Source organism: Ptychodera flava, chromosome 4, assembly GCF_041260155.1.
Source record: "Ptychodera flava strain L36383 chromosome 4, AS_Pfla_20210202, whole genome shotgun sequence".
Taxonomy (NCBI): Eukaryota; Metazoa; Hemichordata; class Enteropneusta; family Ptychoderidae; genus Ptychodera; species Ptychodera flava.
The window spans coordinates 21,174,744-21,246,832 of record NC_091931.1 but is presented as its reverse complement, the minus strand read 5'-3'; the positions used below and the strand labels follow the sequence as shown (position 1 = coordinate 21,246,832).

General features: G+C 38.3%; 2 protein-coding genes across 3 annotated transcripts; one reads left to right on the top strand and one right to left on the bottom strand.

Moving 5' to 3' along the window:
* Positions 1–13,888: 13,888 nt before the first annotated feature.
* LOC139131163 (ORC ubiquitin ligase 1-like) lies at positions 13,889–37,625 on the bottom strand. The gene is made up of 6 exons (XM_070697133.1): positions 37,468–37,625; positions 31,929–32,064; positions 30,743–30,834; positions 26,386–26,634; positions 23,727–23,815; positions 13,889–16,430 (listed from the first exon to the last, which is right to left on the bottom strand). Exons 1-6 carry the CDS (start codon positions 37,546–37,548, stop codon positions 14,729–14,731), a joined length of 2,349 nt encoding a protein of 782 aa, XP_070553234.1. The 5' UTR covers positions 37,549–37,625; the 3' UTR covers positions 13,889–14,728.
* Positions 37,626–37,770: 145 nt separating this feature from the next.
* Positions 37,771–61,726, top strand: LOC139131164 (sodium/bile acid cotransporter 7-like). Of its 2 annotated transcripts, XR_011552062.1 has the most exons (12): positions 37,782–37,964; positions 38,123–38,205; positions 42,873–43,009; positions 43,456–43,531; positions 49,777–49,815; positions 50,141–50,176; positions 51,845–51,928; positions 53,085–53,250; positions 54,536–54,661; positions 55,264–55,417; positions 56,789–56,852; positions 58,210–61,726. XR_011552062.1 is itself a non-coding variant. In XM_070697134.1 (11 exons), exons 1-11 carry the CDS (start codon positions 37,865–37,867, stop codon positions 58,265–58,267), a joined length of 1,059 nt encoding a protein of 352 aa, XP_070553235.1. In that variant the 5' UTR covers positions 37,771–37,864; the 3' UTR covers positions 58,268–61,726. The 2 variants fall into 2 exon arrangements, 1 of the variants encoding a protein (XP_070553235.1); XM_070697134.1 differs by lacking the exon at positions 56,789–56,852 and having other exon boundaries at positions 37,771–37,964.
* The last annotated feature ends 10,363 nt before the right edge of the window (positions 61,727–72,089 follow it).

Here is a 72,089-nt window from a genome sequence, read left to right as displayed (position 1 = left end):
AGACCTGTTATAACACTTGAGCTGTAGGCGGGAGCTCTCCCAACAAAACAAGAAAGATGGCACCTACATAGAAATACGAAATACGCGAAAACTATGTTGATAGAAAAAATGTAAATATTTACCCACGTTTTAATACAGTTAAGCTATTAGTCATGCTCACGTATCACATCAGTTAAACTAATCATGGAAATTCGTGTTAATTTCTATTAATTAGCTAATTACATATTTGCCCTAGCCATGCAGTGGGACACCTGCCCGTCATGCCTGTGCAATCGGGTAGTCACTACACATTCGGCGCTAATTCAGTATGTTGCATTTTTTTTTCTCTCCTCGAATTGTCTCTACTTCTACTAGCACCGACGTTACGCTGCCGTTATTTCACATGTCCGTACATTATTGGGGCAGTGTCCCCGAACGGCTATCCATCTAACTTTTCTATGGACAAAACACAAATGGGATGTCAGCGCAGACAAATGGGTGTATTCCCAGTGAGGAACGCCGTATCAATCATTGGTTCCTCGATAAACTTCTATTATGACAGCCAAATCAAATGTTTCCATAGAAACATTACCTGTCGTAAAATAAAAGAATGAGAGAGAGAGAGAGAGAGAGAGAGAGAGAGAGAGAGAGAGAGAGAGAGAGAGGGGGGGGGGAGAACGACCAAGCAGTGAAGTTTCTTATATTTTTCACGGACGGTATCGTTCATGTTCAAGTCACCACTGTTTTTCTAATTATACGGCTGTGTTACCGTGCATGGCGGCAAGAGCTCGCCAAATAGCAATCGTCTGCCCATATTTATTTTCATTTTTTGCATATTTTGAGATGGAAATTTAAATTCTATAGGAAGTCAAACCGTCTTTCCCTTCCGATGACATATCGTACCAAAAACATCTCAAAACATTTGACTTTGTTAAGTAAGCGTTGTTTTAACAAAAACAACAGCGTCTTCCAGATGAATGAATACGTCGGGTATATTAAATAATTTTCGTATATTGACTCTTGCTAGTTCATATTATGGCCATTAGAATAATTGTTTGCCATGAGCACATATCAAATTATCTCGGCGGAATAGCACGGTCGTCGTTAACGTAATAGGTGAATGGAAATTTTCGCCCTCTCGTGTCCTAGCAACCATTAAAACTTGAACCTTTCGCATTCACAAGTTTTCAGCTCGACGAAAGAAACTCACAAACGAGCAAGGGAACTTCAAGGTCGTTGATTACGACATCGATTTTAACCACATGATTATCTTTGTTCTCCTGCCCCTCTTAAGTTTTAACTTCTCATGACTTGTGTGATTTTTTGGGCGAAATTTCATATCACCGGGATGCACAGTCCCTTTGGGAGTAAATGAGCCTTTCAGAAGTTAGTTGAAGTTGGTCGCGTGAATCAAATGGCACAAGAAGTGTCACGCTCGATAGCAAAACTCCCTCCCCCCCCAAAAAAAAATCACAAGAAAAACGAATAGCCTTTAGATGAATATACCTTTCGCCCCATTCCACATAATTAAAAAAATACCCTCAAAATCTGAAAATGCGTCATTCAAAAGAAATAGCGCTCTTGGGTTGTCGAGCAGAATTCATCATGTGTTCAGGTGAAAAAGGAAAGATTAGCGAAGATAAAGCTATTGCTGGGCTCGAGATAATCGAAACTTCACAAGTTTTATATCAAAGTATAAATATGCCCTGGCGAAACTCTATCTTATTACCGTTCGAATGTGGACACCTGACCCAAATTCAAAGAAGCCGACGCCAAGACGGTAAGGGGGAAAAAAACCGAACCATACGAATGTCGCCCTAAGACACAACTTCAATAACATAATCTATCTTTGGTCAGAGGATGGGAAGCTGGAATACAAAAGACGGCAAAGGGATTTGATCCGTTAAAGCTTGGGCGAACCCCGAGTACTGCATTAGCGAAGCAGCTCGACTGGACCGTTGGTAAGATTTCACAATTAATTATTAATTATTGATAATTTGGGATGATTGGTGACGACTCCTCTGGCGTGCATGTCATTTTCAATTAAGAAAGACCATGGGTGGTTTCAGTGATGCGATCAGAGACGCGGTGGAGCTGATGACAGCCTCGGCCGATAAGATCCGACTTGCATCGCGGAATAAGCGGGAGAGACGGGAGAGGGAGAGAAAAAAAAAATCCGCGCTAGGTGTTACGCTTTCTGTATGCTGGGTAATACGATTTCCGGATGATCATCAACGTTTCCTGAACAGACAGGGCCAACAGGAAATAAGGCTAGAATGCGATCAGAATAGGTTTTATCAAGAGACAACAGTAGATAACAGTGACAATTGCCCACAATGATAGCATACTTTCTTTAAAAAGGTACATTTTTTATCGACGAACTTCGACCCTCTCGCTACAGTATATAATAATGGTTTCTCGGTGTTGTCATCGTTTGGATGAGATTTTAGCGGGCCGCGGCGATGATGTATCTGAATGGCATTTTAATCATCGTCAACCTAGATTTAGAGTCCAATTGGGAATTTGGACTAACATTAACCCGTTCTTCCTCAAAAGCTATAGCTGGCGGGGATGATAGAGAAATCATTAGACGAAAGCGAATTGGCGTAGATGGAAATTGAGTCGTCTTGCTGAAAAAAGGGTTGGCCTTACCCTGGAGGTTTCGCAGTGGAGTCCATGCGAAACGACAGCTGCCTTCGCTTATTTGAAAAACCAACCCATTTCAGCAGAACTCAAACACAGATAATAATTAATGTCGGCAGAAAGCATAATTTTATTGGGTTTTTCAAAAACTTGACAGTGAAGAAATCCCGGCCGCAGCCCCGGAGAACGAACGGGACGAGACTGACTTTATTCTAACGTCGGAGTGTCGATGCCCGTTTCATCGAGTCTCCCATTATGGAGCTTTAATAGTAGCTAAGTGTCGTTTTATAAGCTGGTCCAACACTAAATCAAGGGGGACCCTCCGTTCATCAAATTTTCATGGCATTTCTAAATATGATTTCGTGTTAAGTGCAAAGCGTTACAAAAGAACCCATGCAACAATTCTAATTGAAAGCATGCGTATTTTTGAACAAGAATGACAATTCTATGGTGGCCAGTGTAGAGAAGACGCTTGTGAAAAGGGAAGACCGGCCCATGTAAAGACGCTGTCGAGATGTCTCGATACTTATCAATATTTTCCCCCATGCTTTGTGAAGAGCGTGATTAGATTTATAATTGCTAATAGGAAAGTATGGTAGCTTTGGAGTGAAACGAAAACCAATAAATAGGCGATATGTCGCTGGGGAAATAGTCACCGTTAAAGTGAATAGAGCATATAGATGAATACATCAAACAGCGGTATAGATCTACGTGCCCGCGTTCTGAGATAACAGACAAACCAAGTGACCCCGCTTTAATTGTTCCTCTGTCAACCGGAAATGGATTTAGATAAACTCATCATGGCGAGTGTGAAAGAGTGTGAAAGACGACAGAGAAGGTTATAGACGTGCCGATTGACAGAAACGCTTGATGTGTACTCGTTGACTCCGAGCGCGAAAGTGTGAAAAGTGTGTGGGGTGTCTGGGGGTGGGGGTGGCAGAGGAACTGTTCTCCCCTGTATGAAGTGTATACGCAAGTGCATGTGTGTGTGTTAGGTACTGCTCCGCCGCTAAGCGCGCGTATAAATCACAGCCCCTAAATGGACTCATTATAATTGACTACACTAATACGCAGAGAGACGGAGCGTCAATGATGCTATGAAATATGATTTCGAGCAACCGAAGTGACGTTTACAGTTTGACGAAATCGCTCTCTAATTTTCCACGTGGTAAATACTATAATTGAACAAGGGTCCAAAACTAGATAGAAATTTCCCCAAGCTAGCCAGCTAGCCAGCCGCGATTATTATATCGGCAGATTATGTTGTCGATTGGCTTATCGTGAAGCCAGCCAGCGAGGTTTAGGCGCACGTATCATATCAGGTGGGGTATTAAATTGATAAGGCACAGCAGAAAAAAAACGCGAATGATAACACCGCTAATAATTATGCAGCTACAAACAGATTTTCAAACGCATCTCTCCTTTCTACAACCGATAGCTGACCGAAAAATTAACCCCCCAGGCTGAATGTATATTTCACTCAATATTGAATAAATTGGTTTGTCAGCGTGTATAGAATTATCCTAGTGACACCAGGAGAGGCCTGTATTGATGTTAAAAACCATCTCATTGAAATAGAAGAGATAAAAGCCCATTCTTCTGAACTACTGCCTCTAGGCTACGTGATTAGTTTTATCCTGTCCACCTACTTGCGACTCGTTCGAGGATGGGGCTATTTTCTGCACTCGTCTGTCCTGGCTCGTTCGCGGACAGGATTGTGACCTCTTCTTTCTTCTGGCTGCTTTGAGGAAATTGCGTGCTGGGACGTGTATTTAATGCTCGTTCGAATCGCGACCATGTCCGGAAAATGACTACATAAATAAAATATAACGGCAAATTAAGTACACCTTTCCTGAACGTCTCGTCCCAGTATTTCTGATTATCTGTTTTTGTTTAAAACAACCTGTTCTCTCTGGTTCCTTTTCCAAGACATTTCGCGCTCCACGTCACGTAAATCATTAATTAGCGTTTTTCTTCAGAAATGAGATCAATATGTTCATTTTTTTGAGTGACAGATCGCGTTATAAAGTAAAAGCACGCTTGAAGACATATGTACAACGCTAAAACAGATGGTCAGTATATATCACGCCCGCATATACATGCGGAGCTCTTGTCCTTCTGTTAGCCCTGAATCAGTGTCGACCAATTAGAGAAATTGTTTGTGAATATCACAAATAAATAATTTGTATACCCCAAATGAAAATGATTGACTGGAATTTGACGATTATAGTATTTGAGTTTCAAAATTTGATAAGTTCCCAGAAATATCCTTTGTTACTCTGTTATTTTCAGTCGCCGTAGAAATTCTAAGAGGAATATTTTTTTCTGAGAAAAATATCAACAACCACATATACAATGCTAAGGGTCGCTACTTTCCGTATGTGGTGTTATTTTGACACAAACACTGTCCATCGGTTTCGCACCCGTTTGTGGCATTGAATGAAAAATCACAAATAAGAGAGTATGTCCTTCCTCAAGAAGTAGCCCTGGAGGCATTTTACATTAAGTCGTCTTCTGCCCATTGTACACAAAGGCGCTTTACCACCGCGAGTTAACAAGCCTATACGAACGCATGATTAAAGATACACACACTCACAAACCGTGAATGGAAGCCGAAAGAAAGATACGACATGAAAAAAGTGGTCAGACAGAGCTTATCTCCGCGCCGCGACGTGCATGCACACAGTTCGGGCGCTATCATAAAAAACAGGAGAAGGAAAAACATCCATTTATTAACGCATATATCTGAGGAATGGAATATTACTACTGGAGACATATTCCAAAGCGGGTGAACTACTGGGAATACTCACACCTCAATAGCTTGGCAAATCACAAGATAATGTTGTACGAATAGGCTAAGTTTATGACCTTCCTTACTCGAGAAAAATAATCAAGAAAACAAATTCCTGAATAATTTAGCAGGTGATGAATAATTCGAGAGCTATTTGACTCTTTCACTATTAAAAGGTTCATCTGATTCATTTTATGGCTTTATATTAACTTCAAGAAATTTTGATTAAAAGTTACAAGATTGTGAGCGGAGATATGGTTAACCAGCTATCGAGTGCCAACAGAGAGGCTGCTGAGACCAACGATTATATTACAGTCACAGCCCCATAGAATGAACGCCTTTCAAGAGACTAATTTGCATATTGCGACGCTCGAGACGAATTGACATGCACGATGCGCATGACTTCTGCCTTCCACATTTTGCGAGTCAGAGTGACGCTTTGAATGTAGAATTGACTGAACGAGAGAGAGAGAGAGAGAGAGAGAGAGAGAGAGAGAGAGGGGGGACTGCTGTGTACGGTCATTTCCTCTGTGAGCAATGTTTTTAATGCTGTAAATAAATAACGCACTTAATATGAATTTGACAGGTTTAATTAGACTAATTTGTTCAGAACGAAGCACCTTCCACAAACAAAATAAAATAAGCACCTGCCACAAATAAAATAAATATTTTCAATTTCCATTGTGTAAACATGGCTGCTGAGAGTCCAACGACCGTAATATGTTGGTGCTATTTTTCATGTGGCGAGAAGAGAGCCCAGTAAATATTCAACCTGTTTTGAGTACACGGGTACGACTTTGTTTATGCTGAAAACTCACTTATTTCCACAGCGCTTTACAAAAAAGTTCACAATCCGGAGAATGTTAAACACGGAGGTTTTATTCTCACCGGGTAACATTACCTGAATATTTAAGAGGAGGTTTTGGCGAATTTGACGTAAAAGGAAAGGGGTGCGTGAATATCGGCGTATTAGGAGTCGGACGAATGCCCTTTTATCAATTCCCTCGTGTCGATGTGTAAGCTACCATACAAAGAACACTACTAGATGGAATCATTTTTTTGGAAAAAAAAATATTTCACGGAAAATGTGGAATGGTATTTCCTTCGTAGTTGGAGGCATTGAATGAGATGTTTCATACCGCATCGTTATATTGGAAGCGCGGGATCATTTCCGAGTCATGCATGGATGGCGAGGGAAATTACCTATCTTCCTTTGGACTGTACCAGAACATAGATGGATTTAGAATATTAGGAAGAACTGTCCTGTAGGGTATTGCTAAAAACAAAGGAATTATCTCTGAGTCGCTTCCTAATCTTTATCTTCAACTTAGCTCGGGGACGGGATTCTTGCCTCGCAAAAGTTGGCCCGTGCCATCTGGCGAGCACGAGAATCACGGAGCCCGTGCTCTTTCCCTGTGCAAAATAAACACAGCGCCGGTGGTTCTTCGATGAGAGCATCCCCGTTTGGGAGCAGATCACGGTGTGTTTCGAACTAGCCTCTCTCAGGGGCATTGCGTCATGACCTGACAAACGGCTGAGAAAAAAACCAACCAAAGCAACAACAAAAACAAAAAAAACGGTGTGTTTTAAACTCGCTTTTCAGAAGGGCATTGCGTCCTGACCTGACAAGCGGTTGAGAAAAGTAACAACAGAAACAAAACAAAACAAAAAAGCTGTGACCTCTTCAGACTTGGAACTTCGTCAATGACCTGCAAGTTGCCTGTTGGATATAGCAAAATAACACAGACACATCTCACGGGATTAATTATGTGAGTGGTGCAGAGCCGCGGTCCACCCTGGGTGCAGCACAGTACAGTGTCCGAAAGTGCGACGGCAACACATGACTTCCATACGCACGTCGCGTCTCCCGTATCAAGGGAATGATCATCGTGTCTTGTTTATCTCTTTTGCGCTAAATTTCTCGGTGAAATATTTATCAAGTATATATTTTGAATCAGTTCAAAAGATTCAGGGTTTCACTCTGTTTGGGCACAGACCGACCTAGGCCGACAATATCTTGACTTTTTGCTGCGGGGTAAGGGTCGAGTTTAGGCAGTGATTCGCTCATGTTCAAAAAAACTGAAAGGAAAGATATTATTTGTCATGATATCTAACTGTCATATTTGGCACGAAACACAAATTGTGTTTCCCATCTAATACAGTGGTTTTACAGTGCGACCACTGAGATACATAGACGGCAAATGTAAAATCGCTCACTTTATTCATTTTTCATGCTCAACACATCTATGTATGGTTGTCGCACTTAAAACCGCTTCTATGAATATTGTTTAACATACCGAAAGAAAACCGCTTTACAAATGCAGTATAGAAAGATGAACGAAAAAAAAGATCGATCATTTCGTGAAAGGACACTTTAGATTGAGTTAGTCTGAGCGACAAAGCAGCAATAATATCGAGAATTTTGCCCTTGTCTTATTAATAATTAAACTACTGATTTTATCTATCATTGTTATCTATAGGTCTAAACTGTGGTTATCAAAAGCATTTATTGAGGAAAATCTGTTGAAAATTGTCGCCGTGATTTAGCGGGAACGTCTTCAACACTGTCGTAACCCGACTAAAACCTGTTTCCCCCCTCTTGCGGTACAGCAATAATTATTGTCGTATATTGTGAAGTAGGGGGATAACATAAACTGCTTTCACTCTCTTTAGCGGAAATTGAAGATTATATTCACTTGTCAAGCCTTGGAGCGTAACAGCAAACGCTCGGGAAAGTTTTGGCGCGTCTTTTTCAAAAAAAAGCAGCAATTCCCGCACTTAAAGGGAAACAGTCGTCGGAACTACGCCTGTGCAAGTTTCTTGTTTATAAATAATGTTTTTCGTGCATGATATCTAGATGCACCTCATCATCATAGCTGCAACATTTAAATTATACGATGTATATTATGACAGACATGTTTTAACTTTCATCACAGAGTAACATGGACTGTGTATGTTACTCTGTGCTTTCATCAATCACCATCGTACCTTGGATACAGTGTTTACAATGGTCGTATGGGTCCCATACGACCTTTGAGCGCAGTTCCGACGACTATATCCCTTTAAAATACATTGTCGAAATTCTCCACTGAAAGTATATTTATTACAATAAATGTATATTTTGCATCCAACGTGACAATTGCATTCTTCGTGTAAACATAGAAAAAGTATGTTATAGAAATAATAATAACAAACAAACAAACAAATAAAAACAAAAGCCCCGCTTTCCTATGTTGCAAATTGTTTCAAATATAGAATTGCTAGCGAACATGTATGAGGAGGCATCATGGGCCAGTGGCTAGAGCAGTGTCCTTGAGCAAGGCACTTTATTCCTCATTGCTCCTCCCCACCCAGGAGTGATGGGTACCTGGTAGGACAGTGGTTGTAATGTGTGTGTTTAGCTCTGCTGCGCTTATTGGCTGCACATGTGAGCTGTAGTTTGCTCCCCAGGGAGTTGAGTGGTATCATGCATGGATGGATGGATGGATGGATGGATGGATGGATGGATGGATGTATGGATGTATGTATGTATGTATGTATGTATGTATGTATGTATGTATGTATGTATGTATGTATGTATGTATGTATGTATGTATGTATGTATGTATGTATGTATGTATGTATGTATGTATGTGTGTATGTATATGTATGTATGTATGTGTGTATGTCCATACACACTGATAAGAGGGAAAAAACGTTCAAAATCAATAATCAAATTAATGAGTAAACAACTAGTGGATCCGATACACACACGCATATATAGGTAAATAATAAAACAGGTAAACAATGAATAAATAATCAATCAATGAATAGATAAGTTTGCGTAGAAATGTTCGACGAGGGTAATTGTATCGGTTGATCATGAAGTTTTGTAACCTTTGGACTAACTACATGAATAGATAAATAAAAAAGATAAAGAGATATTAGAAAAACAGTTGATTGTGAAACAAACAAAATGAATAAAAAGTTTGATTTCGCTGAGAAGTATGCATGCGGCATGAGCAAACACATACATTCGATTTTGCAGCCCTAAAGGGAAGAGATGAATTTCTTTCGGCTTTGTAGAACTTTTACATTAACTTGCGATTGTAATCACGTAATTTGACTTTTTCTATTCAATAGTCGTAAACGAATTGTTCATGGATTTTGACAATTTTAGTGCCACTAGATGCTTGGCGCCGTCAATAATGAGCAAGTAAAATTATTTCTGGTTGATTTCACGTTCCCAAAATAGTGTGTATGTTTTGGGCAAAAAGACAACTTGAGGGTGTGTAGTTTACGGCTGAGCGAAACGATCTATTAGATGCAGTATATAATTTTTATTTGCAGAAATAAGCGTTTTAACATCCAAAAAACAAGCTGGATGCTTTACTTAAACGTAATTGTACTCGGCGGTTTTAGTGTAGTTTATTCCTTCGCCGGGCTATACTTTTTAGGCGCCAACGTGGCGACAGATTTGATAAATTTCGCATTATTTCTTTCACCTTCTTAACAAAGCCAAACGATTCAACGATCTGCCTTCCCTGTGGCCGATACAATATTGTATAATATACGACCTGATTCGCCAGTCACAGAAGATGATGCCGCGCGGGAAGTGATAGTCCATTTTTGCCAAGTTGTTAGCCGAGCACGTGCAAGACAAAACGGTTTGGAAAAACACCTCCCCCAGCATCAACAGTGGTGTGTCGCATCTTTGTCGTATCAAGAACTTCGACTTACATACGGTAAAAAATGAGGGGGTTGCCACGCGAGGGCTGAGTTATTCACAGAGGAATGACAACTTCAAAGTTGGCAAAATGAGGAAAGGTGCCAGTTCTCGAACCTTCCAGCGTGAGATATATCGCCATTGCAATTGCTCTGTCACCTCGGGGCTCCAAGATTACCAGCAACAGCAGGGTTGATATTTCCGACCGGATTCGCATCCCAGAATTGTTTTTCACTGCATTACACGGGCAATAAAACAAATCCCTTAATCTGATTCAAGTAAGTACAAGTTACAAAAAGGGGTATCCCGTTGATACTGGCAAAGCATGTGTCCTACAGCGGGTCAGGGAGTGGGCTATTGTCTGATATCCTTATCCGCTTAATGGCAGGATGGATGAGTCGGCAAACAGAAAAAATGACTCCTAAAACTGTCAACAGTAATCTGGGCAGTAAAAAAAAGGGGAGTCAAGCATCCGTCTCACATATTTGTACAATCCTTGCGCGCCCAGAATTCTCCTAATCCTGCCTTAGGTAGTATATATGTCTCGACAATTGCGTCGTTAGCAGTTTCGTTTCCAATATGCGCTACGCCAGATCAGATCAAAATGACAAGAATGTCAATCATATGTGCCGCTGTCTATATAATCATTATTGTCTTCATAATCGTTCGCACATTCCATATCAGAAGCATAATCAGGGCCTGGGATACTGTATTCCCATCGCCTGTGCGCTCGCTAAACGATTTCAATTTCGTGCGGGATTTTCTCCGTTGAAACTCCGCTTAATGTCTGAACCTGAAAAGTTTCTTTTATTATTTTAGGTCATCGCATAATCACGTTTGCTCTGTTCCTTTCCTGTAGCTGCTCGGTATTTACTACTTTTTCTTGTGCCCTTTTTTCAGGATCTCGCAAAAAGACTACATGAATTTGACGTACTATATAAGTTGGTTTTGTTAAAAACACTCGAGACAGGAGTAAAGTTACATCGAACATCCGCTCACGCATAGTTGGTTTCGCTTATTTTGGTTTTACTGATTCGTTTAAAGTTAAAAGTTTGATTACAGAGAAAAACAATGTAAAATAACGGTTTATCGGTATATTTGCTTGACTTATTGGTAGAACTACCCCGTACTGCAATGTTTTTATTCTTTTCCGCTAATAATCGAACTTCGACGGTGATGACTCAGCAAAAACTAAATAAGAAAAAAACATGAGCGGGTGTAATTTGAAAATTCAGTAACATTTTCCATAAATATGAACAAAAAACTGAAAAAAATTGAAAATTGAAGAACCTAAAGTGCAGCTTTCTTTGACATCTTATCACTATGTGATTACTATGCAATACTTCCTATCGTGATGACAACGACAAACGACAACAACAAAATCTCTAAAAGCAAACAAAACAACAAAACCCAAAATGTCAATAAGAAAGAGAGTAAAACAAAATAAAATCAAACAATGGAAAAGAAAAAGAACACGTCACGACAAAAGACCCGCAAACTGAAAAAGTGGTATGGAAAGATCGGTGAGAGAACGTAGATAGGTAATCTGTCAGTAACTCAAAATGGCCTCATCAAACTCGAAGTAGTTCGCAATTGAAGATATGGCATGTACCAACTGCCTATAGTGAGCAGACGACATGCGTTCTTGCATGTCTAAAACCTTGAACTGCACCGGCTTTGCCGCCAAAAAATGACAAATAAACCCACTGACATATCCCGAAACAAGCTCCACTCTAATCGCTAATCTGCGACCTGATGCACTCAACCAGATACTGGGCATTATTCTCTTCTTATCTAAACCAGCAATCTCACGAATCCATTTTGACGGACCGTAATTTGTTTCCGTGACTGACTTTTCCTCTGGAAATAAATTTTTATGTACGACATGCGTGAGTGACGGAGGATTACTAATATCTCATCGGGTCGAAGAGAAATTGACATCGTCAGAATTTTTTCGATACCAAAATTTCTTGGTTTTTTTCATGACCTAGCTGTTTCGACACACGATGATTATGAGCACAAACAAACTTGGGTGTATTTCTGCAAATTGCGTACGACGTTTCGCTCCATAGATAGTTATAGTTTTCTACTAGTACCACCCGGTATTATCAAGATAAACTCCATGGATTGTCAGATGAACCTGAAGAAACTCTAACTATGGAACGATACGTTGTACGCAGCAAGAAACACATCAAAGTTCTTTCGATGAAATAACCAGAGTATTTCTTTTCAATGTTCTTTCACAATTTAGTGAACACGTAATACATCATACACTTGTGAATTCCTTTAGTACATAATATCTTACATTGTTTTAGCGTTTTTGTGTGGCCGATCCAATGAAGGGGGAGAGGGTTTACGCCGTGATCACAAGTTTTCTCAGCAAATTGTCAAAGCTGCGGTCGGTCCATTGTTACAGATTCGGAGAAAGTCGTTCGCGCGCGGTAGAGGACTTTTGTTTTGTTAATCATGGATTATCCGGTTGGATTAACCAATTAGCTGGATTATGCCGGCAAGGCACGTCCTATTCACGAAGGCTCTTGCACGATTAATGAAGTTGGGGTGGTAAAGCATTCGCAGTTTAGTAGTTTTGATGAAAATACTGCAGTAAAGACAAGTGCGATAAACGCTGTAGCACGGCACATTACCCCCTCTAATCGCTGAGCTCTATTTAAAATTGCATGAGAACATATTCTCTACATACACAGTACTCCCCATCAATGTACAGCAGTCTTCAGCGAAAAAAACTTCCAAGTGGATTTTCTAATAATGTCGCTTGTTTATTTGCTTTTAGGGTAATTTTGTCTCCGGGGCAAGCGCAAGTAGCGATGGACCATCTATAGCTATTTGCACCGAAATTTAGTAAATTTCTAGGCATTTCTAGGAACTGTAACACCGCTAACAGCACCTACCAGCTGTGGAGTTGACAAATTTACCCAAATTTACTCAGTAACATTTTTCTTACGGAGGTGGTAGAGTAAGTAATTTATTGTTATGGATGAGGGGTGACGTGGACAGTTTTCAGGAATACTAAACACGTTTTGCGCTTGTTTACTGAATATTTCTGGGATTTTAGTCAATACCAAATTGCTATCACGCCCCGAAGCAACTTCAACCCCCATTTTGAATACATTCAAATTATTTTGCACGCTCTAGGCATACTTTTACATCATAACACCCCGGGTGTGTGAGAATTACACCTTGTCACAGACATTGGTAAACAGCGAAGAACCGTAATGTGTTACCGTTAGCTGCAGTATACGACGTCTCAGAACGCGTCTTGAGAACGAAGTCAACCAATCGATTTCAAAGTAACAAAGTCCAGTGTACCACCGGTCAAAGTTTTGCTTTGCTCACTGTGACTTTACCAAGTTGCCCGGGTGTGCCGTGGTGACGATTTGCACTCGACAGTCAGTGCTTGCATACCAAGGCAGTGCAGTGGAGACCCCGAATTGTGGAGACCAGCGGTTGCTGTCGGCAGGATTCGAATCTTGAGAAGTGCAGGTTTTCACGTCCTGTGTTCAACCACGGTCCCTCCACCGTGGTTCAACCATTACTAGTTCAAGTACGAAATTTTCACTGCCTGACAAGGCTGAAATCGATTCGTTATGTTGCAAAAGCTATTGCTCTGCCCCCCCCCCCATCTCCCATCCCCTTGGTGTCTTGAACATGCAGTAATGAAAGACCAAACATACAGAAAGGTACACCTTTTTCATATCCTCTTGAAAGAAGGAAAGGAGACAAAGAAAAAAAAATCACTGCACACACAAATATCAGTTGGGCAGGAACGTTATTTACTGCAACTATTTTGAAGAAAAAGTATGCACAGATATAAATTTGCAATTCTGATAATGCACATTTTCAACACAAAGTCATTACCTCGGATGATTCTATTTCAGATATGTAGAGACTGCAGCTATGATGCAGCACTTTGTTGTAAAATTATGGACATGGAATCTGCAGGTGGTCAAAAACATCTCAGCATTTATTTCAGTTTTTGGCCAGTTTTAGAGAATATATGCTTTTTTGCATTGATGGTGATGACAAAAGACCCCTTCGATTTCCTGCAACATTCTTCTGTTCAAAAGAGCAGCAAAACATGAATACATTATTTCATTTTTGTGTAGTTGTAAACTCTGCTGGGAGGGAATTGAATAATTGGATAAATGGGAAGTCGTTTGAAGACAAAATTAACACTTCAACTTGCTGATGTGACTGGGAAACAAATCTACAAGGACTTTATTGGTTTCAGTTGACAACACTTGCTGACATGTTTTGTGACTCAATCCGAATTGGTTGCATGATAGAGAGCTTCACAGACTTGCAGTCCTATCTTGTTTTGATTCAAGAAGTGACATTTTTACAATAAAGAACACATTTATCACAAAATTATAAACTTTTTTTGAAATATTTTTTTGAATTATTTACAAAATGCAAATCTAGAACATAGATGCATATACATGCAGTAAATTGTACAATGGAAGACATACAGAAATTGGTTATGAAAGACGTGACATTTACATAGCTCAATTATCTGGAGCAATTTTATATGCCAAAACATGATGTGCATGTATTAAATTATCTATTCTTTCAATGAACGTTACCCAGCACTTTCAGAACAATTTGAATGTCTTTGAAGGGCTATAGCTGCCAGGCTGCTCATGCAGATTGTTGGACAAGTTGCTGCACGAGACTTCGTTTTCTGGTTTTCGTTTGCGGCTGTCCAGACTTCTCTCTGTAGCCAGGCTGCCGGCACTGGGTATTTGCACTGCCGTGGCCACCGCCTGCATCTCCTGCAGATGGTGCATTGCTCGCAGTGGCTGAGGTACCACGGAGGTGGTTGATGGTGGATGGTGGGACATCCTGCCGATGGGTCTTGTGTGGGTGGTTGTGCCGAGTCCAAGGGCCCTTGCCTGTAGCAAAGTTCCAAACACAGGTTGCTGGTTACTGGTAGAAAACTGGGGGAATTCAAATCCATGAGCCGTGCCATTGAATGCCCTGTGTGGCAGAGGAGGCTGCCAAGTTGGTCTGCTCACAGGCAGATGGTTGTTGGGTTCTGTAGCTGTCATGGCATACGCTGTACTGCTGCCTGTAGTTGGGTTGGCCCTTGAACTGTCTGGATTTGGGTTTGACAAAGGTTTCCAGATGTTAGAGCCTGCAGAGACTAGTGAAACCGAGTTACAAGAGAGTTCTGTCACACTTGGTGCTGAACTTGGCCGTCGGATTTCAGGGTAACTACTCAGAGAACTATGGGTCTGATTTGAGTGAGTTTTATCCACATCTAACATTGTTCCTGGGGCTGATCCCGGTCTGTTGGGCCAGGGAGCCGACATCTGTAGTTGGCTCATACTCAGGGCTGTGCTTCCGGAGAAATTCATCTGGTTTCCGCTGAAATGGTACAGATCACTCCTCAATGCACAATCCATGCTGTCAGATGGCTTGCTTGCTGTTGACTGGTCACTTTCGCTGCTCTCCAAGCGTCTCTGCTCCACTCGCTGGGTTGCCTCTGCCATCAGTCTCGTACAATCTTCTAAATCTGATGTCACCGTGATATCCAGGCCACTGGAGCAGTCAAGGTCACTTGGCTTCTCCAGTTGGAAGCTGTCATCTGGGATGTGGTATGTTTTCTGATACATCATTGTCGGCTGTGTGTCGCCCTGGCCCTGAATTCTACTCCGAGTGCTAAGTCTCATTTTGGAGTCTGCACCGAAGTTAAGTCTCCGGCGGGATGAACTCCTGCTGTTGTCTGCGCTGGACTCTTCACTACTGAGGAAATTTTGGTCTTGAGGTGTGGATGTGACTTGGCCCGAAGATCGGTCCAGTGACAGTCTACCCAGAAATGACGCTGGAGTTAGAGGAGTTGGCAGCTCAAGATTGAGAGAGTTATCAGTGGTGAAACTATCCCTGGGTGAGGTAACAGCCCTGGGGTGAAGGGTCTCCACGCTGTCATTCTGTTTCCTGGCAAAAACATTGCCCTCTATGAGTTGCATTTGTCCTGACTGACCTGGGTCAACCACCTCGGATACATCATGATGTGAGTTTTCCATGGAGAGTGAACTGACACCCGACGATGCAGAAGAATTCCGGTCTCGTCCCGATAAACTGGAACCTTCACCGTCCCTTGATGACCTGCTGGTGAATAAATCCCTGGATTTTGAGTTATTGTGTTGGTGTGGATTCTTGTATTTGGCCAGCTCGCCCTCAAGTTGGTCGATGTAGTCATCACTGCTCTTCAGAGCTCGTTTCAGCTGTTTGATTTCACGTTCGTACTGTTCCAACTTGGACTGCTGGGCGGCGACTGTGTACCTACCAAACCTGTACAGAATATATTCAGTTATATATGTATATATATGTACACACAGGCTGACATAGCAATTTGTACACAGTGGTTAATGTAAGTGCACTTGTACACAACATTTTCTTCTGGGTCAAGGCATTCCCTTTGTTTTCAATCATATTTTTGCCACAAGGTGATGTATGGTGCAAAATAAACATTTGTGCTTCGTGTCAGGTCTACTGTTTGCTTGAGTATTAAAGTTCAACTTTTGATAGATTATCATCATGAGAGGACAATACAACATTTATTTCTGCAACTCTGTCCTTTCAAGTACGTTACACAATTTTATTTTTGTCGTGAACAGGTGACTCTACAATGAAACATGGCAAGCACCCAACAAGATTTAGTTTTGTGTACAGAAAGCTCCATAAGCTGAAACTTTTGACACATTATCCGGTGTTTTGTATTGTCTGTAAGATAGCATAGCTTTCTCTATTCCCACATCCAGTGCTCCACAAAGCCTGTATATGTATAATGTAGGATGTTACTGTTGGCAACTGAATTGTGTTCTCCACTAGAATTCATCTGTCAACAATCACATCACATATTGAAGTCAATGCATCCCTTGGCACTGCTAATACTTTGTATTTCAATATACTTTATCGACAAAAGTAAGAAATTTGTTTTTGGTTGGTTTTTGGGGAACAAAAATAGTGAAAATATTGTCAAAGGTTACCGCTATTGCCCCTTTATCAGGTTTCACAAGTGCGTGTCTCTACAGCTTGTAAGCAGATTTCTGATGTGCTTACATGTCAGTACGCCCCATCTCTCATGTTGTTTCATTGATTTTTACCCCCTTTATTACATAATGTTCATGGAAAGCTACACTGAGATTAAAATCTTGCCATTGGTTGAACTCAGATGTAGGAACCAGGATGAAAACAACATGCACAAAACGCTCACAGCAATACTGGTTTTCCAGATACATTTTACATGTTGGCTTTTTTGTACCACTATCATGTGATCTCTTGAGCTACTGCGTTTGTGCCATACCTCACATATTTTTTTTTCAATGATTCTGGACAAGAACCATTAAAAACCCATAAACACAAGTATTTAATTTCTTCTGATTGCCCGACACAGATATACAGTAAACGTCAGGTAACAACAACAAACTTTCTCAAATGTCAAAAACTCTAAGACAAGCATTTCTGTTCTGATGTTCACACACATTATGTACCAATTATTGATTTCGAGACAAGTCTTCAATAATGTATTCCCTTTGATAATATCACAGTGTGGCAAACGTCAAATAACTGATTTTACAGTTCTTCATACAGGCAACATAACTTATTGAGATTTTACAGAGCAGAAAATGTGGCTGTCTTTGCTGGAAGGAAGGAAGGAAGCATGAAGAAAGCAAAAAACAGCTTTCTTTGAATAAGGATACGTGTACTATTATTCACCCATTCTCTCAGTTCATTTATTTCAACTGTGTAATCATGCACAGAAGAATAACAGATTGTTCTTTCTAGTCTTAAAATCCTCTGAGCGCTGCAATTTTTCCCACCAAAATTATAGTGTGTAACATTTTACCAATTTTGTGAATTTTTCTGTAATTTTTTTGACAATTTTGGACCAAATGAACATCACATTTTATTGGCTTTGGATTTTTATCATAATTTTTGCAAAATTTAGAAAAAAGTTGACTGGTGTATATTTTGATATAGGGACAAAAATTGACATTGGCGCTCAAAGGGTTAAAGAATGAAAATGCACGCTAGTCTTAAAGAAAGAACATGCACACTCACACAAGCATACATGTACACCCACCAACTCAAATTTTAAAGCAACTTCACAGAAAATGTGAATAAATTTTGGCAGAATCCATTTTTTTGGCAGTTATAACATTTTCCCCAGATTTTGTATAATGACAACATAAAGTAGCACTAGCAGGCAGAATGTTGGAAGAAGATAACAATGCAAGGTAGGTGGGTACAGAATTGAAATTCTTTGGTTCTTCCCCTATGTTACTATTGTTTGGTCGGACCAAAGTGTGGGAAACGGAGGAGAGGGGAGGTGACAGGTTTAACCCTTTTACCACCATGGTTCGGTCCAAACCCATTGTTATTACTGGTGACTGTAGACCTGTTTACAGGGAATCGGGGGTGAACAGGTTGATGTTCTTACATTGCTTGTTTCGATTGCAAAAGTTATGAACCATGCGATCATGACTGATGTCAAATTATCCTGATGTTACGAAACATGAACTATTTGCCCTGCTGTACTCTGAAAACATATGCTACGGTAGTAGAGTTTAACAACCTGTATTTTTTCAAAAACATGACAACTGTCAGTTTAAGCGAAACAGAAATCCGCCGCCAACTTTGGGCAAATTACAAGATGCCCACAGAGCTGGGACTTGACATCTGTTTGCCAAAAAGACAAGCGACTGGAATTATCAGCGACTGCTCCGAGCCAAAGACAATTGTGTATTTGGACATTTTATTGAGGTCTACCAGAACTTAAGAGATAGCATTTTGCCGCCTACAGAACCATGGTATTTTATTCATATTTTTTATTACTTATTCAGAACTTTTTAATCTATGTTCTAATAGTCCCGGTGGACTCCTGCATGAAATAATCATACTCCAGCCGAGATTTCAGTAAATATCAATGGGCGCATGAATCATATCAAAAATTTAACCGACTGTCAAAATGACAAGTTGTTCCCTCTTCAATATTTATGGGCAGATGTATCATCGCTGAAGAACATGCGTCTTTGACATGCTTATGTATGGTGTACCTGTTTGACAGCGCCCGGTACAAGGAAACTGCCGTGATACAGAAATGTGTGCAAGACAATTAAATTTTCTGATAACAAGTAACAAAATCTCTCAAAACGCAATCTATCATCAATACTGAGAGTATGGAACTGACAGCTTCCGTTCATTTTTTTGTAGGGGGCTTTCAGCAACTTTGTAAATTAGCTTCCTGATAACAAGTGTCTTTCTTTTTGCGCTGCTGTTTTATTTATGTTGAAAGAAATGACTAATTCAGCACTAACCAGAAGATGTCCGTTTTTATTAATTTATTTAGCGACTACAACCGTCATTTGCTTGCTGTAACAAAGGAGACCTTGGGGAATGATAATCAGCCTCACTTGTTGATTAGAAACGTTAAAAAAAAAGAAAAGGGAACTTCCGCCAAAGTTCGTTTCTGTTTACTTATTTACTTGGTTGAAACAAAGGATACCATATCAACACTGAGAGTGACAACAGGTAATGCTTTATCTCACCATTTAAGTAGCAGTTTTCACTTATTTATACAATTTATTTATTTATTGCTTGTGGGCTTCTAGGAGTCCATTTTTGGTCAATATATCTTCTTAGTGAAACGAGAGATATACTAAAATCCATATTAACTCAATAGAGAGAGACACACACACATAAAAGTCTTGGGCCGAGTCCAGCTATGTGCTTTTATTTTATTCATCATAATCATTTATTCAGAACTTAGCAAGCACGGCACAGAAAAGCGTCTGTTTTTTGTTGTTTATTTATTTATTATTTTTTTCATACAATGGCAACTTGTCGCAGCCAGTATTAGAATAATAGGTATTAACTTAGATTTACAGTTGGTCTAACTCCAGCATTACAGGTAGTATATTATTTATCATTTTTACTTATTTAGTACTTTGTTGGTACAATAGAAGGTGTCGGTTACTGATTATTCATTAATTATTTTAATTTATTTATCTCCTAATCCAAAAGCAGACAAATGGTAATGAGAGAAAGGACAAAAGGCCTACGCCTAGCTTCAGCTGGTCACGTGGGCAGCAAGAAAAAAAAAAGAAACCTGTTGTGTTAAAATTTAATTCAATAGATTTTCCGATTGGACGTACCTCAATCAAAGCCAAAGAAAAAATCTATTTGTGTTAATTTTTAAGCATCACCGGTGATGTCGTCGCCAGGATGACTTGAAGAAGTGACACTGACTCAAGACAATGACTAAGGTACAGTTCAAGAAACGAATAAACTGGACTTCCGAATCAAGGACTGGGGAAGTGAACCATAGAGCTGGCACTTGACTGCGGCTGGTTACATTATAGAGGGCAATTTAGCAAGACTAATACAATGGGATTATTTCCACCTAACTGGCTACTTGTTTATTCATCACTCAATGACTTATCCAGTGTTTATCCCCTTGTTCTCCTCGAAACAACAAGCAAAAGATAAACAATAAACACAGAGGGCATAATGCTGTGATGTCACGCCATTGTGTCGGGCTAAGCACTCCTCCCCCCTGTTCAAAAATTAACATGGTGTTTGATTTTGGCGCCCTGCAAATCGGACAAAGAAAACTTATCCCACGTGCAACATTCACAGAACCTTTTGCTTCAAGATCTCTTGGCAGCGTAGTTGTTGATGGACTGTGTGCAGTGACCACAAAGAAATCAAAAGTGGATGCCAAAATAAAACTTTTCATTAAAGAAAGTCAGTGCAAGAAACTTGGAACCCATCCAACCCGGCTTAATGAATTAACAATCATTGCAGTTAAAGATTCTGTTTGTATTATTTTATTCATTGCAATAATTTATTCAGTGATTGTGGATTTTGTCATTGGCAAAGAAAACATCAATACGCTTGGTAGATAAAGAGACAGAGACAAAGAGCCATCCAAGTTGTAGAAATTATTTAAGAAAATCACCCCGATGCAAGCTGCTTTGCTTGTTGACTTTTTAATATTTAAAAAATTGAAATTAAGCTTGCTTAACCCATGCAGTGAAAACAAAATCCATTTATCTAAATATTGAATGATTTGTCGATGTTAGCAAAATGGATGTGGGTAACAAAAAGTTGAAAAGATGGCCAAAACTTACTAGAAAGAGGTAAAATCCGAAGTTCTACGTACGAGATGTGCGATTTCCGTTCTGATGGACAAAATGCGCAAAGAGCAGGCGGGATCTAACAGGAGCTCATCGTTCATTCAATGGTATTATGGATTTCTTTAATGATAATAGTCAAAACATAATACATTATGGACGATGTTGTGGTAGCAACGACTGGTGTTGCATTCGTCGGGCCACTATAGTGATTTTCCACTTGCCGATACACAGACAATTGGTACGTTTGGCGGAGAAACTATTCCGCGGTACAACTGTTAGTCTGGAATGACGCGTTTGGAGAAACAAGAACAGAGATTATTGGTGATAAGGAAGGTAAAGCCAATAAAAGAGAGAGTGAAAAAAAAGGAATAATGCTGTGAATAGACACTTGTTGACAAAAATCAATCAATGCACAGTTATGTTTACTGCCAATGTACTTGTGTTATCCGAGTAAAACAAGATGAGAGTGGTGGGTTTCGACAAAGGGAGTTATTGATTTTTTGCTGGTGGCAAACTTCAAAGTGATCCACTTTCCCAAAGCTTAGGCAGACACATAGCGGAAACAGACTAATTCAAAACGTCGGCAACTCTTCAACATTTCATTCAAGGAGATCACGCTTTCCCTAATGAGTAATGGTAGACGTTCAATAGTAAGAGAGCTTAATCATGCAGGTTTTTTTTTCCTCCCAAGACGTAAATCCCAGGCTCAGACACTGATCAATACCCAGCTAAAACTGTGGCAAACTTTCCAGAAGAGTGTGTTTCACAACACATTGGATTTTGGCGCATTTGTAAAGCCCGCGCTTTTTTCGGGAGTGCATTGTTCACCTTTTCTATGCATCTTCAGAAGCTGTATAATTGGATGGTCAATAAGGCTTTTGAATAAACATTGTTTCTACACTATTCTGTACTACCAGCTACAGTTTTCACTATGTTGAACAAAACAGTCGAGAAATTACACTGAAAATAGCAGTCATGCTAGGAATGAAAAAAGAAATTCTGATTACAATACAACAATATCAATCCAGTTAGAACCCAACTATTTTGTCTACTTTTACTGATTAAGACTAACACACTTTCTTACATTAGCTTGAATTTTACTATTCCCTTGTATGCATAAACCTGCAGACTTAAGGCAAATCATTTTCATGGAGTTGGCATGAAAAAGCTGATCACATTTCCCACCCAGTGAATATGTACATTATGATACCAATGACTTGCTGTAATTCTAATTTTTTGAAAGTATGGCATTTATTCAACAGAAGCTGGGATAGAGGCATGAAATCTCTGAATCAGTGAAGTGTCAAAGAAGCCTGAAAAACTTCACTAGAGCTGTTTAATTAAATTTTCACACCAACTAAACCTAAACCTGTTGCAAACGTGTTGTCAGAGAAAGTCTTCAAGGACTAACATGCTGGATTTGTTGACTTTTTTCGTTTCTGTTCAAGATTAGAAAAGACAGATATTTGGGTGACTAAGTGGCTACCTTACAGGCTACTTGCAGTGTATACATTTACAACATACATATTTTTATATCGTTGTTTCGGAGTCATTTCTTAGAGGAGGCCTAATGTTGATGTTAACACTTTGACTTACTCAAATAATTTGAATAAAAATAATATGGGACAGACTTTGTTTTTCACGTTAAAGGTAGTCCTTCAGAGCCAACAGACATGCAGTGTCTCCTTGTTTGAAGGGAGTGGCAAATCTGTGTGTAATGACAGAGACTGATGATAGACAGTTCAACCCCTCACTGCTGCATTGCTAAGAACCTTGGCTACTCCTTGGGGAAAGGTACATTGTAAGCATATCATGTAAGTTGAAGAACAACACACTGAATAAAAGAGTATACAGCCAGTGTATTCCTGTCATCATTCATTTGCTAAATTGTCGTGAAATAAAATATTACAAACAGGGAAGTGATCATTTATTGGCAGGGTGTATGGATACATTCTCTAACACAGATACTTCTCCGCGATATATTTTTTAATGGTTGGGTTTGAGGGGGGTGCTAGTGAGGAGAGGAGTTGAGAGATTGTAATGTACATATCTATGTACAGGTCTATCTCTCCATCCTCAAATCCATTGCAACATCAGAAACATACTTCTATTTTCATAAGAAAAAGTCAGTATGAACGAAAACAAGTGTACATCACAATACACTTGACAAATACACTTGACCAATTATCAGTTCTTTGCTTTGCCTGGCAATTACATACATGTTCCCTTGAAAAATGCATTTATGGAAGTATGACAATTGCTGAAATTAGTGCCACTTGCCTGAAATGCAATAAGTGTTGAACAACAAAAGGAAAAAAAAAATCTCAAGTTTTCAAGAATTGAGAGACGTTTTGACTCAAAAAAAGACAACCACAATGAAAGCCTCTTTTTTTAAAAGATACAATACCATTAAAAGTTTTTGAAATATGGAAGGAGTTTTACTTACTTTTGAGGAGAACGTCCAGCTAGTTCTTGCCGAAGTTTCTGATTTTCTAGTTTCAAGTTTTCATTGTCTTGTTCCAGTTTGGCATTTCTCTGCGATTCGATCCAAAAGGAAAAAAAAATCAGCTAACAAATTCCAGGCGAAAATACGAAAGAAACGAAAATCAATCCCAGTAATCCTTATTGGTGACAAATCCAGGAATAGGTATCCATATATCCAAAGTACTGGATGGCCAAAATTTTGTTTCACACATTTTCACAAAGAAATCTGTTGAGGTACAAATTTCCATTGACTTGATATCAGGATATCTCCACTTGAAAAAATCTGTCAACAGCAAAAATGTTTCCATCCCATGGCAAAAAACATGCACTGCCGTGGCAAAAATCACATCTTTTCTCCCAAAAATCAATTCCTGCAGCAAATTCACTCCAGTACATCCTACAAACACGAGCTTCGCAGAGACCGCACCCTGTTACTCGTGAAGGAGACACAAGAAAAATGGACCACCACAGAAAAGGGACATTACTATTTATCAGACAGTAGCCGTTTGTATTTTCGACTTGCTCTTTTTAATTGTTTAAGTTCCTATTATTAATTCAATCTACAATGTGAATATTTCATATTAAAAGGTAGCAGTTCCGATTCTCATTGACTACAAATGAATTGCAAATGTATTATGTACACTGACATGCATACTGCATGCACCACAAACAGACAGTGTCAGCTTTTCCACAAAAAAAACTTTGTAAGCCATAGAAATATGGGTCCGATGCGCTGTCAATCATAAATGGTTGTTTGACAAAAACACAGTCTTAAATTGTGAATGACTGAAAATGCCTGTAAGTTTGGTTTCAAAGTTATTAGCTGACAGAGAGCACGGGCGGCACAGCTATTCAACATTGGCCACTTTTATTGATTTGTTTTTGTGATTGGTGATGATGACGTCAATTTGATACTGTGTCTGAACTGTTCAACAAGGGACTTGATTTGCAGCAACCTAGTTGATGATTCCTTCAGAAATCACAGCAAAATACACTTTATTGCACATTTTTTGCTGTAGAATATCACAAAGAACTGCTCACGTCTTGGTGAATGGCAAATCAACTAAAAAAAAAGTAGAATGAATATTTCATCTTTAGGTTCATCAAATTCTGCCGGTATCGATTACCGTACTTGAGAAAACGTGCCTAACGCCTGGGTCATACATATATGAATTGACCCTGTTGAATTATAAAATACAGATTTATGGTGAATGACATGCGCTGGTGTTGCAAACAACAGCTTTTTAAGCCAACGCAGTGGGTAAACGCATGCATGACGTTAGCATGGCTGCTCAAATTTTAATACGACTACGTTCTTTGACATGTGTTAATTTTGGCACTTGATGCAGCGTTCTATATCCATACATGTAAACAACTTGTGATCGGTTATGGGATATCTCGTATGAAGCACCCAATAAAACAGTGAACTTAACGGTGAACTAAAGCTATGTGCAGTACACGTACATTGTAAGCTAGGAAATGAAGGATTTCTGTCAAAATCTGCATCTAGACTTTCCAAACAACTATCATGCACATAGTTACTTTGATCCCTGCATAAAGTCAACCTGAAATAGTGCAAACAACATCAAAACTTACTTTCACAGTTTTGTGGATTTGAAATATACTAAGTATATCGGCTATCTGTATGTGAAATTTGTTGAAAAAATGTGTTCTGATGATATAGTCATGGTCAAGACCTGAAAGCAATGAATATGTTCGTCCTAAATATATCAGTTTTGAACCTTTCGGGGAGGTAACAAGTGAATAAAAGTGAAAAAGCATTCTAATATGTACATGAAGAAATACTTTTCTCCATAGAATTTTATTATTATTAAAGCATAAAGGAGTCAGTACACAAAGTGTGGCAGCTACTTGCAGATCAGATTAAAGGAATTTACCCAAGTGGTACATGAATATTAAACACACTGAGAGACTGATTTGTGTTTTGGTCACTTTACATACATGTACTAGCTTGCGCGTTTCAAAATTGTTCACCAGGTGCACAAAAATAATTGCAATTTATGGTCAAGAATGATAAAATAATGTACACGGCTTTGCACGTTTATAAAGGGAAACATTTTCACTTTGATGCTTCACATTTTGGGTTTCCAAAAATTATCCTTTCTTCACATTTTGGGTTTCAAAAATTATCCTTTCTTTCACCTTGCACACCACTACAGGGTCAGGACAGAACAGCAACACAATACAAAACTCCATTTGGTAGAATAAACCACCTATATCCCATGCATGGTTGACATTGATCTTTCACCCTTTAACCACCAGCATTTGGTACGACCCCATTGTGTTTAGTAGGGTGGGTGGAACCAAACATAGAAAATTGCGTTGCACGGCGTAATTGCAAATTAGGAACTCTGCCTGTCACCGTGTACATGGATTTCAACCAATTTTTGAAAAAGTCGTAACAAACAAACAAAAAAACAAAACAAAACACCTCCATAAAATACAGCCAACAGACAACACAAACAACAAACAAATAAATAAATCTATAGATGTGCCTGTAAATAAAAAAATAAAAAAATAAATAAATAGCTATGCCAGTGAAATATTTGAGAAAACGAAAGCTGCAAACATCAAACTACAACTTGAAAATTAACACTCACCTTTTTAAGAGTATCCATGTCCGACTTGATGGCTTCATATGTTTCAGTGGCTTGCTGCAATTTATTTGTTAAACTCATCAGGGCATCAAACTCACGGGCTTTCTTGCTGGACTTGCCCTTCGGGGAGTTTTCCTTCTTGGACGGCGACGCATCTACTTGCCTTCGCGGATCAGTCTCAAGCTGCTTTTGGAGGGTGTGGTTTTGACTGTGAAGTAGCGCAAGCTGTGCCTCCAGTCTCTGTAGTTCATTCTAAGAGAGGGGAAGAAGGATGAAGATAGAGAGAAATAGATGATACTTTTTTATGGGACATAAGTAGCTACAGTATGACTTTTGGCCAGCTTTCTTGCTCTGCTTAATTTGTCTCGTCTGAGAAATCAGAAATATTGATGAGAATCTTGAAACATACTGTAAGAAGGGGCTGATAAAATACGGCTTTGACTCATCTTACAGAGAGAGCTCAGCAGACTGTGAAAACAACGAAGAACCAGTAATTTTTGCCATCTTAGTGGACACATAACAATGAGCTACTGTCTGTTCAATAAAATTCTCACCATTACACTGTTTTAGCTAAGATTTGAGTACATACTATAATGGTTTAGGAACTCGGAAAACATGTCTGTTGCCTTTTGATGACTAGAATTTTATCCATATATACCATAAGGGGTACCCAATACATAACCAGGGACAAATGACTCATTTTACTACAATACCTACTGAGCCATTAACATAAAATACTGCTCTACAAGTGTAATACCATGTAATATATGTAATATCACATACTGACATGAATTGGGTTCATTGACTTTATTAAAAAGGGATTGAATGACAAAGTAAAAACTCAAAAACATGAACTGTTTCCCGTCATTGTAGTCGTGGATGCTCTGAAACGTCGCTACTTTCATGATCTAATATTTCATCTTCATCAATGCATGAAATTTACTCAGGGTACTGATGTATGTGTAAAACTATGAAGGTTCACAAATTTACAGTATCAGAAAAGGGGATATGACAACTGAGAGATTGATTGTAAAGCCATCCCAGTGGGCAAACCTGAAGGACATTTGGCCATTCATCCGTGTGAGAAAAATAACATGTTCTACAGGATGTTATCCATAGTCTATCTTGACTCTTTACCAACAATGGTTTGTTGGCCTTTTGTCTTCAGTGGTGGAGCTGGACCTCCAGACTTGACGATGGGGGTGGAGCAGTCAATAGTGAGACAATGTGCCTTAAGTTCGAACTTTTGAAGTCTCCATCTGAAAATGACGCTTTCGAAGACAGAGAAATTCCACCATGATCATTGCCTCACCTACTTACATACACACTGAATGGGAAAACGCTAAACTTACAATAATACCAACTTGTGCCATTGCTGTTGTGTATACTTTCATAAATATCAGAATATTTCACTTTACATCAAGATAATAATTCTCAGTGATGAAATTTACAGAGGGGACGGACTAGGGTGATACTGGTGTAGGTTTCTGCGGAGGAGCCTGCTGCCGTTATATCTTTATTGACTTAACAATTGAATTAGCCTCTATCATATTCCTTCACTGCTGCATGGTACAGAATACCTCAACAACAGTTATACTATACTACATGTACTACTGATGATCATGTAGGTAATGACAGAGTGTAAGCAGATGTGACCACCTAACCTAATTTTGCTGGACAAGCTCTATTGCAACGACATGGGAATCCCCTAAAGATCTCACGAGGACAGCCTTTACTCAAATTTGTGCCTTAAATTAATTTTTTTCCCTTTCGATTAATTTCTCCAAAGTTAATCACTTTATTAAGCCATTTTCATTAATCTTCCAGACACCAGTTTCATTCACATTTTTCCTTTCCAGCAAGCTTACACAAATGACATACCCAGTACGTTAGCAAAATTCTTGACTTCACAATCACACACTGCACACATCTCTTTAACAAAAGTCAGTATTTAGAAACTTCCTCTTAAAAAAATTGTAGTTTTTGAGATGTACACAACATGTACATATCTACTAATAACAGTAAGCTAAGTCTGTGCTGTTTTACCAGTTCACACTCCGAGACAGAAGGAAAATTTTTATCTGAAGTTGATGTTAATCCCAGCAATTAAAAGTTTGGCCTCGATTGGTGATGCATCTGCGCACAAACTGTGGTCTACGATATTGACAAGCATGAACGGCTGTCTCGCTATGTCAGATGTACGGCTAATTGTAGGGTTTGGCTGGTCAATGAACAACGTGGAACACCAATGAAAAGGGACACGCAATCCATCCATTCAGTATGCATGACTGTGTCATTTCAATTTTTTTCCACTTTGAATATTTTATCGTGTTGTCATTAGCCGTGTCACTGGCCAGCTTCAGCGTTCCCATGCATGTTTAAAGACTATAAGAAATTCATGTGACGTACCCAGTTTTAATTTGAGAAAAGTGACAGACCAGAGAGTTTAATTTGGTGCACTGCTCGGAAAAATAGACCCATATGTCAATTGAATCTGCACTATAAATTTTGATAAAATAAAAGGGGCTTGAGTGATAAGTGATGTTTTCAGCACTTGAGAGTTGGGCGCCACGCTGTTTGGAGTATTTGCACTGACTGGTGGTACGACTGGTGTCTATGAAATAAAACTGACGAGCTCTGGAGTGCATTGTCATCACGGGAAGGCTAGCAACGGTTCCCTGAGAGTCAGTGAGTAAGGGGTGAGGGAAACCGACCCTGAGTAGTACATTCATTTACCAGGTGGAGAAAAACTCAACGCTGATGATGTTACGCTGCAGGCAGCGCAGCGATACTCGACAGTGGAGCTGTCAGGGACTGTCATGCTTCATCAATGACAGCAACACTAAAGCCGTCAGGGGAGGATTGCTCAAATTAAAAAAAAAAGAAAATAAAATAATGTCATAACTCTGAAGAATTGCAGACTCTCCTGTGAGGACTCTACATCTGCTGTCCACCATAAAATCCTACACGTGTGATTGATTTGCTGGCAATGTGTGGGAACATATGTAAATGAAGCTCTCCAAGCTCAAGATGATATTGTAAGTCGCCCACTGAACATTACAGCACCATCAGGATGGTTGTAATGCTCTGAAGAAGATGCATACACTGAACTCTGTTCAGTTATACTCAAAGGTTTTGGCTCATCTGTAATGTTCCTAGGGCTCATAGGTTTTGGCTCTGTAGGCGCGAGTTCTTTCAACTTTGTACTAAGTATGGAACAGCACATACAGGTACAAACATGTCAAGGAGGGAGTTTTGTTTTTACATACACACCAACAGCTCAATCTTTTTTTATCCTTGGGGTGACGCAAATGGAGTGGAAATGTCATCTTGCTAAAAATACATCGTACTAATATGATAAAATTTCAATGCTTCAATTACCATTATGAGATGTCGGCTAGTTTAAGTCTTTCTCTCAGCTTTCCCGAAGTACAATTAGTTTCATTCAGATGATATTGGAAGCTATAATTATTTACGATTATAGTTATTATTATTATCAAATGCAAGCTAGTTTCATTTATTCTCCCAGCTTTCTTACAAGTAGAATATAGTACAAACCTAGTCTCATCAAAGGCAGCACTTGAGTGTTGACGTTTACTTGGAAACATGTGACAAAGCCAATCAGGAGGGCAGATCACAATTGTATGTTTTGTTACTAAATTTAGCACAACGCATTTGACATAGACTTCTGCATAGAGAAATGAGTACAGAATTTTTGCCTGTTTGCTCCTATGTTTAATGCTGCAGATTGCAGTTGGCTGCCCTGATTGTTTTTTTTTTATGGTTTTGGGTGGTGACGTGCCAATTTTGCCTTTGTGGTGAGCATATTTTCTGAAAGTCTCATCAAACCTTTTGGCTCAATCGTTATTTTTTTGCATATCAGTGATGCCACTGTCACGCATCAGGAATCAGCTCTGTCCAGATTCTATGATGTAATTGTACCGTGCATCAGCATGTACTGCTGACTAATGAAACGGTCAATGCTGAAGCCAACAAATCTACCCCTCTCCACCCCCCAAGTTTTTTCACCAACTACCCCTATTTCCCTCTATAGAAGTCCAACTTTGCCACACAAACTAAGGACTGTACCACAATTTGGTGGCCCAAGAGTTGAAGGGCTGTTCTGTGACAGCCTTTGACTGTAGGAAATTGTGTAGTCCCTACCACAGCATTCTCACTAGCCAGAGCTTTCTTCTGCTCCATGTACCTATGCAAAGAAACCAATGAGTAGCGGTTGCCGTAAAGAGGCCTGTGATTTACAATGATGCTATCACAGTGGTTTGGTTGTTATACATGTACCCTTTTTGTCTATGGTTACAACTACAAGGATTTGAATGACAAGGCAGCATATAATCTGTACCTCATAGTCTTGATAGAGTACATCAAATCTTGCTTTCCTCATAGAAGCTGTGGACATCGGCCTGGCATTGGTCTCACACTGACTGATACCACCTAGGAAAGTTGTACAAGACAGAGAATAGAATAAACACAGGAGATCATCTCTGGCTGCTGATGATTGCCAGAGACAGAATTTTACTCAACGGCCTTTGATGCTAGATCCACCTTTTAGTATTTTTAAATTGCCTTGGCTTTGGTTGCTGAATATCTTAAAGAATTATGAAGATGTAAAAAAACACTCAAGTCATCAAGAGTTATTCCCAATGGTAAAAGTTCAGGTGCATACATTTCTAGATCATTCAGGAATATATACATGTAATCAACTTTTTATTTATAAGCGTTGTAACACTTTCACCGTGTGTGACTGTGGCACAGAGAGCTAGAGGAGGCTCAACGTACATGTACATGTATTATTATCTATGTATGTATGTCAACACAAACTATATGTAGTGATCCTGGGCAATAATTCAATTCCACTGTACATTTCACTGGTATGTGTATATCTCATGGCTTCATGGCACGTGTTCTTTTAAGAGGTGGCAGTTAAGACTGGATTAAATAATTGCAATGTGAAAGTTAAAAAAAAGGAATTGAACTGTATTAACTTCAGCATCAAATCAAAACAGGAAAAAGGCAACAGTTATATGACGAGGTAAGTGAACGGTCTTGTATGTGAATAATTGTCTTGAACAAATGTGGCACACAGGTAGTAAGCCACTCTTCATCTTTTTTTTGAGAAAATACCTCAAGAAATTACAGCTTGCTGTGTACATTGAAGAAACTGAAAGGTTTGTTATAGTATTCTGCCATGCATAAACGCTTACATTGCCAAGTTCATATTTAACAATCAGGTCAACTAGGACAAAATCAGTGAGGTGAAACATGCCCTATATACTGTATTTGAACAAAAATTGAAAATGTTAAAGTCCCTGTAAATATATAGTAAAAAACTGTAAACTTAATTTCATCATTTTTACTGACTCAACCCACTATAACATGTACATGTACATGTATACCATGCCTAGTATGGGAAAACATGGTTATGTAGTTTTGGATCGATACCGCTTTTTACTGACTTGGCAGATGGGGAATGACAGACTTGGCAGGATAAGGTTACTGTATGTGTTGAGTTTTAAACCACCACTTACCAATGACAGGTTTACACGGGTTGTCTGGGGTTATGGATGTCCTACATGTTGGGCAATGGTCATTGTGTTGAAGCCACATCTCCATACATGCACTGCAGAATACATGTTGATTTGGGCAAACAGTAGGCTCTTTCACCTGTATAAAAAAAAAAAACGTTACAAAAAAATACTCAGCGCATGGATCAGTTGCTGGCATTGTACAGTTGCTGTATTCACTTGATTTTTGTGATAGGTCAGGATAACTGAATGACCATTACACATTACAGGGGTGCACCTCAAACTGAAAGACAAACATTTTATTAAACTTTCCCATGGAAACTTTCAACTCACATGCAAATTTTCTTCTACAGAAACAATTTACTTCACGTTTTACAAATATTTGAAATTCAAAATTGCCACCATGCCTGTGTTGAACTTTACGGGAAAAACTTAAATTCCCACAAAATTAAGAGGACCAAAATTTTGCTCACTCCTAAATCTTCAAAATGAGCCCCTAAAAAGTAGTTGAACAGAAAAGTATTGTAAAACTTTTAAGTCCGAATATCTGTCCCCCGAGGTACATTCTGCCTTAATAAGGTCAAAGTTGACACCCCCTCACATCTACTGCCAATGCCATTTTATATATCGAACACACACATCTAGGATCTCATCAGAATTGTCCAGTTCTCAAGATGTATAGTAATTCATTGTATTGCTGGGAAATTTCTGGCCTTTAACGCTTTAACGTAGTCCAGAGATGAATCAAAAACCACAGAGCTTGCCTCTATTATCTTTTATTCAACCAATCAATCATTTCTGAGTTATGAAGTTTGAATTTATTGGATGTTGAGAAATACACTCTTGAACCTGAACCTAGTATACATGTACTGTGGTTATGTTGTGTATCAAGGGTTTTCTGTAGTTTCTGTAGTTACACCAAACGAACAAGAAGTTTCAAAGGATTTCTGTGAGATTCCTTTCATTAAACACAAAACAAATAGATAATCTATAAAAACAAACAAAACAAAAGAAAATGTTACCAAACAAGCAAATAATGTTCACATCAAACAGTTGGAGGCCACAATAAAAAATACATGAAGTTATGAAACTGCCCACACATATATATGTACATAAGACAGCGTTTGAATTTGAAAAGGGAGCCTTCCTCCAGGATACCAAACTCTATAATGAAGGCAGAGTAATGATGAGGAAAACATCATGGACACACTACCTTCATTTTACTTTCCAAATAGTGGACTGTACACAAACCATCAAATAGCAGTGAACTCTGAAATCTATAGAATCTGATTCAGATAGATGCAGTATATTGTTGTTTATGTATAGTCTATACGGATCAGTCTATGGGTATACACTGAACTGTTTTCAATATTATTTGAAACCGTCCTCTCTGTCAAAGCATCCTGCTGGAAGTGACGACATTGCATCATTGACCTCTGATGTCCTTTGCCAGAAGAAGAAGTTGGGAAAAGATTGCAGGTAGCATGTGCCTGTCAATGCCAACGTCAGTCCACTCTATTTATTTAATAGCATGTTATGCCTGCAGGTGAAAAAGGCAGCGCATTGATGACCAGTATGCTTGCCAGCCATTGATTGGAAAGCATTTCAGGTCTCTGTAATCTAGAGATCACATTGACATGAGTAAACTTACATGAAAATGAGATAACCAAGACATCCCAAAGACAGAAACTTTGCCTCCTGAGATGCATGACCTAAATGTAGCAGGATTCACATGTACATCCTCTGATCAGACGATAAAGTGGCCATAGTCCAGATATTTGCATATGGGAATATCATGAATACAACCAATGGTATTAAGGTGTTGCACACCTTTGGTGGATTGCAACTGATGAAAAATCTGAAGACAACAGCCATCTTCAACGTCTCGCCTCAGCCCCAGGATGAATCATTCATGGGCTTAACCTGTTCACCCCTTATCTCCCAATGGTACCGCCTAGCTGACCATGGAAAACAATGGGAATATTTTACAACGTCCAGCTTCTGAGGGGGATGAGACGGGGTTAATCTAAGCTCCAGTGTTACAGTCCCGTGATGGTGAAAATGTACGTGTGAGGTCTGCCTTACTTCTTCTGTTTGCGAGGTTATCTACAGGTTAGTGGCCCCAAGTTGCTCTTGAGGCCAGAAATCCAATACACGCAAACCCACAAATCAGAGACTGAAGCAACACAGCTCACCGTGAAATTAGGTGTTAATGTTTTTAAAATCTTCCACTGGGGATTTCGGCATCGCTATCTTTTACTCAGATTTACTCCTGTGCTACGGCAATGAATCAATCCATCGAAGCTGATGCTCAGTTTTCAAATCTTTTCCCAATGGAAATCACTTTCCCCTTGTACGCCGCGCATATCTCGCTCGAAAAGAAAGGAAAACTCTGTTCACGGCAACAATAACGCGTGAGCTCTGCTGATCACTCTCAATATGAGGTCCCTGGTTTGCAACAAAATCACTGTTTACAAGTTTTTTAGTTTCAATGGTGTCCATTTGCTTGAGGGCATAATCACAAGTGATGATTGATATATTTTATGGAAATATTTTATAATCCTAATAAAAAATATTCATTATTTTTGTGATTAGTTTTCAGGGATAATCTTGTTATGAAATATACCACTTGATATTTGATTTTGTATTGTAGTTGTGTACACAAAGCTATACCCACTTGACTAATTGGTCAGCGAAACAAAGAAGCATTTAGAGTCCACATAGACATATTGAAATGGAAATTTGAAATTTTCCTTTTGATAACTAGATATATGGAGAGTATCAAGAATCTTACATCTTTGCGGTGACAATTGCATGATAAACAATACACATTGTGTTGGGGGAGGGGGGGGGGCCCGGTCATCTCTGCATAAATTTTATAACCCCATGGAAACCTGATGATGTATGTGCATAATACTCAATCACCATTTTCATATTGTTTTGAAGTGTTTGTTATTCAAAAACCTGAGAACAGTTTAAATTTCCAACACTTTATTTCAGCAATTTGATCATGTGGAGGGGGATGGGGTGGGGGTGTTGTGTTCAAATGATAATTTTAAAGTATAACTTAAATTTCAAAACTTTAATTTAGGGCAGTCAGTTTGTCATACATGTTTTAATTATAAACTGTCTCTCAGTATGGACTTTTTAATTATCAACTGTCCCTCAGTATGTACAAATTTATCGGTGGAAAATTCCATTTAATTGAGATGAACCAGAGAAGGGTTAGAACAGCAAAGAATGAGGGCACGGGAACTAAACGTATCAGTTTGAAACTTTGTACACACCTACATTGTACTCAGTGCTTTTTGGAGGGACTTGATATAAATTCAATAACGGTACCTGTTGTCTAGAAGTGAAAATGTGTTACTGATGCAAAATGTTGTGTACTGAAGGCAAATTTACACAATATGCAGGAAAAGTAGCTGTGAATAATTGTTGTGGTGGCATGCTTTTGTTTGAAATGGGGTCATTGTGAGGTCAAGCCAGCCATGGAGGTAATAGACAGACTCCATGAGCCAGCCAAGTAAGGCTGCAAAATGGCCTCTCGATCAAATCATCTACCCCTTTGATTGATCGCACTGGAGTAACTCAAATATAACAATATTTATGAAGAAAATTAGAAATATTTACCAACACCTGTCTCATCTGTACCACTACCTATTTATTGTGGCTCATGCTGGCTAATTTGCTGTAATTTATTGGAAGGAATATATGTAGTAGTTGCATGGAAGTTGGGGGTTGCTATTGTTTAAACTTGGGTCATCACTGGTAACGTCCACTTTCAATTCACAGTTCGGTATAATGAGAAGGTGAAACTCAAAGTTACGGATTGGATTGTATGCCATTCAGTAAATTTTTTTCGGTGTTTTCTATGGGTCTAGCAACACCAGTTGGCGGCTTTGGTCAGCCCCAACTGGTACTCACGATTGACAACCAGTACCACTGAGTCACCAACTAGAACCGGTTTTGTTTTCAAAGATGAACCGTGACTCTCACCAGTGGTTGCAGTAATCTGCTTAGCTGTGATATCGCAGCGGTACTTGTGGCGTATATCGAACGCAATTGGGTCATTGGGGTCATCGCCACAGTCCCGCGATGACCTCAATGATCCGAGCGCGTTCGATACACGCCACAAGTACCGCTGCGATATCACAGCTATAATCTGCCGAGTCAGTATGTAGGTGTCTGGCAGTACTGTTATTGTGACCCAGGGCTGACCCCATTTCAAATGAACAGGCTGCCACCATAACGTAACGTTGCATTACACAGCTGGCGGCAGGGGCCACTTTAGAGTTCGAATGCCCAGGATTTGGACGTTAGGTTTCCTTTCCATGTTTACTCTTATTTTCATGAAAATTTGTGTGGTTAAATGATGATTAACAAGTCATTTGGTTTCATCTTGACATTGAGGTATGCTGTGAATGTGTGAATGTTATTGAGCTTTCGAGCTGGCCTTCCACCCAAAGCCTTCCACCCATCATGGTTGCAAAAGAAAGGCTAATTCAAGTGAAACAATTCTGTCATCTAGGGAGTAGGGGGACTAGGGGTGAGACGATGTCAATCTATTATTATAGGGGTAAAATCGCAATAATAGTCATGATCATGCATCAGTTTGCACAATACCCTGGTAAACAAGTGAATAATGTTAAACCAAATGTCTGCATAAAATGATTGTGAACAAACAAGAATAAACAAACCTACATAAACATAAAATTGTTTGTTTGACACATAAGTGACCACTAGGTTGTAAAATAAATTGAAAGTTAACATATTTTTTACAAATAACATCAACATGCTTTGACGGGATCACTGCTTTCACATATTGCATCTGGAAAAATCTCTGTAAAGGAAATCCCCAAATTACTGGACCTATGGAAAGCCCCTTTACGCCAAGTATTTAACCTTTAATCAACGAATATGTACGGTACTTCTAATCTAACATGTGTATTATTAAATGGCTAATTAGTCAAAGTCTTCCATTGTTTATAATCAGCGGAGAGGTTTTGTATCATGCGAAGCGTATCTAGCCTACTGGTGCTAATTTTGTCTGCAACCCGAAGTACTGCGGAGAAATCACCCGAAAGAGAACAACGTAACGCCCGAATATATTGCTACCTGTTTTACCATCATTACTGTACAGTGTACATTCTCGCTTGTGCATGTACCTCCATTGTTTTCATTCACCGCGAACGAATCAATTTTAAATTAAATTGACCCGAAGTTATTAAAAAGCCTTCTCCACATTCTAGCTTCAGAGTGAGCCAAAGATATGGATCAAGGCTTCGTCCAAATACAGTATATCCACTGCACAACCGTAACCGTTCCATTCCAAAAGAAGCCCTACTGTTGACATTCAGTGTTTCAAACGGACCGCCACAGCTGACGACACGCCTGCACAATTCCAGCCGAAACATGTTCAGTTCAGGAATCAATGTCTCGTCTGCCGAAAATGAGACGAGCGTGTTTGAATAGCGGGGCTCGCTTCATAATATACCGGGCCCCAAAGACGAATAGAAATAATAAGATAATTATTGCAAACCTTTCCAAGACAAATTTGGCATGATATTGGCAGAGTGAATGAGATGGTTGCACTCTGCTTCGTCGACTGTCCTTCAGCCATTTTGTTTGTCCTGTTTGCGCAAGCTCACAAGCCTTTTCACGTTCTTACGTTTAAAAAGTAAATACAACTTTGGCATAAAATATTGATCACTGGTCTAAATTTCCATGACGTATGCTGATTAAATATAAATTTACTCGACTTAGGCCATCGGTGTACATTAATTCACTCAAATTACGATCGGCACTGTCGAAATCTCACGAACTTAGTACCGGAAAGCGTAGGGGTATTTCCAGCTGGGGTGTTGCTAGGCACCGGCTAATGGAGTCTGACAGTGACAACTGTACAACCATAGAGCGCTGTTGTGGTGTTGGACAAAATGTTCGGCCTAGATTTTGTCAAGAAAAACTGGTTCCTCATGGGAATAGTCGGCGTTATTGTGTTCGCCCGGCTCGATCCAGACATCGGCATGAAGGGAGGTGAGGACGTCAAGCACTGACATTCTCTGTGCGTACACCTATTTGTGAACATGGGCTGGTGTTTTAAACACCGTCTGTACACGTGGCATTAGTTTACATTGATTGAACGCATGTATGTGTATAATTTATTAACACACTTTTAAATTTTTAATCTACAGGTCCATTGAAACCTGAAATCACAGTCAAGTACTTAGCGGTTTCCTTTATATTTTTCAACAGTGGCCTGTCGTTAAAAACTGAGGTATGTGGTTCAGTTAAAATAAATGCCGATTTGATGTGGCGTAAATTGACAATCGATATAAAATATACATTGTCAATTTACGCGATATTATTACTTTACTTAAAGATTCCGGGTTTATTGATATCTCCCTGTCTCCAGTGTCCATCGCTGTTCCTTCCTTCCTTACTGAGAGATACTTACTGGAACCAAAAACGAATTAACTGCTATTCATAGTTCTGTACTGTTACACTCCCGTGCAGGATACCGTGAGGTGGGGCCAACTACTAGAATTCTACATTGCCTATGTGTTGATAAAAAACAAACAAACAAAAACAAAAACAAAACAGCGCGTCACTGAAAGAATTAAATCTTGGCATGCTTGTTCCTATTGTTTACTGAGGTGCTCGTTTTATTACACGAATTTTTACGACCATTGATCACAAAATTTTAAGGAAGTAATTCCCAGTAATCATCCGACATGTTTGCGGGCCATAATGATTTGATATAAAGGGAAATTTAATAGCTGTCATAGAAAGGTATTAATTCTAGCCCAGGTTTACTTTCTGCAACTTCAGACAAGTCATCATAAAAGTCAAGAAGACAGAAGCAAAGTCCTGAATGAGAAGAGAACAGGTCAGGGGAGGGGAAGGTTAAGATAGAAGCAGGTAGTGAGCTGCCAAACATTTCATGAAAAGCTATGATGTTTTCAATTCATTGACAAATCCAAGTGTTCCATGATTTGCCATGACAACAAGGAGATTGTATCAGATTGCATCAAGGTCCAAGGAAAGGGTCATTAGCATTCTGTACAATGTCTCCAATGCTACTCTAAGCAATTTCATTTCATGAGTATAATTACAACTATTTCTCTAGCACTCTTTTAGAAATTGTGTGGCTATAATAGCGTTGATCGCGATTTCGGGTTTGTTACTAAATATCGCTGCACGCGCGCGGCTTTCGGACAAATATGCTGAAATTCGGAAAAATTTTGTTGTTGTATGCGGGGCTGTTGTTGCAGCTTGTATCACAGGGTCCTAGAGCTCCGGTGATGATGGTGATCAAACATTTAAAAATGAAGGAAAATGTATTTGGACTCAGTAAAGTTGTTGTTGTTGTTGTGTTATTGTTGTTGTTTTTGTAGTTGATAGTATTTTCAGAAAAGGACAAATTATGCGCTGCAAAATTCAATACAGCCTCACTGTACACATGGAGGTAAGCTGCCTCCATGCTATACACATGCGCTGCAAAATTCAATACAGCGATATTGATGATGATGATGATTAAATATTTAAAAATGGAGAAAAATAAAAATATATTGGACTGTAAATTTGTTGCTGTTGATGTTTTTATTATTGTTGTTGTTGTTGTTGATAGTATTTGCAGAAAAGAACAAAGTATGCGCTGCGAAATTCGATACAGCCTTACTATACTATGCGCTGCAAAATTCATTACGGCCTGTGCGTTGCCGCCCAACTATACTATGGCCTATGCGTTGCAAATTCAATACAGCCTAACTATACATGTGCGTTGCCGCCTAACTATCTATGCGTTGCAAATTCAATACAGCCTAACTATACATGTGCGTTGCCGCCTAACTATACTATGCGTTGCAAATTCAATACAGCCTAACATTACCCAAGGGTTGTCACTTCATTGCCACACACTTTTTTTCAATCGCCAAAAATGCACCTAGCAAGCATCGAAATCGGTAAAATTCGACGTAGGGTCAAAGCACATTGGTCCTTCTCAATCATACTCAAACATGTTTACCTCTTACCGATGAAAAGTCGAGAAATCAGCAGGTTTTTCGGCGCATCTGGTCGTCTCTTACATTCCAGATTTAAAAGACCGCGCGGTACATTAAGTCACATGGGCGCATTTCAAATCGAACCAATAGCAGAGCTGGATGGGCCCAGCGTGAAAACCTGGCAGTAACGTAAGTTTCTTACGTCTTTTGAAGACTATGGGTGACACTGTCTGCGTATGAAATTCTGGTAACTTTAACAGTTGCAGTTCACCCATAGCAAGAGAAAGTTCTTTCCAAAGACGTGAGAAACTTACGTTACTGCCGGGTTTTCACGTCGGGCCCATTCATTCAGTACGGGCTCAGCTATTGGTTCGATTTGAAATGCGCCCACTTGACTTAATGTACCGCGCGGTCTTTTAAATCTGGAATGTGAGAGACGACAAGATGCGTTGAAAAACCTGCTGATTTCTCGACTTTTCATCGGTAAGAGGTAAAAATGTTTGAGTATGATTGAGAAGGACCAATGTGCTTTGACCCTACGTCGAATTTTACCGATTTCGATGCTTGCTAGGTGCATTTTTGGCGATTGAAAAAAAAGTGTGTGGCAATGAAGTGACAACCCTTGGGTAATGTTAGGCTGTATTGAATTTGCAACGCATAATATAGTTAGGCGGCAACGCACATGTATAGTTAGGCTGTATTGAATTTGCAACGCATAGTATAGTTAGGCTGCAACGCACATGTATAGTTAGGCTGTATTGAATTTTGCAGCGCATAGTATAGTAAGGCTGTATTGAATTTCGCAGCGCATACTTTGTTCTTTTTGCAAATACTATCAACAACAACAACAACAATAATAAAACAACAACAACAACAACAAATTTACAGAGTCCAATAAATTTTTATTTTTCTCCCTTTTTAAATATTTAATCATCATCATCATCAATATCGCTGTATTGAATTTTGCAGCGCTTGTGTATAGCATGGAGGTAGCTTACCTCCATGTGTACAGTGAGGCTGTATTGAATTTTGCAGCGCATAATTTGTCATTTTCTGCAAATACTATCAACTACAACATCAATAACAACAACAACAACAACAACAACAACTTTACTGAGTCCAAATATATTTTTATTTTTCTTCATTTTTAAATGTTTAATCACCATCATCATCGGAGCTCGAGGACCCTGTGCTTGGATAATCTCAGTCATCTATTCATATGAAGAAGTGTGACGCTACATAGCCATTCTAACACTCGCAGGCTTTACTTCGTCGTTTATGCGGAAAATGCGGACAAATGTTTATTTATGCATATTAATAAGAGAGAACAATGACGTCATTTGCGATCAGCGCTATTGCAATGTAAAGACAGGAAAGAAACGGCACACGATTGTTGAAGGATCGATTGATTAAAATTTCTCTGTCATCATACAGTGTTTTTGTTGAGGCCGGTAGCATGGTAAATCTCACCGTACCAGAGTTATTTTGCTGGGGTTCATCCTGTTATATCAGTGCAGTTAATTAGAAGACAATAGAAATGACACTGAGGTTTCCACACCATTTGCCTTTTTCCCAAGCCTCAGCAAAAAACACTTGTAATATTTCTAAAGGAGCAGTAACCATTTTTTCCATGTAAAAACTTTGTGAGAGATGTTGTCTTCTCATTGTGGTTAGGTACAACTATGAATGGGAAGGCAGAGGTTGAAGGACTGTACAGGATAAATTGTTTGTTGTCTATGATTATAAACAAGACAGGCCATACAAGCATGTACGTGGCTTGTGAGCCACATGTACACATCGCCATGCTCAAATATCACATCCAGCACAAACTAAATATCCACACATCCTGTATATGAAAGCAGTAAAAGTTGCATGTAAATCGCTGATTATCCTCCGTCAGACTGATTTATTCCAATGATGAATAGGAGACTCATCAATAGCGTGTACAGGCTGTTACCCTGTGCTATGAAAAGTTCAGGCTAAATCTGTGACCTCAATATGTGGACACATCCTGTATAAGAGAGAAACAAAGCCCAAACAAAGTACTGTCAAGGTTATAGGGATGAGTGAATAAAATACGTTGCCATAAAATTGTCTTTTTAAGTCAGCTACTCACACCTTTGAAAACAGGATTTCTGGAAATGGACTATCAAAAATGCAGACAGACTGAGAGTCTGAGGATCTTTTTCACTGGTACCAGCACTTTGTAATATTTACTGGTCAGATCATTGGCTGTTGATAACACAAATTGACATAATATACTGTCCTATTACTCTTCTAAATTCAGTACACCCTGGAACTTACCCACCGCCAACCCCAGTACCATATAAGTCCCTGGCTTAACAACCATGTTTTTATCAATGTTGAAATTTCTAATGTATAGCATGTGATTTTATAATTCCCACCTGAGTTTTTTTTCCAGTTAGGCATTTGTGCACAAAAGAGAATACATATGATAATAACATTGATATGATAAGATGCACGTATACTGTCAAGCGAATCAGGTACTTATAATACAGATTAGTCAAAAAAAAATAATTCTATTCATGGTGCCGGAACAGAGAAGGCCAATTCATAGGACTTGAAATAAAACATTCCATTCATAGACACGGGAACATTAATATTACATTTAGTTCATGCAAAATTGATCAGATACCGAAGCGGGGACTGTGATAATGAAATGAAGAAAAGAGCATCTTTTGTTCATTTTCTCCTTCCATTGTGAGTCTGCAAATTTGTTTGTTATGTATATCACATGAAAGAACCTGTCGTATTACTTTCATTTGCTCTGAGTCAGTTCATTAACTTCTATTATACTGAACACCCATTGAGCAACAATTTGAATCATTAGGCATCTAAGGCCTTTTACACATTGCTGTAGTTGTATAAAATATAATACCAACACCTTATGAAGATACCCTGTCTCTTTTTTTTTAAACAGGAATTAACCAGTGCCTTACTTCAAATACGACTACATGCATTTGTTCAGGGTTTCACTTTGCTCTTTATACCGTGCCTTGTCTGGATCATGATCAAGGCGTTAACCTTGACGCCCATTGACCCGTGGCTACTTAAAGGGTGAGTTGCAGGTAGTGGCCGAGCCTGCATTTCGTCATCAGTTTTCCAACACAAACTTTTGAACCGTCATTTCAGTCCTTCTGAGTTAACATTTTTGATGTTTGAATATTTGATGGATCTCCAAGCTCTGAACAACCATATTATCAATTCAACAAAGATACAGCAAGAAGAAAAAATAATCGCTTCCGACATTCATAGATTATCTAATCTGTATTATTCCTTAAATATTTTAACCGTGTCTTTATCTTTGGCAAGAGGTGCACATCTGTTTCCTGCCACCTGGAGAGTTGCACTTGATATTGACCAATCAGAGAAAAGCCAAGTTTATATTCCGTTGCTAAAACACAGAAAGTTACTTTTTTGTGATTAACACATATCATACAAGAAGAGCAGAATGCACACAGACTAATTATTTATTAATTATATTATTTTTAATGTATCTGCAGATTACTTGTAGTTGGTTGTATGCCTCCGCCAGTGTCATCAGCCGTCATCTTGACCAAAGCTGTAGGGGGTAATGAGGTAAGATGGAACGGCATAAACTTTTGTAGATCAACTTTTTTGATGCAGAAGAGCTTGATGTTTCATTTGTGTTTCCTACGGCAGATTGATGGTCAATACCGATACAGTTGCATTCACAGTGAACTTATGCAGCATTGCGCAGTTCCTGGACCGTACCGCTTTACTTTTGAAAACCCATGAAATGACCTTGAGTTTACTGAATAGAAACTGCAGACAGACACTTAATTAGGATACGTCTGAGCAAAACTGTCCAAGAACTGAAGATGGATGACTTGCTTCTTTGACCACTTTACCGGCATTTATCTAACTGAATGTGACACTACATGTGGTGGGTGTGTCCCTTGACAGAGTTGAAGCACATGAATGTGCATGGACACGTGATTGTGAAAGAATTCATCAAAAATGCAGGTCCAGATAAAAAAGGCCACCAAGTAAAACACTTGGAACTTCACAATACTAAGAATATCATGTGTCAGTCCCTCAGTGTTGCGTGAAACTTGGTTGGTGCTCAGTTACCTCTCGTGTGATTTGCTGTGACCTTTGACCCCATAGCTCGGGCCTCATAGCGCTTTTCTTTGTATATCAGTGACAGAGATAACCTCTCCATACTTGGAGAGTGTAGTGTCAGGGCAAAACCATACATATTTCAGCGAAATGATATTTTATCAACAAAAGAAGATGAAAAATTTACCAGTCATCCAGCTGCTGTTGCGATAGCAAACGCAATGAAAATTTCAACAGATTAGGCTCTTTACACTTCCCGGAGTTATTTAGGAAATGAAAAATATATTGTGTATGGAGAATAAATAATGTATGTTACCAATTGAGTGATTGGAGATGGATGACAAATAAATCCATGTGAGATATGGTAGCCATTCATTTTTATTAATAATGCCTTCATGAGTTTTGTCAAAACTGTTTGCTCACAGGAGATGATAGTTTATCAGGGAAGGCACTGCCCTGGAAGGATGGTGGACCCAACCTTCTGTTTGTTAGAAATTTGACTGTCTTAGGGTGCCTTTTATATGAAATAGATAAGGAGATGCCTCTTTGCAGTGTTTCTTCCAGTGAGGAAAATGTGTTGTGGCATTTTTCCTGACACTAGAAAATAAATATGTCAGTGTTTTGTAACAGTCATAGAGAATATTATTCAATTATTTTTCTACAGATAAGGGTGCGTGGCAAAAATTATCAGAAATAAACTTAGGACGAAACTCATAGTAATTTGCTGAAGTCCGGTAACAACCTTAATCACAGTCTAGGATAATGGTTTGTTGTAGGAAAAGTTTGAACCCAGTAACATGGCGCTCTCCCACCCCTTGTCCAAGTACAGAGGTCCACTGATCCTTATATTGAAGATAATGAGGATGTACCAAAGTCTTGCAGTGCTTGGGTTGAATAGCGTGATCCCTGAATTTTTCGGTGTGCTATTTTGATAAATTAACCAAGGTTCTCCAGCTGTGATACCGTGGTTCTCCTTAGTGTGATAATCACCTAATCATGGAGACAACAGAAAGAGTACTGGATTTGCAAACTTTTTACCTGTTTTCTCAAACTTTACTTTACATACAGATGTTGCAGTAGAATTTATCACCGACTAACTTATCACTTTTGCATGATTTTTATAAATTTTAAACTTCCTGGTGTTTCTTTTTATGTATTTGTTTCTTCACTGTTTAAAGCAAATATATGTCACCTTTCAGATGAAAAGTTTTAAAGATATATTTTCTGTTTTTCAAAGTACCTCGTTGTATTGATATTTGAGATCCCATAATAGAGAGAAAAAATATGGAATGAATTTTAATCAAGTGACTTGAAATTAATCAGGCATCTGTGTAAATTCTGAGCAAAGGTTAAATTATGGCCGACTGCAAAAACTGATGAATTGCAAATTTGCCATGTATGTGAATGAATTGTTTTCAGTACCTTGCGTTTTGGTTGTTTAGAAGAATCGAGTTGTGTGTGTTTTTTGCAGAAAATCTTTGACGCAGCGCCAAATTTTGTTTGACATTTGTTTAAACAGTCAACACAATAGAGTATCGTATTTGCACAGGAAAATTTGATGACTAGTCAAGCGATATACTCAATAATTTTGACGGCATTTATTAAACATCAACCAGTTACTTGCCAACAGCAGCTGGATAGTGGGGAGGAACCCTCAAATGGCAACAAGATATTGTTTTAGTGATATCAAATGTTCAAGAAGGAAGAAATATGAACAAAAAAAAATACAATTTTGATGAAAATACGTCTAAAACATCACTGTTAAGTTTTTCTCTTGAGTTTAAAATAATTGATAATGAAGCATCAGGTTGATGAAAAATCCAAAACAGTCTGTATAGTTTGAGTCTAGTAAGCATAGAACAGTGGAAGCTACATAGACTCCGTCTCCGTGAACACTTCATGTGTGACAACTCAAGTGCTGTCCATCCCAGCTACAGACTTTGTATTATCATGCTATCTGCCACGCAAGACTCTTGATGAAGTCATTTGGACACGTCAGCCTCCCCATCAGACGTGCCAACCAGGGCGTAAAAATTAGATTCTCTGCATTTTTTTTTTCTCCCTCTCTCTCTCTCTGTCCTTCTCTTTGCAGATGCACCGAAGCACTCAGGGAGTAATCTAGATAATTTGTGTACTGGGAGTCATATTGTTCTAACTGGTTTTTCATCAAAAATTAATATCCTTAATGGGTGTTTTAGCAATCATGATAGTGTATTGTAGGCTTGGTGTGTAAGGCTCACACATAAAGGAGAGGGTGTTCCCTTTCATGGCTGCTAAGCACAGATAATTACTAATTTTATTATTTTTATTAAAAATAACTAGTGTGTGGGTCAGCACATCAATTTACTTCTAATCCATTTAATTAGTGTCATTTTGTCAGAGTGCTGATCAGTTTTCACTGAGAGCTGAACTTGGGTCATGCGTGCCTTTGTAGACTCCTGTGCATGTTCTATACCGCAGTCGACTGGTGTATTTGAAACTTGGACCCCGTCACAGAGCCCTCATTATTTCAAGAAATTCATCAATCACAAGTTCAAGCCAAATGTTGCAAGTTCATACATGTAGGATATAATCGCCGACTCTATTTAGTTTTTGTTGGTAAGAAATAGGAGGTAAATGAACCAACTGCGCATTCAGTAATCTCAACCTCATGTTCTTGTCTTACTATCGTCACCAAATTCATACATGGATGCGTCAGTATTGCACTTATTTTTGAGCAAAGAAGTGAATTACCGTGTTAGTAAACCTTTGATACGGTTTCCCTGTTGCATTATGTAATCCTCTCAGCCCCTTCCGTGATGGACTTTTTGAGTTGCTTTCCAAGACGTATTACAAGTGCACATACAGTCAACCTTTTTATTACAGCTCTGATATTTGTCATTTCATATTGAAGAAAACCTTAAAAATTAAAACTCTTAACAAAACACTTCAAAATATTTGACAAGAAAAATTTGTTTTGAAATTTTTTAAGAAGTGGTTTAAAATTAACTTTACTAACAATTTCTAAAAATCCCTTGACCCTTAGCTTAGCTGTGATGGATCAAGGAAAGAGTAGATTTTAAGTGTTTTTGGTAGTGAATGGTAGTGCATACATATTGATAATTGCCTAATTACCTTCGTTAGAGAAATTAGATTTGTTAATCGTTGTTTCATGGAAGGTTACACCACAGAGCCCCTAGACGGTGTCCAGAGCCTTCTTGGGAATATCTGTTTTCTCAGACCATTACCCAGTTGTTATTCTTGTCTTGCTTGATGGATTTTTAGAGGCGGGTGTGAGAATTTTGGTGTTATCATTCTTGCCATGAGTGAGACCTCCTTGAGACATGTATCCATGACAACGATGTGGCCATGGACTTTCTGATATCAATTTTTGCACCCTTTCACTACATGGGTGTATTTCCTTGAAACTGCCAGTCTTAAACTTTTTTTTCATACTTTGCTCAAGGCTATTATAAACCTTTCCCTTTCAAAAGAATGAAAATGAGGTGATCATGGTGCAAAGTTTAGGACAAGAGAGAAACAGACTATCTAAAATTTTGCAGATATTTGAAATTCAAAATGGCCACTAATCCTGTGTAAACTCATTGGTAAAAATGTTTTTGATTTTCAGAAAAAAAACAAAACAAAACAAAATGGTGGCAACTTCAATTTACTCAACAGTTTGAAAATGAGTCTACGCATGCAGTAGGCCATCACACGACATGAACTATCGTTCTTCATGCGAAGCTCTCCACCATAAAAAGAAACAATAGGATGACATCTAAAAAAAAAATTGTCCGATGAAAAGCTCTACTGAATTTGGTACATCTGCATGCACTGTTATCTTTTTTGTTTTTAGAAGATTATCGAGTGACTCGTATCATTTCTGCGAATCATTTAATATCGGTTATTTGTTTTTCTCAGAGATGGAGGCAGTCATCCGTCCACGGCATAATCACCTCACCCTCTCTTATGAAAGAATATTAGTAATTAGTGGTTTTCAGATGAGGATGCTACCGGTGTAATCGTTGTAGAAATTTCCCTTTCAACTTTATCATGTTCTTTTTTTTCCCTGTCGGACATATGTCACACTTTTGGCGTTGTATTAGGGTGATTGAATGAAAACATTGGGGGAAAGTGGTGTCATATATATTGCACGAGTGGAGTATTCTTTTCAGGAGCAAGTGGCAATTACACTGGCATCCATGAGTGACTTCGCATAATAACCCTGCCACCTCGGAGTGAGCCTGTGTGAGGTACACTAATGATAATCAAATGGAAGATAACCCTAATTGCTTTTTTTTACCCGAGCTAAGAGTGAACTACAATATCTCTGAGTTCACTGCTCATTAGCCGAATGTCCTCCTTTGTCAATTGAATCGTCGGCAACAGAATTAATCAACGGTATTTGCGAGAGGACAGTGAACGTTTTGTCGGACAGAGGCAGAGAGAAAGAGAAATAAAAGAAAGAGTCTCCAGCACATTTGTTATGAAAGAAATGTAACGGGATAGGTTAAGAGTATGACAATAGTGAGATACCATCCCCCCTAGATATAGAGTTGAGTGATACTGATGTACCAAAAGCATCTTTATGTATTGTGTATGCAAACTAAGAGAAACGGGTCATGGGTTGGTTGTCATGCATAATAGGATATTCCGCTATGCAGACTTTCATGACTTTTGCGATTAATTGTCACAAACTTATTGCGATGAATTATTTCCACAATTTTTACAGGCCTCAAGTTCTCTTTCTCCAAAAAAATTCCAATATTGTGTGCATGGCTGTCTCCTAATAGTGTCCATCTTAACCAGGATTTTTGAGACAAACTTCTTTGAAACACATTGGGGCATGTTACGCTGCTTCTGTCTCGCTGATAAGCTGCAGTCCTCATGGTTTGCACCGCAAATGGTCAAGTATTACCATTTGTGGTGCAAACCATGAAAAAATTGGACGCTTACTTTTTTAACAGCGTTACCAAATTCGAACAAGTTTCATCATATAAGTGTTGTAGCTTATTCCTTACAGCTTATCACAGTTACATGTACCCCCAAATTCCCTGTTCTCCCCCTGTCCAAAGTCTTCTCTATTCATACCCCACTGATACATTCCTTGTGTTCTATCTTTCATCGTGTCCACAAAAAAATACTCTGCTGCTTTGTTTTAGGCAGAAATGTGTACAAACAGAAAACAAGACCCAAAAATTCTAATGTCATGTACTTTCTTCACTTGAAATTAGAAACTTTTCATAACATTTTATTGATAATGTGCGGTATAAATATTTTCTTGTGCACATGCAGTTTTCCACTTGGCATGACAAGGTGTTTTGTGATTTTCCCTCCAAAAATGCCTCTCGACACGTGAGGTCAATAGTCAGCTGACAGTACCTGCCTGCGTTCCCAGGGTGGATATCGTATGTCACTTTTATTTTGGTCCACTCGGTCGATACGCAGAGTCTTGGAGGGGGTCACCCAGCAATCAATATCCATGCTCACAGTGAATGGTCAGTCCCAAAGAAAAAAACCCGAGAGCTTCAGTCTCAAAGAATTGATTTCCAACCTGAGATGTATTGATCCGGCCCATTGTCTGTGATACTTGGCATTATGGAGGAACATGCTAATCAGCGGGATCCTCATTCACAGAACACAGACTCAGCCTCACAACTTATCCGCAGTTTTTTGTTTTGTTCTGTATTATAAACTATCAAAGACTTGTTTGAATTAACATTCCCTTCTGTTTTTTTTTGTTCTCACTCCGTCTTCAGGGAGCAGCCATTTTCAATTCAGCCTTCGGCAGCTTTCTGGTAATTAAGTTACAATCATTATTTGCACGCATCTTGAAATGGCGGCAAGTTGAAGTCGTGGTCCGCCTTATTGATGTTTGCACCGTTGTTTGCAAATAAAGCCCACCATGTAACAATGTCTTTTCACAACTTTGCATAGGTCAACTTTGCCAAATCAAAGATCTATCATACATATTTTATTCATTTCTCACATTATTAATACATGTACATGCACACCACCGTTTTTTTTTTTCTTTCCTTGAGCCAAGGAGATAGTATACCACCCTGAGTGCAGAGTGGCACGGTGCGGTAACTCAGTATTTTTGTCTTTTTCTCTTCCGCACAGGGCATCGTTGTGACGCCTTTGCTTCTTCTCTTCCTGGTAAGTGCCAATGTCAGATGTAACCATAGATACATGTAACCATAGATACGTCTAAATAACCAGGAAAGCTGTCAAAGCTAGCCAAAATAAAAAAAGGAAGAAATCATAGGGGCATACTGCCTGATGCTACGCCATTCCAAGTAATGCTGCTATCTCGAAACATTTATATGTACAGTGTACACACATACAAAGGTGTACAGAGTTATGATATATATAGCAACTACAGAAACGAAAAACAATAGAGATGGTGTTAACTTTGTCACCTATTGGACCAGCAGAGTATAGATTTGTTTCACAGGTATCGGTGTAAGTTTTACTCATTCGGTGTGTTGTAGAGCGGCTGTCAGATCCAAGAAGTGTGACTTCACCTCTATCACTTCATTCCCTTTTGTCAAAGCCTTTTCTTTCTGTTCAAGATGGCTTGACCAAGTGTCCAAACTTGTTTCAGGGTTTTTGAAGTGGAACCAAGTAGTACTACGCAGTCTGTGGAGAGGCAAGCAAAAAAAAGATAACAATTTTTGAAAAGAGGCGGGAAGTGTGCTACATAAATGATTCACGGAGTAAATCCTCGGCGTTTTGTTCTGATTGGGGAGTTAGTTTTTACAAAATGGATTGTTGCTACCGTTAAATCCATAAAACCAATCAAGCCAAAACAACGTCCTTTGTCCGGTTAGGTGTTTCATTGCTTGTCACACTAATTAACGCTAAATAGACACCAAACACTGAACATTCAAGTCTTGATTGTCACATCTTGGGGACCAGTCGTAGCACTTATTAAAATTTCATGCAAGACGTCGTGGAAAAGCGCGCAAGGCTAGTTAATCGTCTTACTACAAGGCGTGTACAGGAGAAACCATTGGATTTTTATCTATGTCATCAAAAATTTACACAGAAGGCATTAGGCAGCTATCTGAGACCCCAAAACTGGTGAAAAGTCAGTCGGCTAAGAGCAAGATCTAAGGAAGTCGGACTATAAAAAAAATCAGAACTTCTTTGTCCCAATGATAAAAAGCATGCTGATCTCAGATTAGACGTATGTGTGTTTGAAATCTCGATGGCTTTGTCTGGATTAAGTATTAAAAAAGGTGCTATCATGGAACAAAATGTGCCCTGGGAGATCAAGTACTTTGTAAGCAGTGTTTTGATATTTTTTTTTGAAAAGTGTATGTCAGAAAAGAGGTAGGTATTAGACTGGTATTAGATATGGCCTTAAAGGCCAATATCAATGTTTACTTGAACCCCGTGTATTGAACTGTTATGAAATGTTATCAACCTGTCCGTGCTTTGTTGGTGTTCCAGTAAAATCGTGAAGCCTGACAAAAACTGAAGTTCAAATTTTGAAAGCTGACTTTGAGAAATATTCTGTTGCAACTGATAACATTTTTAATGATGCATAATTTGAGGCTCAACAGACTACAAAGAAAAATGTTGATGGTACAGGTAGTTGGATCATCAAGGCAGGCAGCATAGGAGGCCCTCTTGAGTTCAGAAACAGATGAAGTTTTTTCCAATGTTGATGCAGTGTGGTGTGCAACAAGAGCGCCCTCAACCTTGTTTAATAAAGATTTTAACAATTTGATAATTCCTTGATCCTAGTAATGCGATTTCAAATGTAGTAAATAAGTTTCGATCTCATTCTGTTTATCCTTCTATTTTTTATCCCATCAGCTCGGTACTTCATCCACCGTTCCGTTTTCATCAATCTTTATTCAACTATCAATGACAGTTGTAGTGCCTCTTATTGTTGGGCAGGTAAGTCATTATATTGCTTTATTTAAGGGAGAAAGGCAAAACAACCAACTAAATACAAATTGATACATTAAAGGGCCAGTAACAATATCATTTGTATATTTTTTCTTTTAAATGAAGACTTTGTGGATTTCTTTGTGTGAGATAATACAAATAATGTGACAACAGAATCTTTAAATATGTGTAATATTTTAATATGCAGATATTGAATTCAAAAGTTAATAATGTTGATGTATTGATAAAAAAAACTTTTATCTTAAAGAACATGATTTTTTTCACCATTTTTTTTTAATATCAATAATGGTTTGAGTTGTGAGCTTTGGTACAAAATATGATTAAAAAACCCATAGACAACGTAAAGAGACAACTCAAACAGACAACGCAAACATGGTGATACAATCCAAGAAAGATAAGGAAGGAACGTTGTGCGAAAATGGTGATTCTGGAGATGACATTGAATGTTGTATCACCTGGTTACCTTGCACACACCCAGTTGCAGATGCATGTTGATGCAAAACCTGACATGCAAAGTATGCATGTTTGTATTAAAAAACAATTTTTTGCCTGTTTCAAGTCATAGTCAGAACTTCAAATTTAAAGATGTAGAATATCTAAGAAGCACTACCATCTTATACTGTACCTGTATTTAGAAAAATTGGGTGAGAGCTATGTACAGCATACTGTTTACAACCCGAGCCAAATATTAGCAGCTTGCAATGATTGCATGAAAAGTATGTCAAATGGAGGCGTGAGGTGGTTTACTTTGTGATGTTCTAAGGAAACTGAATTATGTATTATGTGTACCCCATCAGGATTGGATAAGAGATACATTTTCATTCCAAGATTTGAAACATGCAGAAAGTGACGATTTTCAAAATGATTCTCTATAGTGTTCGCTCACAAAAAGATCAAAGTAGCTTTTAGAAAAGCTTTGGTTTTCAAAAAAAGTTATTCATGTTTTCTGAAAAACCCCGTCTTAGGGAGCTCTATCACTCACTCAACACTTTAAGTACAGTTTGTTGTGTTTTGTTGTTTGAAGCTAGTGAGAGAAAGAGAGCAAACTTTGGTAATTTGATATACACATATATGAAATTGGAACACAATATTCATCTTTCCTGTGTGGTTGAAACATGACAGACATCTTGCTCTTCTCTTGCAGATTGTCAGGAGATACGTCAAAGACTGGCTTGAAAGAACCAAACCACCGTTTGGTCAGATTGGTAGTGGAGTCCTTTTACTGATCATCTATACCACATTTTGTGATACTTTCTCTAACGCTAACCTTAAAATTGACCAATTCAGCCTTCTGTCAATAGTGTGTATAGGTAAGAGACATTGTAAGTTATACGCATGATCAACAAGAAAGAATTTTCTGATTTTCGTCTAATTTTAGTTCAAATCTTTGGGGGTCATGTAAAAACTCTCCCATCAGCTTGAAACAGGGAGCAACTTCCATTGTTGTTGAATATACTTGGAATGCACTTGCTGTGCTTTATTAAAGCTGCAACTTTTGACATTATTTTCATGATTTTACTTTCAAACTACGATAAGTCCGTGTATGCATACACATATCATCAACCTCTGTTTGTGACTCAATATTTGAATATGAACAAAACAATAATTAAACAGGTGCAGCACTCATTTATTACCAAATTGAGTTGTGATTGCCTGTTTGAAACAGGCATGGAAAACCCAACTTAGAACTTAACAAGCTATTCAAGACACCACTAAAGCAGATAGAATTTACTAAAGATGTAACAAGTACAGCAAGCCCTACATTCAGTGTTGCATTATCAATTCACAGTTGGGTTATCCCTGTCTGTTTCTGAAAGTCTATCATACATGCAGCATAATGTCCAACTTGGGTATATTCGACTTTGAAATACCTTGAAAAATCCAAAAACTTTATCCAACTAATCCGTCATGAATAGGAGACAAATGGATGTACATGTAATTGTAGGTAATATGACTTTTAAAATATGAATGAGATGATTGGACTATTTTACCTTGGAAACACCAATGCTGAAGTCGCAGCTTTTGGATCTTTAACTCTTTCCCTCAATTGTTAAGCCTGTCTCATTTTTTGAACAGTTTTTTTTTTTACCTCATACTGGCAACTCAGGTTAATTGGTGAAATACAGTCTACATTCAAGCACAGGAGCAGCCATCAACATTTTTTTTTTTTTTTTTTTTTACTGTGTATGGTATTTACTTTATTCAATAATATAAGAAAACCTACACCAAAATAGAGATTTACAAAACAAACAAGCAATAGTTGTTTTTCTTTCTTCACAATTTTGAACATCTGTCAGAATTTATGGTAATTATTCTTCAAGGTAGCAATGCCTACGTACAAAGTGATGAGTTATTGAAGTTCTTGAATCCTTTAGGCCGAATAACAAAAATTATGTGTTTCCGTAAACCCAACCTATCCTAGAAAAACAGCCATCAACATTTTTACAGTGAACCGTTCATAGCGCCCTCTTTGACATGAAGAAATGATCATTTGTTTTTCATCCAGCAAGTTAACGATCTTGTCTCCCACTGAATACTTGAGTGCAATGATCCAAACCAATTGGCGACATTTATTCTGTATTTTTTTTTTTTCAGTTATTTTGCTTCAGATGGGTTTACTACTCCTAACATTTACAGTTTCACAGTTCGACGTGTTTGGCTTCTCCCCGGCCGACACTGTTTGTATCATGTTCTGTGCAACTCACAAATCACTCACATTAGGTAAGTGAGCATCTATTTCTCAGTGTTCATTTCAACCTGAAACTTGATATTAGGTATAGTGAAATGGTAAAGGGACAGTAATTCACAAGGTCAATGTCATGACAGGAAAATAAATGTAACTTGGTGTTTTTATGGCCAAAAGACCAATACTGTAGACATTGCTCTACTTCATAGTCACTGTATGGAAGTTTTCTCCTGCATGTCAAAGCAATCATGCTGCAGGACAGCTGAAATTTTGCTTTAGTCGCAAAAACCATTCTTTGTGCACTGAAAACTCTAGCAACATGGTCAAACTGTTGTCATTATATGTCTATCTACCATCAAGAACAATAGAATATTGTATGCATTGAGAGAGTAACATGGCTAGCCTGTTCCATTATGTTGACTGTTTCCAGGCAGCCCTAGCACAATTGCTTTTATCAATGCCCATGGATGTACACTTCTTGACAGTTTCAAGTAACCTAATGGACAACTGTCTCATGCTCTGTACGTACATATTTTGTGTCAAAGGCCATCTGTAGGAATGTGAAGAGAATTTATTACTATGTATACCATGTTCAAGTGAGTAGCAATGTCTCACCTTATGCTTGTCTGGTCCACAGGTATTCCAATGCTAAAAATAATCTACCATGGTTTTGACCATCTCTCGCACATCTCGATACCACTGCTGGTGTACCATCCAACACAGATCCTCCTCGGAGGGGTCCTTGTGCCATTCGTCCGGCAGTGGATGATCTCAGCGCAGCAAAAACCCAGGTAAAGTAGATCATTCTGAAATTTATGGACCCCTTACAGCAAACCTTAAGTTCTTGGTTCGGGTCCAAAAGTATTCCAGTAGGCAGCTGTAGCATGGCTGGTACCATTTACCAGGACATATACGGATAAAGATTATGGCGCCCTCACCCATCAAATGACTTAAAAGAGTGCCTAGTCAGATCTTGGTTGCTATTTTGACCAATTGAAACATTGTTACTACCAAGTTCATTGATTTTATCAAAAGTTTTAATATGAACTAGCCATCTATCGCCAAATACCACTATTTTGTTTGATAAGTCTTTTTCGTAGTAAACTTTACATGACTGCCCTCGCAATGGAAGTTGTTACCAAACTGCTATTTGACTTCTGCATTTTTGAAAATTTAAAAATCATGGTCACCAATTTTCTATTCTTGCACAATCCTAACCTGTCTCAGTTCAGCCTTTGAATTGTCATTATGTTTTGCATGTCGCACAGAATTGAACCTTTTCCTTCATACTTCATCAAAAAAATCTGAAAAGCAAATATCAGGCATTCATTACAAGAACCCAGTGGTTGGTTTGCTACAAATTGAAATGATTTCCTGACAGTAGAAGCCAGTATCCACATATCTTAAGTGCGCACTTGAGACAGTATTCTGGTGCGATATTATTATTTTTGTCATGTTTTGAGTAAATGATGACATTTATCATAGAGTTATTTCATTCGAGAAGCGTTGACATAAAAGTTTCTGCCTCATGTTTCGTATTATCAGTGTTATCGTATTATCTAATGTTTGTGTTGTGAATAGTATTACCACTGTGACTCATTCACACCCGCAGATTTTTTCCCCACAGAGCCATTGAATAGGTCATAATTCATATATCTTCATCATTTAAGAATGGCATAAATTTGATTTCTATTTTTTGCGGTGTAATGGTATGGGACCTTTGCTAAGCCGAGTAATTTTGTCAATCCACGAAGACACGCCACCATATGCCACAATGAGCTTTACTTTAGAATAAGATTAAATCAAAGTCATATGGATTGTCGTGCAGTAAGAGGAATCAGTTTTTCTTAAGGTGGACTGAGCTATATGTACATTTCCAACATGTTATCTTATCCTCTTTTAATAAATAATCACTTTTCTTTTCTTCACAGCATACATTCCAGACATCAACTTAACACTGTCCTATGTTATGTTTAACATTCATTCAAGAAAACCTCATCGCAACACAATGATAATCTCACAAATAATAATCACTCATTAATCCACCGTACCAACTTCATGACATTGACATTGATTCCTAGAACTGTACTAGTTGGTTTTGCCTTGTTTATTTTTTTTCCTTTTTCTGCAATTTTCCCCCTTTTTTCCTTTTCTCTCTGCAGTGGTATAGTCTAGCTTACTGCTGGGTTGTTCTTTGGTAGATCTCCAGTTTACAAATTTGGGCAGGTACAGTAGTGGTGTCTTCATGTATATTTTTTCACCTTGCAGGCTCCTGGAATTGAGACATATTGTGTGGGTTCTCCTTGTGGGTGAGAACCCACAAGGGTGTATGTATATGATGCATGGGTACATGGATGAGTGGGCTGGGTCGATTGGGTGATGCGTATACTTTGGTATATTTGAACAAAATAGGAAAAAAATAGAGAATTGCTTTTATGTGGGGTTCTCTTTCAGATGAGAACTTGGGTAGCATTTTGACTGGGCATTAAAAGGATCCAATCGCACAAAAAGAATTTTTACACAGACTGCATGGTTGCATGAATTATGCTAAAAAGTAAATTATATACTCACAAAACTTGACATCAACAGTAATTTTCACAGAACACTTACCAGTTCATTATGTGCGTGTTGGTGTCGTGAACTGTATGTGGTCAGTGCAAACCTCATTGCTTAAAGAATCACCATACTCTTTTCTGTCCTCTGTCTATACTCTGTCTCTTGTCGGAAAACCCTATTTGCATACTATGTACATACTGTTAGCATATCTCTTTGCCGGCTTTAGAGTTTTTGCATGACTTTCTGTGATTATGTGTAGCTTGAGTTTTATTCTTTGCTGAGAGAAAGTAAGGCTTCCCACTGAATATATGGTTCATGTATATATTTTAATAGAAATGCAACTCTTGTAAGAGTTCATGCTATTTGGTAATATGACAAAATAATATGACAAAATGGCTTTGTGCCTTGGTGATCAAATAGCATTCCTATATTAAAAGTATTTTGGTCAAAACATAAGATTTGTGTGAGAGTGTAGATAAAAACAACAATCCAAGCCCAACCTTGAGTTCAGGCATGTTCTATGGAAGCGATAATGTTTTGTTTGACTTTAATTGCTCTCTTCTTGTTCTTTTAATGTAAAGCAGCTTTTCAGAACACAGTTCCCCCATGGAATCATTTCAAGCATTTGTACAGTATAATAATCTGTAAAAATTTTCAATCTTGAAGCTGACAGACATTAAACATAGAGCAGTCAAGAATGTGGTAATGCATAGCGCCCTTGTATGTAGTCTCTGTCATGATTAGCACAGCGCCCTCTTATGCCAAATTTCACTTTTTCAGTGCCACCAAACTAGAAGACCGTGACTCAAGGCATGGCTGTACCCTTTCTCTGTAAGAGGCGAGTACAGCCATGCTTTGAGCGATGGATCTTCCAGTCTACAGCACATTCTGTTTGTGATCGTGTTATTCTACTTCTTCCTTTCCTTGTTGACTGCATCAGTGTAGATTTCCTTCTTGCAAAGCTTGGACAGCAAGATTTCAACACGATGGTACAACTAACTCATTTCTTTGTTTTATCTTCTGACAGTGTTGGTGCAAAAGTGGCTAATGGGCTTGCTGAGGCTATTACTACCGGTGATGTCTGAAGGGAGAGACCATTATCGGTGCTGAGGGGTGTTTTGGTACAAAATTTCAAAAGAAATTCTATTCTCTATAGAAAGCTTTTAGAAGCCATTTGATTTGCTTGTTTCCCTATTCACAAGAAAAATGTGTACACTGCCAGTCAGCTTTTCTCAATCAATTCTATTATTATTGTAAAGAAATCATTGCTAGATTATCTACTGGACAATGGCCTGTAGATATGTTGTTTTTTTCTGTTCCGATGCATGTATGGTGTTCCTACATTTTAAGATAAATCACTCTTTTATTCGCTCAAGCTGTGATAAACTATTGCAAAACACAAAAAGCTTTTATTTTGACCTTTTACCACGTGGTAAGTTTACCAATCATTGTAAATTTTGTAGATTTTGTGCACGGGATTAGACTTTTGAGATTTGAAGTTATAAAAAACGAGAGGGTGAAATGTTGTAATTGTTTACCATATCAGATGATGTAGTAGTTAAACTCCAACTGTATCTCATGTACATGTAGAGGGCAACTATAGGAGCAATTCTTGTCTTTCAAGTACTCAGGCACCCAAAATTTTCCCAGTTTGTCAGGTAGAATAGTTGAAAAAGTGGACAAGAAAACTGTGAATGACACATCAAGATTGATGTATTCACAGTGGTGCAATGGCTACTACTTAAGTCTGAGAGAAAGTTTTTGCAGAAGTTTTCTTTGTTATGACTGAATTCCAATGAGGAAAGTCCATCCAAACAAGGTGCTGAGCCTAGCTAGGGACAATGATTTAGGATTTTCCAGATAATTTAAGTAATATTTGTGAATGCGTAAATGTTTCCTACGGATGAGTTGCTGGAGTACAATCAAAGTTTGATTTCTTCTACTTAATTTGAAACTTTCATTCCAAGATGCTCAGCAACTGATGGACTGTCATGCAGACAAGAACATACCAAAGTTTAATTCCACAAAGTGCAATTGTACTTGATATAGTTGTCAAATATATGGCAATTATCATCTTTGTTATTTTGACAGCACAACGTAAAAAGACAGGCTCTTCAAGTCTTTACAGAGTGACAGTATACAGTTTGCAGATCATGCCAATTGTTTTTATTTTCAAAGTGTGCTTACAGTATGTGACTCGCTTAAAAGTCATGATTGATGATGGTTTTGATAAGTAAAAAAATGCAGTTTTCATGACCTATTTTGGGTACATTCATGAAATTAGCCAATCACAATCCTGTTAAGAAGTAAATACCATGCCTGTTGTGTACAGTAATATCCATAGCCAGGCCACTATTTTATTGGAAGAAATTAGAGTGTGTGCTTTGCTTCGTTTGAGGGCAGCCATATTGAAGTCTCTTTGGGATGAATTCCAATTTGTTACAAGTAGATAATATTTTTCAAATTTCATAGATAATCTTTGCCTCAAGGTTAACTGCCCCTTTGGTAAAGAAATCCAGACTCAAATTTTGCAGTGATTTTCTGGTTCTACTGCTTGTAGGGACTCAAATAAAGTTTTCACAATTTTGCTTCTGTCAAAATAGAAAATTTAATATTTTTCCATGGCGTGAACACAGGGATGGCCGTTATTTTGAATTTCAAAGATCGGTAAATTTTAGGTTTACATGTATTTGTCTCTCTAGTACCATACCAATCTTTGCTTAGTGACCCCGGTCTAACTTTAACCTTGAGGAAAGTTTGAGCAAAAGTTGATGTCCATCAATTTCAAGGTGCATAATTCCTTAAAGTTGATGAATTACACTGTAGCATTGCAGGCAGTCTGAGTGTAGTTGAATTTCTTGAACAGAGAGGGTGCAGTCTTATGTCTAGGGCACCTATTTAGAATTTCAAATGTACAACATTATAAGGCAATCACCCTCATGATTATTAGCTATGATGTAATGAAATGAAAAAGGAAGATAAAACAGTGGCACAACTCAGGTAGAGTACTTGTTGTGATCCCAATATTGGGGTCATCAGCCAGATATGTTTTGAGGTCCAGCAAGTTTTTCTGTGTGACCAATGTTTGCCCTCTCCATTGCTTTTCAGTAAATTTAACTAGAAATTAAATAACCAAGGTATCATTTAAAATTTGAAAACAGAGCACTATTATCTTCAAAAGTCAAACTTCGGAGACAGCTGCTCAGGGCTACCACGCCATGCAAACATAACTATGTTATAGTAGTTATGTTTACAGCCTTAACATCAACAATGAAACTCTGCAAATTGAAATTTACAGCAGTAATATAACAAGATTGTGCAAAAGAAAGCACTGTATTTGCTTACATTCCAGTAGGTGCAATATCAACTATTTTCACAGGTAAATATCAAAATTATACATGTAAATTATGTAAATCACAACTGCTCGTATTTGTACATTGTGCAATATTAGATGCAAAATAATATTTGTTTTTTGATAAAATTCTCCACTGGTCGATATTGACCTTGCTAATGAAATCTATGCAGAAGAAAAGTGTATTTCCATCAATCTCTGATTGAAATATTTCCAACCCTGTCGTATATTTTATCAGAAATTCATGGCTTGATAATCGGAAAAAAAAATTCATTGATGTGCACTTCAGTCCGTACTCTGCTTATTTGAAAGCTTTGAAAATAAACTGTTTCATTTGTTTGATATCACAATAGCTGATTAACAAATATGAAAATATTGGGGTATGATATATCTCTAGTGTAACCAGACAAGCTCTTCATTGGTATTGGATGTACAGATGTACATATTTTTTGCATGTTTTTGTTTCACTTTTCAAATATTGGGAAATTGACATTGCTTTTCTCAAAGTGGTTACCGCTTTTCTTTCTTTCTCACATATTCGGGGATTTTTTTTCTGTAATGATGTCTGCCATGTTGAATGTAAACAAATAGCGTTAGGTCATATTGACCTGCGCACTTTTACTTGTCTGTAGAATCACAATGCTCAGAAGTGATGCTTTGAGCTGTGAAGATTTCTTGAAGATGAGTCAATTTTTGATTCTTTTAAAGAGTCTCTCAGTGCTGGTAAACCACATACTAAGTGAAAATCTTGAGTCAAGGTGAACGCTCTTCGGTCAGTGGTGTATCAAATTGGCTGTCAGTGAGAGAATTGGAAAATATATTGATTCTTAGGCTCCTATGAACACAAAAACTTGAAATTTGCATAAAGTAAGAATATTAAGGTAGAATGCACTTCGGGGACATATTGGGAATTGACTCAGTGAAATAAGTGGTCAGTTCTCATGATCAGGCTGCAGTCTACAAATATTGGACAAGCAGGAACATTTTGACACTGTAATACAAACTTTCTGATTGTCCATTTGATAGTGTGGCCTTCAGCGGGCGACTTGTATGATTATGTGTAATTTGCATGATTAATTAATTACTGTAATTATTTGTACAGTCGTTTTATTAATGCTTGTGATTTTATATAGGGTTGGAAGTTATTTTTGTATAGTCTATGAAAATAAAATTCGTCTTTACACACATTAAAGTTGTTGTTGTGCCAAGAGGTTTTATTCTGTAGAAAACAAATCTTTGCCAAGTCAGGAGTCGCTCCATCCTATGCGAACATAACGATGGGTAAACTTGAAAAACAAATACTCGCTAATTGTCCCACTAAACCCATGCAATGGAGACGATTCATCGACGACATACGGTTCATATGGTTAAAAACTCTACAAGAACTCCTTCAATTCCACGAATATTGTAATTCAATCCATCCATCACTCAAATTCACCATTGAATACAGCGACACCGAAATCTCCTTCTTGGACACTAAGATGATGATGAGGGAAAATAAAATACACACTACGGTTTACAGCAAGCCAACGGACAAACACTCTTACCTCTTGCCGTCATCGTGTCACCTCGTCATATTTTTAAATCAATCCCCCAAGGTCAAGCTCTTCGCTACAGACGTATATGCTCATCCACAGATATATACAATAAAGAAGTTGAGAACCTACATAGACATCTTACGGATAGAAACTACAAGCAATCATCAATCGTCACTGCAATCAACAAAGCAAGAAATCATTCCCGGGAAAAACTCATTAACTACACAAAAAATAAACACACTGACCAGCCTACGAGGATTCCATTTGTGCTGACGTACCACCCGTCACTACCCAGCATCTCCTCCATAATCAACAAACACTGGCCTATCCTTCAATCAAATCAAGAAACATAAGTTACATTTGACAAACCACCTGTTGTAGCATTCCGACAACCACCAAACATAAAGAAAATGCTGGTAAAAGCCCGGACTAAAACATCCACACAGAACGACACAGAACCAGGTACTTGTACACCCTGCAACAAATGTAGAGCATGTCCCCACATGTTGAAAACAAAACAAAATTCCATAACTAACCAACTCACTGGAAAATCTCAACCTCTTGTCGGACATGTAACATGTAATACACGCAATATCATCTACGTCATTATCTGTGATAAGTGTAACAAATTATACATAGGCGAAACGAAACGTGAACTCCGTATCAGAATTAATGAACATTTATACAGTATCAGAACTCATAACATACTCTAGTAGCCCCATTTTCATGAACCCGGGCACAACATCAATAATTTTCGTTTCTCTGGTCTTTGTAAAGTGTATTCAAAAGCAGATAAAATAAGAAAGCAGCTTGAACTTCATTTCATTCATAAGCTTGGTACTCTGTCACCCAACGGCATCAATAAAAAGGACTGGTGAATAAAGTACAGTTCCTATAGGTTTTCAAATCCGCTTCATCTACAGCTAGGGAGTCCTTTCCTCATGTCTGTAAGTTGTTTGTTCTGGGGAGCCCTCCCTTCATTATATTTCGCGCCATTGGCTTTGTACGATCCGGCCGGTCAACATCGCTACTTTTAGACTGAGTGTTCACTCGTCTTCTGTTCAAAACTTTTTTCTTCTCGTCTGTATAGATTGATTTTTAGCTATAGTTCCTTTTTAACCAACAACTCAGTTTTTCGAATAGTTTTTAAATGGTTTTTACGCCAGTGCTGCTCATTTTCGTTTTTACTAGTCCCATTTTTACTGTAATTTTCTTGTTTTTTAGATTCCTGATGAAGATTCCCTGTGTGGAATAGAAACGTCGAAATTTTAGAAATAAACTCTATTTTGGAACAGAGTCTTGTTTTTCATCCGCTCAGGAGATAGTTGATAATGGTACCATTGGTATTGGTCAATGGAAACCTTGCTGATCTGGTATTTACTTTAAATAAAACAAAGTGAACTCATTCAACTGCTTGTATGTTGTTTTGGAAATATTTCAATTTTGGTCAATACAGGAACTACATCTCCAATCGCTTTGATATTTCTTTGAGATTCCTATGGATGTTCTTGCTCTGCTTTGTTGAAATTATGATGAAATGCCCAACAGTCCTTGTGCAGCAGATGTCTGTCAGAATTTTCTCATTTGGTTTTCTTGAAACTGTATGAAAATGAGATACTTTTAAATGTATTCTTTAAGGCATTTTTGCCACTTTAGTCAGTTTTTTTTTTTTTGCAGGAACCACTCATTGATTTGTGAAACCTGGTTAGCAGGTCACAACCATACAGGTACCCTTATCGAGAATGTCCACATTATTGTGTACCTCTGGTGATGCCACTTACTTGAAAGGCTGGGTACCCGTGCATGTTCCGCAGAATGTCAAACAACCCCTTTAAAACACCTATACTATTAATTCACACATCAATGTAGTCTATTTCTGTGTGTGACAGCTTAGCTGCATGGCAGTCTGAATCGACAAGATAACTTTTGGGAAAGGAATGTACATGATGACGTCCTTATTAAAGACGATCTCATTTTCAAATCGGCACTCAGCTCTACTGTACCTCAGGCTGGCTATACATCGAAGAAAATTATTTACCAGATTATAAAGGGTATTCTCATCCTTTCATTGATTACCTCTCGCAAAAAGTTTCCTTTTTTACCTTTTTTTTCACAGACTTAGACGAACAAAAAACCCCTTTTCTTTGATTTTGGGAACATGCAAGGGTACCAATTTTCCCTGAGAGTGCCACCACTGGGTGGCACGTCTTGTAGTGGCCTGGTGAAATTTCCAAACTTGTTAACATTACATTATTTTTACCTTGTTTTGATTGGTAAAAGATATATCAAGTGTTGAATAATGTATCTGACAACTCTTCGATTGCTAATGCTCAAATATTATTTCTTTGTGCTATGAATTCCTGCATAACTTTCAAACCTCCATCTAAGTGCCGGATACTGCTCTGCCAAACAATGGAGGTTCAGGTACGGCGGTATAAAAGGCAGAACAAAAAAAAAATTGTGCTGTTCCGATAACCCGATCTACCCTATTTTTTACCTGCCGACCCTAAACTTTTAGAGCTACGTAAACATGAAAGTAAAAATAAGAAAGAAAAAACCCGTAAAATCCCGCGTTCGTTACTTGGCATTTGATTTTGGCTTGAACGAGGATGTCTTTTATGGTTTTTTTTTTCCTTTTATATGTATGACACATTTTTCTGGAAATGTTGTGGCCAGTGTTTGACCGCCCTGAACCCCTGAAAAAGGCATATAAAAAAATAAAAATATTTGGAAAAAAAACCTTCCTGTCGACCTACCTATCCTATTTAAGAAAACCATGTTGTCGGAATAGGCACAATTTATTTTATTTATCTTTTTTTGGCCTGAGCACAGACTGTCCACGTCTGCGTACCAGAACGTCGGAACGTAGCACAACTCTGCTCTGATATTACTCGGTCCGCATAACGCCTGTGGGTATAAGCGAGACCTCCATGGCCAAAAGAAATAATGATTTGGCAAAACCAGATAGTTTCATGGAAGTTCGACATCACAAAAGCAAAAAAGGAAGAAGATTGTTCTATTCAGGCATGGCAGAACTTCATGAATCATGTCAAAGGTAACTATATTCACATTTATTGTATCGCGAGGCGCGAACTACTTAGGATGGTTTAGGGCAGTGTCCTTCAGGTGTACCGTATACATTACCCAGTAAACGAAATAAATTACCACGTTCTGTAACTAGTACATGCGTTGCGAGGATAATTTGATTTGACTTATCGAATATTTCAATGACTTGTCGTTTTTCGTAGATGATTCAATCACAAATCCTCTACCAATCGTTTTATTCTGATTGTCAGCATCAAATAAATCTTACAGCGAATAAACACTGTTATACAGTTAAAAAGATAAAAGTACAACAGGACAAGACAATACAACATTTATTGTCATACCACAGTCGTGAACACTCTGGGGTTTCGCTGAAATTGCAATCTCAGCTAATCATGCCATTGTTGGTGAAAGCAATCTTACATCTTTAGGAGAATAAGTGTAAAAAGTTCATGTAATACCAACTTTCTGTTCTATCAAGAACACCCAAAAGTGAAATCTTAAACGACTTTGTCCCAACAACTAATCCTACTGTAAAGTCTGTAACTCGGACAAATACAGGGCTTACAAAGAGCGCATTGTACTCTATGTTGTCAGACAGCTGTCATTGGTAAAGTTGATTTTCTTTTCTGGAGACCAACAGTTTAAAATGTCCATTCAGTGGCACAAAACTTACAATCAAATGATCAAACATACAAATCAAAGGTAACATACATCCAATATTCCAATATTCGAGAACTTCCAAGAAATCGTAAACTGAGTCTCTCGTAGGTGTCAAATTAGCAAGATTCCTCCGAGATGTGATGATGCTACATATGGTCACCAGGATAATAAAGACGTGGGACTGAACATTGCTTTGTTAGTCTGCCAATACTATCCGAATCATGGTGTACCACTCGCCTGTATGTGCGTTATTACCGGACCCGTCGAAGAAGCAATATGCAGCGACCACCACAAACAATATACGTACCGGAACGATCACGCCCTAAACATCACTCGACAACGCGACGTTGCGAGAACTGTTGTAGAAGAAAAATCCTTCGTTTTTCATACCGTACAATTGCTGTTCGTCCTGATTTAATTGAGAAACCTTCCAAGATTTCGAGATATAATCTAATTATGGACTTTTTTCTCCTTCAACTGGTACAAGTTGTTAAGTATATTATAAGGTGATACACAAAATTTCGGAATTTATGTCCGAGTACATCGATCACGTGCCCCGGCGTTGTGCAGTGAGCTATTGTTCGAGACTTGTACTTGTAGCGTTGTCTTGACGACAATATCAATGTGTACGATGTACGAGGAAACGAATTCCTGTATTTTGTGAATAACCTTATTATTATACACCCTTTTAGTCAAATTTTACCAGAAAAGGTCGAAATTTAAACGTCTTTAGGATGCCTGTCGCGTTCTGCGTCGCGCAATCGCGAGCAAACTGGGAATGCGCTCAGTGCGCCAGCTAGAGCACACAGAACGAAATTTCAACCCTCACAGCGCAGTGAAAGTGTAGAAATGGTAGGTCGATACCTTAATTTCACTCAAATTCACAAGCTTTGGAGTGACTATTATTCAATGCGTGATGTACTGAATGTTTAGACGTATGGTATTTTTTAAAAATATGTAAATTTTAAACATTTCATTGTTTCCCCCGTCTTGACGTAGAGTTCTGATAAGGTTAAAGGTCAAATAACGTCCAAGACCTACGGTTATATGGAACGCTCATTCTTTATTATTAGACACACAACTTCCCTCTGAAGGGAAGAAAAGCGTTACAAAAACAAATGAGGGAGTTACTCAAAAGAAATCAAAACAGTGTTTCAAAGTAATAATAAGAAAAAGAAATAAATAAATTCATACAAAAAACCCAAAACAATAGCATGATTAATCTATCAAGATAGCGAGAAAATCAAGTGATGATTACATTTCTGATAGGCGTTCCATTCTCAATTTCATGCATGTAGATATGTACTGTGCTAGAGGAATTGATATGCTAGTATTTTTCATTATGAATTCAAATTTGTTAGGCATATCATAAAATGTGGTGTTATATTTTGCAGCTGCAGCAAACAAGAGATTTCTTTGGCTGGTGTAAAATTTGCAAGAAATGATGAAATGTTGTTCATCTTCTACACATTTGCTATCGCAGAGTTCGCAGATTCTTTCATGTACCGGAATTTTATTGTGGCGTCCTGTTTCAATTTTTAATGAATGGTTACTTAATCTAAATTTGAAAAGACTGTCTTGGAGATCAATATTATTGATAGAAGTAATGTGATCGGAATTAACAAGTTGCATTTCCCCGATATTAGTACAGATTAACTCAATCTTACAATACCACTTGCTTTTCAGGGTTTTGTTCACAAGGAATGCTTCCTTCAACAGACAGTGTTCACTATTATTAAGTCTATTAAAGTATTTGATCATCTGTTTTTGAATGAAAATTTCGATAGGATATCGACCGAGTTCGCTGTATATTCCGAGTTTTGATGTGTTTCTTAAAAATCCCAATAAGAACCGACAAAAGCTGAGGTGAACGTCTTCTATAGCTGGTTTGGGGGTGCACTAGTACTGCGCATCAAAATTATTGGACTACACGTCCTCCGATACAGAAACTTATCGTACGACGAAACTTCACAAATTACAGACGCAGATGTATAATAATGCTTGTTATTGACACAGTTCTGTAGACCTCATCGACAGAGAACTTCAACTTGCTGAAGCGTGGTCAGATCAGAACGAGAACAGATTACATACGGGACATTGAGGAATATTGGCATTCTAATGGTTTCAGCTTCTGTTCTGTAGACAACTACTTCATTTACATTGTAATATACCTACAAATTTCAATTTTGTCATTAATATGATCAGAGTTGATATGTTTTTGCTTCTTCCCGGGCCTAAAACCAGTGCATTTATTCTGCAGTGATTCATTGTCGCACTGCCACCGTTCGTCTCAAACCATGGGATCAATAATCATAGGCAATCTACATACTTAATACACAGTGCATTTGAAGTTATCGACGTTAAAAAGACCCAAGCGTCGTTGGGATTTGTTGGTGATATTGCACTAACTGGCAGAGAAGTGATGATCACTTGTATTTACGGGTTGGTCAACATCGCGAAAGATAGGAAAGGGCTCCTTTTTCATTTTCATCACTATCTTTGCAATGTTGACAACCCTCGATAAGTCCACGGATTAGCATAATTAGTTGTGTTGACTAATTAATCACAAGATGTGTATATGAGAGAAAAACGTCCTTGTAATGGGGTGTAAAAAAATAAAGAATCAAGAGGCTATAGGTTAGGCTATATAGTCATTTATCTTATTTACTACGATCAGTCAGAGCATGAAGAAAAGGAGAGGGACTGATAGTGACAGGGAAAACTGAGAAAAACTCAATAATAAGCTTTTTAATACTGATTGGGCCGCCTGTGATAAGAACCATCAGATATCTGATATATCAATATATGAAGTAGGTTTCATCAACTTTCGCACAGTACTCTCAGAGTTAAATCACTAATTACAAAACTTTATTTAATATGTAAATGAGCTAATTATTAACTTCTCAGTACAATTGAATATTTAGAGGTTATAAACGGCAAGCGAGGGTATTTGGTTGCGCGTGCACAGTTGAATTCATAAAATTCGGTTACGCAGCGCATCGATATCGCGATTAGACATCGAACTTGAAGAATTTTACTTCAAAAAAACGCTCAAAAAACTTTAAAAATTATGTTGTTGTGTAACATAACCTCCACTGCTTACAGAAACTCTTCATTTGTTGGTTCGTCAAGCTGCATTAGACTAAAATTTAACAATCAAAATCAATCTGAAGCCATAGACTTGTTCGACATTACGGCGCGTTGAGCTCTCAAGTTGACGTTCGAAATTTGCGCGAGCTCAAAAATGTTACGCGGCGCGCAGGTCTTCTTGTTGAGAATATAAACCCCGGCTCCAGCCAATCAGATTGCGGGATTCCAGCAAAGCATATTATAATTATTATATTAATATCTGTAGCAAGTTTCACCAAATGTAATGCTGTAATTTTGGAGTAATATCACTAATTGCAAAGTTCGTTAAATATGCAAATGAACCCTTAATTAACTCCACACAACTAAATGCTTTACACCACAATTAGATATCTATCGGATTAGTATCTGCAGCAGATTCATCGAATTTGGTGCAGTTATTTTGGAGTTATATGACTAATTACAAAACTTCATAAAATATGCAAATGAGCTATTTGTTAACTTGACACTGCTAAATGCTTGTCAGTACAATTAGATATTTATCAGATCAATATCTGTACCAGATGTACTTGGGTGCCGTAATTTCAGAGTTATATACCTAATTACAAAGTTCATTAAATATGCAAATGAACCCTTAATTAACTTGACACTACTAAGTGCTTTACACCACAGTTAGATATCAGTCAGATCAGTTTCTGCAGCAGAATTCATCAAATTTGGTGCAGTTATATCAGAGTTATATGACTAATTATAAAACTTCATAAAATATGCAAATAAGCTATTTAATAACTTGACACAGCCCATTACTACTAAGCATAATTAGATATATATCAGATCAATATTTGTTGCACGTATCATCAAGTTTGGTGCAGGAGTTTCAGGGTTATGTCAATAATAACAAAAGTTTGTTAATATGCAAATGAGCAGGTAATTGACATGACACTCACAGTATCATCATTATGTTCTGAGATTGTCATCTGTGAAAAGTTTCATGAAATTTTGTGCAGTATTTCTTGATATACTACACTGTCATTATCGTCTCCATAGGGAAACCATTGTACGGGAAAAAAATGATATTGCATAACTTCATTAATATGCAAGCAACATAACCAAAATCTTACCAGTTCTTGCAAGTGGCATATGGTACCTGTGTACCAAATCTGACTTGAATCTGTTCAGGCGTTTTGAGTTATCGTGTAAACAGACAGACAGACAGACAGACACACACAACACAACAGACAGACAGACAGACAGACAGACAGACACACACACACACACACACACACACACACACGCACGCACGCACGGACGGACAGACAGACAGACATCGCTATGACATTAGCCGACGTGTAAATACGTGAGCTAAAAACGAAGGAAAGTCGCTTGTTGAACGCCTGTGGTAGCCTGAGATCGTTCTTAACTCATCACAAAAATAAAAGTGTGTTAAAACTGAACGCAGCAATTAGTAAACGTTGTTGTCACTCATTCTAGAGGGAAGAGTCCCCAATATGGATCGGTCTACAATTTTGCTCGGCACAGTACTGGTAGGAGTTCTCATCGTAGTCGTTTTTGCGTCACAATGTCAAGATCAAGGTAGGGTTAAGGAGTAAGATGAATATTGAAAAGCAACTCTTCGCCCTGTCCCGAACCTGCAATATCATTTCTCTTTCATATTTAAAAATATATTTAAATGATCATGTGGAAAAAATATTTCTAACATGCTTTGCTAAAAAGTACGCGGTACACGTAAAATACCTCCGCACTGAAGAGCTGTTCTTCTTCTTCTTCGCGATGAATATACATTTTCATGAGGTCAGAAATAGCTTTATCAGTAACCTCGCATTTATGATGTTAACACTTTCGTTTGAAATCTAACTACGTTTTTATATGACAAACAGGTTTGTTACTTTCGTTTCAACCAGAAGCCATGTATGGACGATCACTAAAAACGCTATAGCACTTTAAAGTTGTTGTCGGAAATTGAGAATTATTAAACTTGAGGAAAATTTAGAAACTTGTTTTCTTTTATCGGGAATTTCATCTCATCGGCTAATTTGTCATATTGATACCTGTCGTATTCCATTATTGGTGAAACAACTTAAGATAAAACATTAACATAAAACATAAAATAAAAATATATACATAATAAGCTGCAACTACTTTTGCTTTGAAGATCGAATCATGCTAATTGCTGTTTAATCATTTGCAGGTACAGCCAGAGACAATCTTACCGGTAAAGTGGTATCGTTCCCAGAAGTGTCGAATACATCCCACGTGAAATACTGTGGCACAATTCCCGATATGACAGATTTTTCCATGTGTCTGTGGGTCAAAATACCAAATCCGATTGATGAGCATAGATACACGTTTGCATCATATAGAACCTCGAGTGACTACCGGCATAATTATTTTTTGTGGGGGTCGATCCCTAAAAGTACGCATACGCACGTCTTATCTTTTGCAACCAACCGGGGGCTTACTGTGGCCGGCGAACTGTCTAGTTTTGATACGTGGACGTTCTCGTGTTTAACTGGGAGCTTTGATATAAACTATTATCTGCTGTATGACAATGCAGATGCATATTTATCGCACAACATTTACTTCGACATAGCAGGTGATCATTTAATGATCGGAGGAGGCGGTGTATTATAATCGGACAGCATCAAAACAAAGTAAGACTCTCCTTTTATGGATATTTAAGAGGATTTAATCTCTGGAATCGTTTGCTCACGGAGCAAGAGATAAGGATACTGATGCGAGGTACTTCTGGAATAGGATATCAAAATGCTATTATATCCTGGAGCTCTTCGGCCTTTGAATTGGTTGATGTTTGTGAGATTGACCAAGACACGTGGAATGTACCGAGTAAGTAAACCCGAATCATACGGAAGAAATTTAGTTGTAATGAGAACACTTTACTGTTTCTGAGATTTCGTTTACGAATTGCGTGGCTGATTCCACACTCAATAAAAGAAATGAACTTGTGTCATCATGCCGTCACAGAAGCAAGACGTTGTTATGCAACAACTAGTAACTCCCAAATACATCCAACGAAGTAAATCAGTCCTCTCCGTAAACATGAATATTCATAGCAGCAGCAATATATTGTTATGCAACAACTGTCAATCTCAACCAAAATTCCACCACCTGTGTAACCAGCGATGTTTAGCCCATGTAGATTCACTCCAGTCTAGTCTCCTGATGAGTGAGTCTCGCGACTCA

Coding starts and splice junctions, on each gene's coding strand:
- LOC139131163 (XM_070697133.1), bottom strand. CDS start 37,548: ATGGCTGAAGGACAGTCGACGAAGCAGAGTGCAACCATCTCATTCACT. Junction 26,635..30,742: donor TACTCTATCAAGACTATGAG/GTACAGATTATA, acceptor CCCCTCTCTTAG/AATGAACTACAGAGACTGGA. Junction 16,431..23,726: donor GCTGGACGTTCTCCTCAAAA/GTAAGTAAAACT, acceptor TATTCTGTACAG/GTTTGGTAGGTACACAGTCG.
- LOC139131164 (XM_070697134.1), top strand. CDS start 37,865: ATGTTCGGCCTAGATTTTGTCAAGAAAAACTGGTTCCTCATGGGAATA. Junction 38,206..42,872: donor GCCTGTCGTTAAAAACTGAG/GTATGTGGTTCA, acceptor TTTTTTAAACAG/GAATTAACCAGTGCCTTACT. Junction 43,010..43,455: donor GACCCGTGGCTACTTAAAGG/GTGAGTTGCAGG, acceptor ATGTATCTGCAG/ATTACTTGTAGTTGGTTGTA.